Source organism: Helianthus annuus, chromosome 7 (assembly GCF_002127325.2).
Source record: "Helianthus annuus cultivar XRQ/B chromosome 7, HanXRQr2.0-SUNRISE, whole genome shotgun sequence".
Classification (NCBI taxonomy): Eukaryota; Viridiplantae; Streptophyta; class Magnoliopsida; order Asterales; family Asteraceae; genus Helianthus; species Helianthus annuus.
The window spans coordinates 141,235,416-141,296,363 of record NC_035439.2 but is presented as its reverse complement, the minus strand read 5'-3'; the positions used below and the strand labels follow the sequence as shown (position 1 = coordinate 141,296,363).

Genomic DNA, 60,948 nt, shown 5'->3' with positions numbered 1-60,948 from the left:
GTATTAAATTATTATTTTCGAACTTCATAATAGAATTTATATAGATGTATTGTTAAAAAATTTAAGTTATTTGTTAATATCATAGTTTTCGTCAACATGCTATTAATTCATCTAACATTTTTTCTCAAAAGTTGAGTAAATGAAAATATATAATACAACATGACCATTTTGTTAGCCTATTATGCCGTTGCTAATTTGTTTATTACCAACCTTTTTTATTACTATGTTGTTAATTTGTTTATTACCAACCTTTTTATATTACTATTAGATAACTTGTTATTTAGCAAAGGCCACGTCAATGTGTTTAGTTATATTTTCTTATCTGGTGTTTAACCTTTTCGTTTGAACCTACTTGGAATAGTTATGTACTTAGGGGGCGGTTCCCCTAAGAAGCCTATTTTGCCTAAGTTGCCTAAGAAGCAATCTACACCATTTGTTTAAACAACCAATGGACCAGATTAGATCCCTAATATTAAACTAGATAAATAAACAAAATACAACGCGCGGGGGTATTTTCGCCATAAACAAACAAATAGTACTGGCAGTTATCAACGATTCAAAAAAACTTCTTCTTCACTCTCTCTCAAAACTTCCCAATCGCTAACAAACTTCACCTAAAATCGACAATCAGAGAGACGAAAATCGAACAAACAACAACAAAAACAGCATCAACGATGGATTCAGAGAGTACGTTCCATTTTTTTTTTTGCATTTTGGTGTATTCGTTTCAATTTTGTACGGTTTTTCTAAGTTTCTTCGAAATCAAATCGATTACACAGGTTCTAAGAGATCTACAAGAAGCCAGAAGCATAAAGAAACAAAACATGATGACGATTTCGAAGGTTTGTTAAGGATCTGTAAACGAACAGATTTCTAGGGTTTTAATATGTCTAAACTGATTCATGTTCTGCATTTTATTAAACAGATCGATCGTTGTGTTTTTTATGAAATAATGCTGGTTTATTTTTTGTGCTGGTTTATTTTCTGTGCTGGTTTAACCTATGTGCTAGTTTAGTGATTTAGAAATATCTAGCACAAAGTTGTGGTTGGTTTTCTGGTTTTGAAATCGGTGCTGGTTTAACTTCCGTGCTAGTTTAGTGTTTTTTAAGAAACTAGCACAAAGTTCTAGTTGGTTTACCGTCTGTGCTAGTTTATTGATTTAGAAGAAACCAGCACAAAGGGTTTAGTGTTTTCTAGTAAACTAGCACAAATTCTAGTTGGTTTACCGTCTGTGCTACTTTAGTGTTTTATAAGAAACTAGCACAAGTGCTACTTTAGTGTTCCAAATCTGTGCTGGTTTACCGACTGTGCTACTTTTAAATTCAGGAGATAAGTAATATAAGTTTCAGTTGTTTTTTGTGTGTGAAAACAGAGCTGTACAATCCCAAACCACTACAAATTGTACAACCAGGAGAACCAATCCCTACTTTTGATAATGAAACTTTGCATCCCATTCCACTAAAAGTTGTAAGACCAACAAAAAAGGAATATTATATGAGTCCGAAATTTTGGAATGAAGTAGCAATCTGGTGGCCAAGCTATACCAATCATCCTACTTCTGGTGGTGAACCTTCAGATCCCATAAAAGAAGAGATTGATGAGAAACCTGAAATCTCAGTTGTACAACCCAAAAAAGAAGAAGATGATGAAAAACAAAAGATCCCAATCCTACAACCTAAACATGAAGAAGATGAGGAAAAACCTATAATCTCAGTCAAGAATTTTGGAAGGAAGTAGCAATCTAGCCAGCTCCTGCTATGATCATCATGTTTATGTTGTTTGTTTTAGTTTTCTAATGTTATCAATGCTGTTATGTATTATGATCATGTTTTTCTGAACCTTATGTAACAATGATGTTTTGAATTATAAAAATCATGGTTTATTATGTATTAAATGATCAAAATGGTACTGGTTATTGTTTTTTTAATATATAGTACACTTTATAACTTGTGCTGGTTACTATGTTTCTTCTGAAATTACTTGCAGGCTCATCAGACAGTGACTTCGAACACCCGGAAAAGAAACAAAAAACAGCACTAAAAGCTGTTGCCACAAACCCTGAACCTATACGATCAACACTTTTCAAGGAATTTGATAAGAAAAAAAGAATTAGAATCAGGAACAGCCCAAAAAACCTTGCTGAATTCATGCAAGTGTTATCTGACGAACAGAAAGCAGAAGTAGATAACATGGGATTTGAAAGCATGAAGAACTTTGATATAACAAATATACCAACTGATCTGGGATACTGGCTCACTAACAATTATGAACCTACAATCAACACACTGAATCTAGGTACACATAATGTAGTGATAACACCTAACCTTGTACAAGAAGTTCTTGGCATACCAATGGGTAAAGTGAAGGTTACGGAGTTGAGTAAACCAAAAATGAGTGATCCAGTTGTTGCAGAGTTTAGAAATCAATTTGAAATTGATGATGAACTGCCAAAAATGCATCATATTATTCATGTTGTGGAAGAACAGAAGGAGAGTGGAAGGCTATTTCAACTGAACTTTCTTGTAATGTTCAACTCAATAATGGCAGAGCTCACACACGGTGGCAACGTCAACATGAAATTCCTTACAACATTGCAACCTGATGTAGATATTAAGGATGTTGACTGGTGCAGCTACGTGATCGACTGCTTGAACAGAAAGACAACAAGCTGGTTCCAATCTAAAGCAGCACATTACATCGGGCCGATAACATTTCTAGTGGTATGTTGTAGTTATCTAAAAATGATCTATATTTATTGTTTTTTATCAAACATAATAACAAAAACTAACTTGTAAATCAATCAGTTGGTTTATGCTCATGATACATACCAAAGAACAAATCCAAAACAGAAGATGATACCAGCTGTAATGTATCATAAAAATGATACAATTAAAAAGCTTGGTCCGGTGGTGGAAAGCAATAAAAGAAAGAGAAGTGAAAATGTGGTGAAGAGTAAGAAGAAAACAAGTTTGAAACCAGCACAGAAACTCGCCTTGACAACACAAACACCTACTCAAATGGTGGTGAAGAGTAAGAAGAAAACAAGTTTGAAAGCAGCAACAACTGGTGAAACAGAAGAAAATGAAAAACGAAAGAATTTGAAGGTAAAACTGAAGATGAAGAAAAAAGCACCAGCTGAACAACCTCTATCCACATATCAAGAAATCTCGAAGGAAACTGATGAAGCTAGAAATCGTTACTTTAGTGACTTCCCAGAATCTCTAAACATTACACAAAGTTTGGACATTCCACAATCCCAGGAAAAACTCTCACAAATTCCACCTACAAATCCAACAAGTGGAGTGGTAAATTCTATTTTATTGTGTTTATCTGTAGTATTACTGAAAAAATGTGCTACTTTTATGACATTTGTTGAAAAATTATGCTGATTTATATGCTAAAGTGTGCTGGTTTAAATGGATTGTAAAACTGTGCTAGTTTGAAATGTGCTACTTTATAAAAAGAATGTGCTGGTTATCTTTTCAGGAATGGAATGTTAAATTGTGCTAGTTTAATGGAATGTTAAATTGTGCTAGTTTATATGCTAAAGTGTGCTGGTTTAAATGGATTGTAAAACTGTGCTAGTTTGAAATGTGCTACTTTATAAAAAGAATGTGCTGGTTATCTTTTCAGGAATGGAATGTTAAATTGTGCTAGTTTAATGGAATGTTAAATTGTGCTAGTTTATATGCTAAAGTGTGCTGGTTTAAATGGATTGTAAAACTGTGCTAGTTTGAAATGTGCTACTTTTACAATTTGTGCTGGTTATCTTTTCAGGAATGGATTTGTCTGATAAAAACCAAAACAAAAGAGCTGGACATGCATGTCAAAGAAACACACGAAATGATTACAAAATGTTTAACAAAGTACAGAGGTGATGAGGTTGTGGATGCTGTGGATGAGTGGAGAAAAAGATTGGTAGTATATGGTGAAAAGTACAATTTCGAGAAGCAAGAATCAGAAGCAGGGAATGAAGAAAAGAAAAAAGGAGGAAGTGGAGAGAAGACAGAAGGAGGGAATGAAAAGGAAGAAGGAAATGAAGTTAAACTTACCCAATCACAAAAAAAAATGGTGGTCTCACAATTTGATTCAACTCCTTTCAGAATCACCAGTTCAATGTGGCCAGAGGTTATAAAAGAAATAGAAAAGGCAGAACAAGTAGCAAGCAGCAAAAAAGATGGTGCTGATCATGGAGTTGGTGGTGAAGAAGAAAAGGATGCAGGTGGAGAAAAGGCTAAAGATGGTAAACCTGATGGGGAAACAACAAAGAAAGGAGGTGAAGATGCTAATGAACCACCAAAGGGAGAAAGTGACACTGCTGGTCAACCAGCAAAGAAAGAAGGAAATGAGGCTGCTGGTCAACCAGCACGGCAAGGAGAGGTTTTTAAAACACCAGAAAAGGAACCCAAAAAAGACAGTGAAAAACAAGAATTCATAGGTGAAGACCTAAATGCCGGAGTCCAGAAGAAAAGCAAACGTACAACTCACCCTGCCGAACCTTTATGTTCACCATATATGCAGCGAGTTGTACAAATAAAAACAAAAACTGAAAAAATTGAAGTAAGGATAGCCGAATGGATGTTCTCGACAGTTGACGACCCCTGGTAAGTATAAAAACCAACAAAATCTTAATTGGATAAAAATAAGTATTTAAACTAATGTGTATTACAACAATGCAGGGTGTTTATATTTGAGACAGCATTTAACACAAACCTTTCAAGGGTATGTCTGGAGTCGCTTCACCCGAACTTATACATACATGTCCAAGTCCTAACAGCTTGGTCATTGGTACTAAACAGTGAAGAGGTCTACAGAAGCAAAGGTTCGCCGGCAAGAGTTTTCTGCCCATGCAACATGCTGGTATGTTTTCTAATATGTGCTGGTTTTAATAACAGATTAGAAAAAGCGCATTTAACAAAATGTGCTGGATTATTACACATTGTGCTGGTTTTGAAAAATTAATGTTTTATTAATATATGAAATGCTATTATTGTGCTGGTTCATAACACATTGTGCTGGTGCTGGTTTATAACACATTGTGCTGGTTTCTGTGCAGGGAGAAAACAACTTCAAACCAAAACTGAAGAAAGAGACCTGCGCACAAAATTTCAGCGAAAACATTGCCGCGACATTGATGACTACCGAGTTTGGAACTATTAGGAAAGTGGACATGTTGTTCATTCCAATACTACAACACAAGCACTACTACATTGTATGTTTTGATTTCAAGGGAGAAGCCATCAAGATTATAGACAACATGAAAGGGAAAGCAAAAGCACAAAAAATGGCACGTGCTAAAAGAGTGGTAATATATTGATGCCCATTAATTCTGTGCTGTTTATTTTAATTATATTTGTGATGCTTAGGGATTTTGATTTTGAAAAATTTTCAAATTACAGAAAGAAATTGTATGTGATTACCTTGAAGTTGAATACCCAACAATGCACAAAAAGATGTCGCCCTTGGAACCAGAAATAATGAACATGTCGTGGCAAACGGAAAAGAACTTTGTAGATTGTGGTGTCTTTGCAATGAGACACATGGAGACATACACAGGGAATCATGTGAGCAAGAAGGAATGGGATAGTGGGCTGTCGAAAGAGTCACCGGAACAAGACAAAGAGTTGGTTGAACTGAGATACAAGTATTTAAGCAAAATACTTTTATCCGACATCAACTTAGCGAAAGGTGAAATGATGGAACTGTTAGAGAAGTATGAGAAGATGGAGCCTGAAAAGAAAGAGGAATGCAAGAAAAATGCGGAAACGAAAATCAATGACAGACTGAACCAGAAATATTGATTGTGTTGGTTGAACAATATAACATTAGTTTGGTAGTTGTCTGTAGTATTTTGTGCTGGTTTAACAATTAATATGGTGCTGGTTTAACAATTACATTGTACTGCTTTAACAGTTATATTAGGAAAGTTAATTTTATGCTGGTTTTACAATTAATATTTGTGCTGGTTTCACTATGACAATATGTGATGGTTTCATAGAAGAAGTTTAAAATTGTGCTGGTTTTATAATTGTGCTGGTTTTAAAGAACAGAGTTTAATTATAAAACCAGCACAATTTTATACTTCTTCTATGAAATTGTGCTGGTTTTATAATTCTTGACAAATGTATTTACAAAATCAACAAAAACTAATAATGTGCTGGTTGAATGTTGTAAACATAATAAGAATACAAGAAATCCAAACTGAAATGAAAAAAATAACAAATCCAAATATCATAGAAGAAGTTTAAAATTGTGCTGGTTTCATACAATTAATATTGTGCTGGTTTCCAACACACACAACTAACTGCTCTTCTGGGAATCAGCAACAGTAGTCTTCATCTTACAAGTCCGACTATTATGTCCATGACCTCCACATTTCAAACAACCTCTAGTTTTAGTTTTCTTTGATATTCTTGAAGATGATACCTCACGAAAAGACTTTAAGCGTTTGTTTGAACCACACCCCTTGTTTCTAATACCACTAGGTGGAAGAATGGTAGCAGAAGACGATGAACATGGCTGATCAGCATGAAGAATATTAGCTAATCTTGCATTCTTGTCAAATGATTCTGCAGGAAGGTCAGCAGAATCAACCTTCAACTTCGACTCGATCACTTGGTCTCTATACGACGATAACAGGTCAATATTTGTAACAAGACGGTTAACAATATGTTCAGTTGCAGTCATTATCTCACGCACAATGCTGGAAGCACGTTCAACTTGATTACCAGCAGCATTTTGATCAAAACTCGAAACTTTTGTCTTTTTTGGAACAACATCTCTTGTCCAACGCCCCATAACATATTTTTTAGGGAACTCCTTTATACCACAAAGACGAAGAACACAAAAGGCATGCCTACATAGCAAACCATACTGCTCATATCGGTTGCAGCTGCATTTAATTACCATATCCTTAGGAGTAAAAAGAACCTACACAAATAACAAATGCTTATATTGTGCTAGTTTATAACAAAAGTGTGCTGGTTTATATATGTAAAATTCTAATTGTAAATATAAATCACTGTGCTACTTAAAAGGTATTGTAAAAAGCAGAACATGTTTGTGCTACTAAAGGTATAAATAAATACCTCATGAAGGCCAGGAAGATTGACCTGTAGAATATAAAACTTAATTGAATCACCAACTTCTTCTTCACGCCTGCACATACAATTCTTGCAAGCAAGTCGAATTTCTTCTTGAACATCAAAAAATATCCCCCGAGTATAAATCTTTGCAGCTTCCAGTTCCAATTCATAATTGGTTTTCATGCGAGGTTGTGTGTATCTGGTATCATGATCACGTTTGCTGCGCTTAAACCTCTGAGATTCCATTGCAGTATCAAAATGGCTCAAAAACTCAACTAATGACAATTTTGTGTTGGTTAATTGACCAAAAAAAATGATTTTCACTCTCAGACCTAGATGTTGTACGCATAAGACCGGACATATGTTCATGACGATAGTATGCTGGAATCCAATCTGATCTCAAGTTGTACATATCAGACAGCCAGCTGTTACTAGTAAGGTTGTACTTAATCATTAAATCACACCATTGTGTCTCAAACTGTGCTGGTTCAAGAGCATCAGTCCATACAACATCACATATATCATCTTTAAAAACCTCATCTTGTGATAGCTCAGTACCAACCTATAACAAAAAAAAAAAAATTAGTATATTAAAACAGCAAACAAATCCTAAAATGTGCTGGTTTATATGTTAAAGTGTGCTAGTTGATGCATAAACTTAAACTATGATGCTTAAACTATGATGCTTAAACTATGGTTTAAAGAAAGTGTGCTGGTTTAATAGTGTGCTGAGTTATATGCCAAAGTGTGCTGGTTTAAAAGTGTGCTGGTTTATATGCTAAAGTGTGATGGTTTAAATGGATGTTTAAAGTGTGCTGGTTTATATGCTAAAAGTGTGCTGGTTTAAGAAAGTTACCTTTTCAGAAACTTTGATCATTATATGCCACATACACAAACGATGTCTGGTATCTGGGAAAACATCTCGGATGGCAATTTTCGTTGCAGCGTCCTGATCAGTCACAACCACCTTAGGTGCAACACCAAAAGCCTTCAAAAAACTTTGAAGAAGCCATTTATATGATTCAGCAGTTTCAGATGCTAACAAAGAACCAGCAAACGTGACATTGTGATGATGATTATCGATTCCAGTGAACGGAACAAATACCAAGTCATACCTAAAAATTGAATTGATTATATTACAACTGCTTGCTGAATTGTGCTAGTTTAATAAAAATATGAATAAATGATCTACAAAAAGTGAATAAAATACCTGTTCGTACGGAACGTAGCATCAAAAGACATAACATCCCCAAAGACCTCATAATTCAGTTTCATTTCTTCATCAGCCCAAAATAATCCAGCAAGAGCACCTTTTTCATCACAATAAAATTCACAAGAAAAATTCGGCAAAAACTGCTTCTTCTTCATAAGACGTTGGACAGCCATATCCACATCAAACTCTCCAATGAACAAATTAATATCTCTTTTAAAATTTTTACAATCAGTAGACGTCACTCCAACCTTATCAAATCCACCACGAATCTTTCTCATAAGGTTGAATGCCCTAACTGGACCAATATTCATCTCAGAAAAATCAGAAAGCAGTTGCTCTTCAGTGAATGTCAACTTTCTAGACGAAGCTAAAAGATGATAATCCTCTTCATCAACAAAAGAATGATTATGCTCCTCAAATACATGAGAAATTCTATAAGTATTTTTTGGAGTTAAAGCCAAACGGATGTGTGCCTTACATCCGGTACGTTTAGAAGGTCTCCTCCTTCGGTCATTTAACTTTTTATCAGCACCAACACTGTCATTTACCGTGTCAACAGCACAGGATGTCGCTGAACCCTCTTTCGCACAAACAAAGTACTTTCTAATCACAACACCATTTTTTGAAGATTGAGTATGCTTTCGACCCTCAAACCCAGATAACTTAGCATACTTCTTATAGAAATTAAAGGCAGAATCAATTGACTGGAAATGCATACCAACGACAGGTTTGGAAGAATCTGGAACAATAGGAGTATAATACTGATTACCAGTAGTTGGACAGATACGAACTCCTGAACAAATAAAAAAACCAGAACAAAAAAAAGATATCAGCACAAACTTTACAATAAACCAGCACAAAAAACAAGCACAACTTTACCAGATAAACTAGCACAAAATAAAGATATCAGCACAACCTTACAAACCTACACTTTAAAATATGATGTAATATAAAAAAACCAGCACAACTTCAAAAACCAGCACAACTTCAAAAAACAAGCACAACTTCAGAACTACACTTTTAAATAAAAACCAGCACAACTTAGATCAAAACTAAAAACCTAAAAAGTAGATGAAATTAAAACTAGAAGGTATTTTACCATCGACAGTAGTAGACATCATTAAAATAGAGGAGGATAAATCAGCAATTCAATGAATGAACAGAGGAGCTAGGGTTCCACCAAATCGATGAAAACGATGAACGATTCAGCAGGATTGATCTCAATCTCGCAGGTACCGGCAAATCGATGAAAACGATCAACGATTCAGCAGGATTGAGATTGAGATTTGCGATTGATTTAGATGAAAACGATCTCGATGAAGCTCAATGAATGGATGAAGGAATGAAAATCGTGTGATTAAACTAAGTACAGATCTGTTTGAAATTTGCATTTTCCAATATTACCCTTTCATCTAAATTAATGAGATTGCCACATGTAAGCTCAAGATTGCTTCTTAGGAAACTTAGGGAAGATTAAATTCTTAGTTGAACCTCTACCTATGTACTTATGTTATAATTAATAGTTGAAGTAGCTGCTTCAATTTTAAAGTTATTAAAAGTTCAAGTTTTGTAAATACAACATGTCACGTGCCATCTTTTTGTGTTCTTCAAAGAAAACCTATGGACATTAATGCAAACCCAGGGTTTTCTCTCTAGTCTACTAAGTCTCTCTAGTGTCTACAACTGCCATCAATAATGCCACCACTACAAAACACCATAACCACAAAAGACTACAATCACAAAACATCACCACAAAACCTCCATCGTCTTCATCTTCATCTTTCCGTAAATCACAGCGCATGAGGATAATAGTGGTTGGGGTTTTGAACGGAATCGGTTGTTGGTGAGCGGCGGCACCGCCGCTGGACACAATCGCGTACGGCTGGCTAGGATACCGAGGGTATAGTGACAGACGTTTTAGGTGGCGTTTACACCACCGGAAAAGAGGGGTCCCGGCTAGTTAGGTTTCTAGCGACGAAGGTCAAAGACGGAAGGATGGTACTGAAGTCATACCTTGGATCGACCATTCACCACCGCTGTAGCAGTGATTCGCCGGAGAGTGAGAAAGAACATCATCTCATACTCCGCCTTAGTGCCTGTCGCCTTCCTTTATCTGTTCTCCAATGTCTCCCCTTCCCTCTCTAAATGCTTACAAGTTACAAATGAGAAGCCAAAAAGCCAGTAAATGGAAATGTGTTTAAAAGCTAACTTTTAAATTCGTTAAGGGACCAAATGTGTAAAGGTTGAGAAAGAGTTGTAACAATCTCCAATACATTGATATTTTACTGTTCCACCGACATTTGTAAATTAACTAGTAGATGCCCCGCCCGTGTTACGGGGCGAGGGCCGAATAATTCTCAACCAATTAAAAAAAGACTACTATAATTTTCCTAGGAAAAAAAAAAACAAAAACGATGATAAGACCGTAATAAACCAATTAAAACAAAAAACCTTTATAGTTTTGGTAAAAAAAACTAAAATGATTGAAAAACGTAATTTTTAACTCAGGGCCAAATCATAAATTTAATTCGGGGATAAATTGTAAACTAAATGGACCAACGGGGGAGTGCCAGGAAGTTGCCGGCACGACTGTAATTTTACATTGGGGGCAAAATTGTAATGTCACCAAGAAAACAAACAAAAACGATTGGGAAAATGTAAAGTTAAGTTGAGGGTAAAATCGGAATTTGGCTGTGAGAAAAAAAAACTAATGGTAAAACTATAAATTTATACGGGGCAAAATCGTAATTTTGAACCGAGGACAAAATCAAAATTTTTAGCTAGGAGTAAAAGGGATTTTTTTTAAGTGGGGGTAAGAACATAATTTTGAACTGATGGCAAAATCGTAATTTTAAGGGGAAAAAACTAATGGCAAAAGTGTAAAATTAAACGGGGCAAAATCGTAATTTTTAACCGAGGGCGAAATCGAATTTTTTAGCTAAGAGTAAAAGCGCAAATTTATTTTTAAGTGGGGGCAAAAACATAATTTTACACTGATGGCAAAGTCGTAATTTTAAGGCGGGACAAAATCGTAAATTTGCTTGGCCAATAAGGGAGTGTCAGGCAGGTGCCTGGCACTGTTGAGCCTGCCGCCCATTTCACCCAATTGGGTGGCGGACCTATTACCCGATGATGTCATCAGCTTGAAATTGTATCTATTGAAAATGAAAATACTTATAGACAATTTGGGGCAAAAACGTAATTTCGAGCTTCGAGAAAAATTGTAAATTTAAACGGGGGATATCGAGCTTCGGGAAAATTTTTAAATTTAAACTGGAGATAAAATCGTAATTTGGAACCGATGGCAAAAGCGTATTTTTTAGCTGAAGGCAAAATCGTAATTTTATTTTGAATTTGGGGCAAAAACGTTAAACTAAGAGTGAAACAGTAATTTTAAAATGGATATAAAATAATAATTTTGTTGGTCCAATAGGTGAGTGCCAGGCAAGCTGCCTGGCACTATTCTCTTAACTCCTTTTTGTATATGTAGGATTTTGCCTGGCACTATTCCCTTAACTCCTTTTTGTATATGTAGGATAATCATTACGGATTATATAATATTTCCTAATTTTATATTTTATATTCTATTTTCTGAAACCATCTGATATTTATTTGGTGCACTGTAAGTTTTTTACTATTATTTTTTTCCTCAAGTGTCAAATAATATTTTATATTCTATTTTCTGAAACCATCCGATATTGATTTGATGTTATTAGAGCATTCACATCCTAACCATCAAATTATGTGAGGAGTGGTTTTTATATTATAAAGGTATAAAAAGTGGTTGTGAGTAGAGGAGAGAGAAAATGTTACTGTTCATCTGTATATTTAGGGAGACACTGTTCATCCGTTATAATTTTTTAATATATTTTGAAAGTGGTTGTGAGTGGAAGTTAGAGAAAAATGTAATGATAATATTATTTAATTGAAAGGAGAGAGAAAAAGTATTTGTTTTTAGTGGAAATATATTGATATAGGAGTTGTTTTTTAGTGGAATGTATGTATAATTTAATGGATTGGATGTGAATGCTCTTAGGGGTTTCATAAATTTAATTTTATATAATAAGTAATATAGTTATATCTTTAACATATACCTTATGTATTGCACGAGTTAAATAAATATAATGTAATCGATTAACACATACAATCGTCAAGATATGTATTTAAATGTAAGACCCTTACAGAACATTGAATATTTCATACAATATATTGTGCATTTATATATCAAAATGTCGTTTTATCAAAAACATCGGTTTAACGATGTTTACGTAGCGTTCAAAACATTCAACTATATTTACAAAAGTTTAAAAACATTCAAAAGATGTTTATAAAAGTTCTACGCAAGTTTTGTAAACAAAAGAGACTAATATAGTAGCGGAAGCTTCATTAGTTTGTGTGTTCGGTTCTTGAGCAAGCTTGATCGCCATCCAAAAGATTTTCGTAGTTACCTATAATCAAACGTCGGTGCGCCCATTACAAACCAGTGCACTGTCCTCCAACTTCTCGGTGGTTTGACAAGCGCATATGACGGTTGCGCCATGATCATTCAACAAACTAAACCACTGCCCGGGTTTTATGAGCTTCGTTCTCGCTTATGCATGGAAGAGTCTCAAAAAGCTAATCAAGCCAAACATGAAGTTGCCGGTTCCAGCACGACTCTCACGGTTCAACAACAACGCACACCAGGTGGTAACCAAAACTATGCACCTAGAGGCCATGGTGGTCGTTACCGTGGGCGTGGAGGGAGCAATGGCAACCGGGGACGAGGAAGTGGCCTGGGAAAAACCCCCTTTGTGGGAATCGAACCCATGACCTAATGATCATAAGCCTTATCCCACCACCAAGATACCACTAGGCTATAACGCCATAGGTAGCGGGTTATTCTCTATGTAATGTTTTTGATCGTGTAAAGAATTAACAAACCCCTAATAAATTTATTGCATGAAAAATCTGTTTTCTTAGATATTTTCTCTTTGCACCTCTTGATATGAAGCCCAAAACGCTTCTCCTATATAAAGAAGTGAAGGTAGACCACAGATCCCTAAACCCATGTAGAAAAGATTGTGTTTCAGATCCAGTAATAATGGAACAAACTTGATAGGTCACCTTACATTATTAAAGGCTATCGGTATCCACACATCCCCCATTTTTATTTGCACATCCCTAACCTTACAAGAAGCGTATCGGGCTATATGGTTCCTCTGAGCCCAAGCGTATTGATCTATACGCTTCCTATTGGACAACTTTTCAGCCAATGATTAGGGACTAGAGGAAGTGTATTGCCCTATACGACCCTAAAAGAATTTTTCTTTTTTCTTCTGACACATGCAAATGCCAGAATCTACTCCAACTACAAGAATCTACTTTCAATCAGGGGAAGTGTATAGAGCTATACACTTCCTGGTAACTATAATGGAATCGTATTGGCCAATACGTCTCCTGTTGCACTCATTTCAGGCCTGTACTCTCTGCACTTCCTGCATGACAGAGAGCATCAGGTTTCAGCAAACGAATGGGACGCGTATTGGCCTATACGGTTCCTATTGATTTAGCATTTATTGCTTTTAAACCCTATAGGAAGCGTATTGTGCTATACACTTCGTATTGAGGGATGCACACTAATTTTTAGGGGGTGTCTAGATACCATGACCCTACTAAAATGGTATCATGGCACACTCTACAACAACCTTTGGTAATAACACAGTTATATGGTTTTTGGGGGGACACTATAAAAAGATATAATGCTAAATTAGTATTACTTGATCAAGCTGGTATTGTTTTTCTTTCTTTTGAACGACAAATTTCTTTTATTCTCTATCGTTTGTGAGACTTGAACACAAGACCTGCCCCTCCCAATATGTTTAAAAGCTTATCCCAGTTAATTATCATATACTATAAAACCCTTTAGTGCACCTATAAATCTATAATGGGCACGCTTTGAGCCAAAGGCCCAAAGCGTGCGGATGAGAATTCTTTTAAGGATGGCGGATGGGCCCTCAAGGACAAGTAAGTCACGGGCGTCCGCTTTGAATGGGTCCATGCTTAGGGATGATCACTTGGATTTACTTATGTTTACATGTACAAGTTTAGTTATGGGCAAGGGTGAATAATGTACAATTATTTGTGTAATAGAATAGAAACAAGCGTTATTATTTAAAAAAAATATAACAAAATAAATTAATATGGTTGCTTGCAAATTTTTTTCTTTGGCATACTATGGTTAATTAAATTTGAGCTTAAATACCTGAGGTCCTTGGTATGCAACCAGTCCAGTCACTTTAATTCTCTGAGATAACCTGCGTCTTCTTACTGGTGTGTATGTCCTCCAAAAAGGAATCTTATAACATCAAAGCCTATTCCAAATTGGCATATTATTCAAAAACCACACTTAATTATAAAGCATATTATGTATGGTTAACTTGGCCATAATTGTCAAATTTGACATAATTTTTTGTTATATGAAACCAACTTTAGAAACTTTTTCTTAGTTTATCAAATTTTTAAACTTTAACTTTCAATGTATCCAGATTTTTCTTTAGAATTTATTTAAAATTAACTATATGATTTAATATTAAAAAATGTTTATATCCCCTCTCCTCCCAAATGTGGATTCTAGTCCCATGATGAACGTTAGTATAAATTTAGGAGTAGATTTAGTAGGTATGTGAATTTGTCATTCTAAAAAAATTACACAGAGCAGAGCAGAAGTCATATACAAATATAATAGAAAGAAAACCAACAAACACCACTAACGAAGAAAGTTTAAATTCATATACGAATTAACAAAAAACAACCTTGGTACCGGTTGCGGTATTTTCGGAACCGGCATAACGTCGGTACCAGTTTCGGTATTATTGGAACTAGTATCGGCATTCATTTTTTGGTTTACGGTCGATGTAAAACACGACTTTATTCTTTTGGTTACATGGTTTTTTATCGGTTAGATCGGATGAGTTGCGCAGGCAACCTTGAAAGAGTAAACAAACTTTATTTTTTGTGTCGTATGGGTTGTGTTCAGAATATTGTATTTCTTTGTGTTGTAAATATACTAATTGCCGGTACCATACAGGTAACGAAACGAACCAAAACAATACTGACTGAACAACGTCTATACCGGTATGGGACTATGGGTATTCGTTTCATTATCTTCAACCTTCGCCTACTGTATACCTACAATACCCGTGCGCCACAATGCGTGGGTAGGAAAACTTGTGATTATTTTAAAGGTTGCGTCTAAAATAACCACCACTGACACATTATAAAGACATGACCGCTGATATGTCGTATGTATATCATAAGACACAGGAATAGTCATACTAGGTTGTTTAAACGTGTTAGACTCGTACATCATATGGGTCATAATGTTTAATACAGGTTGTATGAGTTGGTATTGTCAAGTTATATGACCTGTATGATGCGTGCACTGACACAAAAGTGACTGATGTAACTACTGACAAAGTTTTACCGTCACTATGACCATTTGCCCTTTCATACGACCCGCATAATATCATCAAGTGTTTTGTACAGCATCGCTGATGTATTTATAATCCATGCCTTTTACAATGTAGTAATTAAACAAAGTTGATAATAATAGTCTTCAGAATTTTAAGTACGTTATTATCATTTTGTATAATTTCTTTTGCTCTACGCCTAATTAATTACATCGTTTACAAATGGGAAAAATATGGAGAAATACAAACATACGTGAAAAAATGTGTAAGCATATATAGTGTTTACAAGTCTTTTATATACCTACACTTTAAATGGACTGTTACAACTTCCAATCATGAACATATCTATTATCTATTATCTATTATCTATTATCTATTATATATAATAAATGTGATAAATTTTGCTGACGTGTCAAGCTATTAGCCCCTCTAGATTGTGCATTTTGGCGGGAAAACCATGGGTCAAAAATTTTTGTATATGGGTTGGGCGGGATCCGTATCATCTTATTTTGACCCGACTATATTTATACGCTCATATTATGTTTCTTTTGCAAACCCTAGATCTGATTCTTCGTTCTCCTTCTCTTAAACTCCGCCGCTCCATAACCCTAACTCTCAATTCGCCATGGAGGATGCCTATCTGACCAGTGTATGTTGACCCGCTATATTTTGACTCATCTACGTTATTTTCCAAAACCCTAGACAGCCTTCCTTTTCCATTCTGCTTCATCTCCATTCTGGTTCACGCATATGCATTCGAACGATTCAAGCATCAGGTATGTTTAAACATAATCTCGTGTCATCTCTGCCTCTTGATTATATATTTCGACGAAAACCCTAACCAGAGCCACTATCACGCGACTGACAAAGAACTTGAACACTACGAATTTCATGGGTGGTGATTTCCACGGGTATTTCATCTTTCTTTAAAGGTTTTTTGATGTGGATTATTGTCACAATTTGGCAGATTATGTGGATTAACCGTCTCATTTTGTTTGATTAAATTGAAAATTTGTGTGCGATTTCACTGCTTACGATTTTAGTTTTGTTTGTGCTTTAGGGCTATGTGTTAATCTGAATGTTTTTGAATGAATTTGGTGCACTATGTTGATTACTGTCACATTTCGTGTGCGATTTGATTGCGCTAGGATTTTAGTTTTAAATTCTGATCTAGGGTTATGTACAATCTGAATGTTTTTGAATCAGTGTGGTGGATTATGTAGATTAACTGTCTCATTTCGTTTGAGGAAATCGGGAATTCGTGTGTATTTGACTGTACTGTTAGACTCCCTGCTCCTAAGAATTTTTTGTTTGTTGGTTTTCGCAAATCCTCTGCTTTGATTTTATCTTAACATTGGATAGATCAGAGGCTTCTTAGCTGTCAAAATTAGAATTATGCTTTTCATAAATACCTTAAGTGTCTTTTAAGTTTTAACTTTAATTTAGATTTCATAGGTTTTGGTTACATTTGGTAATGAATGAAGAAAAAGAGGAATCATTGTCCTTCCGGCTACTCAATTGGATGAAGTTGTTCACGCTTCTCTAAGGTTTTTGTTTTCTATTTAATTGACTTCTTTATGCTGCATTTGGTTCTAAGTACATGACTTTTCTGTGCAAATCAATGATATGTGGTAAGGGTGTTTGGATGTGTGTTTTCAAAGACTAAAACCTTTGAAGCACTCTGTTATAATTAATTATTATTCGGTTTTTATTTCAGGTCACATCTAAGAAAGAGGATGCAACGAGGTTGGCTCAGATGTAGAATAAAATAATTACAATTTTATGGGATAAAGGTTTGATTAATAATAGGTGCTAAGAATATGATTTTATACATATATATCTTCTAAAACATTTTTCATTAGTTTGTACTGATTTCTACACGCGCTTTGTTATTTTTACCAGGGAAATATACCTATGACTCATTCCATGCTCATCGGATCCATAGTGGCGCTACATGTACTGACGCCGAAGACAACAACGGTAACTACAGTGGCGCAACATGTCCGCCTGTTTCGTATTTGTTCAGCAACCCAGCATCCCACAGAAAGCATCTAAACGCCGTCACACACAGTTGCCTTTAAAGAAGGTAACAAACTGACATCTTAAACTGATGTTAAACTTCTTTGTTTGGAGAAATTATGCGAAGTGATTAGGATTGTAAATAGGGGATACCGTGTTGGTGGCAGTAGATTGATATGTTGTTGTGGTGATGATAAAGATGAAAAGTGTTGAGTGTTTACTAAATCTCCTGAGACTTTGCTCAATGGTAATTCTAATTAATTCACATTTTCATGTACATGTATTTTTTTGCTGAATTTTTGTACTTGTGTAGATTGTAGACTAACGCCATCATCTTAAAAATAAATGTTCAAAACTGTTTTCTTCATTGAAGCAGTTTATGGTTTGCAAAGAATAGAAACCTTAGAAGTCTATGTGTGGAGATAGGTATGCCTATGCTTAAGCCAGTTATTGTTTTTGAAGTCAGGTAAAAACCTTTTGAAGACTCTTAACCATCTGTTGAGAATTATTTTTTACCTTCAGTTAAATGGACTTTTTGTTTCTTTGTATTATTAAGGACCCTAAGAGATTCCATAGGGTGCAGTTGGAGCTGAGTTTGTAATAGTTTCTGGTGATTAATGGTAGATTTGGCATTGTTGGGCTACCGAGGTATTGTGGGAGGTCGAAAGAGCTTGGGAAGTCTTAAAAATCAAGGGTTTTTGCGAGTGTTTTGAAAAGAAAAAAGAGATAATTGGTACGGACCCCTTCTATCGGACCTTCATGTGGATGATTTTGTCCAGGTATAAACTATGTATGATTCTAACAAAACAATTGAAAAAGTATGTAAATTAATTATAAACTAAAACTATCTAAGAAAGTTATTTGGGTAAAAAAAAATAACAAAGACTTTTTAACTTATAAGTGTTCAAATTTGTGAAAATATCCATACATAAAGTTAAGTTACAACAATTATCTCTACCATGTTGCTCAAATAGTGGGTTTACTCTATCGCATTTTGCAAGTGATGGGTTTTCTTTTATTTTATTTAACTCAAAATGTATGTGTCTTCGTGAAATGTATTTTTGTTTTTCAAATGTATATAATATTAAGTGCCCCTTAATAATTTTGCCTTTATTAAGTGCACCTGTACTAATAGCGTTTAGCCTTGCACCCATCCTTTTACTTACGTAGATACTTCGCCTTATGCGAGTGTTTGATTCTGGGGAAAAGAACATCAGATTTATATTTGAATAACTAAAATAAATTCATGTTTATTATATAATAAAGAAGTAAAAAAAGATGTGTGATCTCATCTAATTTTGCTTTTCTTTTATGCGATGTATATACGAGAGTCTTTGATTAATTAATCCAACGTTATCACGCTTTTACATCTAATGAACCCATGGAGTGATGATTTGGATTTCAATATTCATTTTAATATACATTTTCGTGGTTTGCAGGAGCGGCTTCAACTTAAAAATGTGAAATTATACAACCTGGCAGAAATAAATCCTTTGGTAGGTATTTGATACTTCATATTATAGGTGTAAATACTCTATGGCAGGTAATTAAATGTTGTTTTATGGTATGCAAAAGACTAACGCGAATAACCCCGCCGCAACATAATTCTAATTTGTAGCAACATAAAAAACTCACTACTTCTTACTATGATTTTTATAGATGTTGAAGGCCTCACCATGATAACAACTCAAATGTCCGCTACCGGACTCCACAAATGCGTTTCTTTTTCTCAACGCAATGGATTCCCTGAATGCATAGCTTTTTTTGTAATGCAAAGCTAGCAGGCTATTGTAAGAAATAATATTTTAACAGTGTGAAACACCACGCTTCTAAAACGCTATGTAGGTTAATCTCCGATGCTCTATTATCTATTTCTATTATGTATAACAAATGAAAATAAGGCTAGACATGTGGCGTATTTTTAAGGCATCTCCATTGTGATTTTGGCACACTTTTTTTATGTTTGTTTTAAACAGAGGGTTATGATTAGTGTTTTTAAAAGAACATTATCTGATGTATCACAAAGGCTGTTATCACTTTATGAGAACATAAGAAGAAGATTATGTGAGCCTCTGATACAAAAATAATCATGAAAAAACTACAGAAACAAAGGAGACTTTTCTAACCTCCTGGGGAATAACTTAAGACGCGAATAAGGAGATTTTTGAATCTGATGAGATTAAGGTTGTTTCTGAATTTGCATCAAGGAATCCTTTGGAGTTTTTAACTATTGATATAAGATTGTTTTATGCCGCATATGGTGGTTCACTTGAAGCTAATTTCGAGGATGAGAGGATGGTTAGATATTGTAAACTTAAGAAAAGTTTGTTTGGCTTTCTATTTCAGACTGTTTGTTTATTGTTTTGTGGATATACTCACCTTTTTGATGATTCTTTTAATGTAGCTATGAAGCAACTTGGGGAAGAGTCACTTCCTCCCATTTATTTGATATTTGATTGTGTAAGATTTCGATTTACCATTCCTTTGGTCATCGATTAAGGTCTCTAATGGCGGTTTTTTGTGGGTTAGTTGATTTCGTAGTGAAAATCATTTGGAATGCCTATTTGAAGTATATGAATATGTCACAGCTCAAGTAAACATAGCAATTGAGGTATTATCATACTTATTCTGTAATGTGATTTACTATTCTAGGAGGTACAGTTTCATTTTTGTGAATAAGATTATCTAAAAATTTGATGTATACAACTTTTAGGTAAACATATGAAGTCAATCATTTCTATTATCAGTAGTAAATGAATAAAAACCAACTAATGCTTTTGAACGGCTAAGTTGTTTGGCTTGCTCACAGCACATGCAAAATTATAAGGAGTTAGCTAGGGATGAGCATTTGGTACCGGGTACCGGTGCCGTACCATACCGGTTATTTTTGATACCGGTACCCATTTTTCTATTTTTTGATACCGGTATTTTGGTTGATTTACCGGTAAATTCCGGTACCGTACCAGTTATATTCGGTACTGGTACCCATTTTACAATACTTATACTTGGAGTTGGCTCACAAGAAAGAACAATTGTGCACCCACACCCATTCCTGTTGTAATTGAAAACAATAACAAGAAAATTATAATCAGTCTTTAAAAAGAAGTCAAATGGATCAAAACTCTTAAAGGAGATTTTGATGACTATTGTGCTAATCATATATTCATGTATGCTGATCATGAATTTTTGGTTATGTCTTCATAGGACGTTGACTACTCCGGTTCAACTGATCAAGTGTTTAAAGTCTATAAAGAATCATGTTTTTATAGCTTCTGAGTACCCTGTTGTGATTACTCTTAAAGACCACCTTACTATTGATCTTCAGTCTAAAGCGGCTTCGGTAACTTTGCCTTTGTTTTTGTTTATAATTTATTTAGGACTTGAAATGACACCCTAAAAATAATAGGAGAGAGGGTGGATCAGTTAATTCAGAACAAAAATTATATTTTTCATTGTTTTTGTTATATATTGTTCTAAATAATTTAGGAAGTTCTATGTTTAAAGACCCATTTAGCACTTATTTGATTGTTATCAAATATGTCTTCACCCACTTGAGCTACATAAAAAAAAGTTAACTAATGACCTTTTTTTTAGTTTTGTATTAATGTAGAAAATTATCTACTCGGTTCGATTCGTAATATTAATCATAAAGTTTGATTATTTATCAAATTAATTCGTTATTGATCATAAGCACATAGCAACTTACCTTACAATCATATGTAGATGTAGCCGTATTCTTCATTAAATGTGACTAATCAAATTTTTACTGTGGTTTGCGTGCCGTTTGCATTAGGCCCGATTGTACTTCCTGCTATTTACTTTGTGGGACCAAAGTTGTCAAAGGAAAATGTCGAAAGCTTTGAGTATCATTATCTATATGAGCTAAGGAGCATTCAGGATCGGCTTCGGAATGAGATCCATAGCTTCAAGGTATATGCTTTTAAATTTCTTTTTTTTATTAAAAAATGGTAGTATAGTAATAATGGGTTTTGTTCAATGTTAACGTAGAGAGAATTTAAAGAAGGAAAACTAACTATTGTAGAATTGCATTTGAGTATATAGAGACCGAGAATGTGGAAGAAGAGGTTGTAAAGGAGATGATGACGAAGATAAAGAACAACAGGAGCCGGAGAGTGGGTGTGTTGAATGACCAGTCACAAAATAGGTTCGGGTCGAAATATGTTACATATTTTTGCAACTAAAACAATTCAAGTTGTGTTTATATGAGTTTATCAAGGGTGATCCACATCCAAGGTATCTTTATTTTGCTAGAAAAATATCGTGTATTAAGAACCTTAGAATAATTTTTATATGTACACGAATCAGTTGAGAAATTCATGATTGGGAGCTACATTTTTCAGTTTAATGTAATTTAATATCTACATAAGTAACGGAACGTTTCCTTTATTTCAAGGTTCATGTTTAAATGTATTTTTTTTTTCAAAAAAAAACATATCATTTCTCAACACACATATTCATAAAAAGATTTAAGAGTGTTTTGATGACTATTGAACCCGTATATTATTGTTGCTTTTGATTGTAATTTAAATTTTCCTATCCGGATACCTACCCGGGGAATAACCTAGTTCTCTTATACACACTTAAGATTACTATGCTGGAATTAGCTTGATCTTAAACAAAAATTATGTACTTCTTAGTGTGGCGTTTTTCTGATCCTCATTAATTATATTTATTCCTTAATTTGTAAGGATGAATTTTTATGAATTATATCTAGTTATATACAAAGACTTTTTATTCTCTTCATATATAAAACTATGATATTTTTTACTTATTTACGTATAGATATCTCATAATATTTCACGTTTTTTACGTGTTAATATGCTTGGATTATTTTTATTTTTTTTATTTTTCTTTTGAATGAAAATATATGTCCCCAACAGGATTCGAACTTGTGACCTCTGAGTTGTAAACCAGAATCTGAACGGTCAACGGCACATTCGTTTGTCTTACTCCCAAGAACAACATGCACATTGAAATTGAAATGCCGATCGAATGCAATAATTAGGAATATTAATTAGGATCCATCAACGGAGGGTTTGTTTGTTAGTCGATCGTCCAACTCGAATGTGTTTTTTTCTGTAATTAAGTATGTTGACTAATTAAAAAAGTTAAAGGGACAAAAAGATTATTAGTCATATATGCTAATTAACTATTCTATATTGACTCCTTGATCACATGAGACAATTAAAGACATAAACTAATATTTATAGGTAAATAGGGCCATAAGCATAACCATTTTAATTTCTTACATAATAAAACCAAATGACAAGAAAACAGAAACTTAATACGATGAACACAAGTGCTTCATTAATCAACTTGTTTTCAATCTCAAAACATCAAATGTTAACATGAGAAAACTTCTATTACACTAATTCTCAAGTAATTAGAAAACTTTCACTATTATTGTAACCCTACTTCACTCCCTTAGCATACTTGTTGAATGCTTCACCATGCATGAAAGCTAGCTAGCCTCAACTCGAGATCTAACCCGCCCATGACCGGCGGTGTAACGCTACTCCTCTTCCGCCTCTTACCACCGCCACCACCCGTATTTGAACACGCATCCAGGTCAAACCCTAAAACTAAACACAACTTTTGGTGTCACAACTACTATCAATACTTTCTTGACCTAATGCCGGTATTGAACAAACCCTAGAAGGATCAGTAAATGTAGTACTATTTACATTTTATATTAAAACCAAGATCAAAAATTACTTGTAACAACGGATTATTCCCTATGTAATGTCTTTGCACCTCTTGATATGAAGCCCAAAACACTTCTCCTATCTATGAAGATATATAAAGAAGTGAAAGTAGACCACAATCCCTAAACCCATGTAGAAAAGATTGTGTTTCAGATCCAGTATTAATGGAACAAACTTGATAGGTCACCTTACATTATTAAATTCCCTCCATATATAGATATTCTGAACTTCCCAGCAATACACATTAAGAACATCATTTTATTTTTCTATTTTGAACTCACCTAACATGCTAAAATGGTATCATGGCACACTCTACAACAACCTTTGGTAAGAACAAAGTTATATGTTTTTTTTTTTTTTTTTTTTTTTTTTTTGGGGGGGGGGGGGGCTATAAAAAGATATAATGCAAAATTAGTATTACTTGATCAAGTTGCAGGGCCGGTTTTGGGCCCGGCAAACCTGTGTCGACGTCCGAGGCCCAAAATTTCAAAGGGCCGAAAAATCTTTATAAGCTTGTATATGTTTATTAAATTATATATTTAGTATATTCATCAGTTTAATATGCAAAAAAATATTGGTGGTGTAGTGGCAAAAACCATCTTAAAATAATGCAAAGGTCTCAAGTTTGAATCTTTGCTTCATCATTAAGTTTTTCTTTTTTTTTTTTTTTTTTTTTTGTAATTCATTTACCCTTAACCATAATTTTGGGCCCAATTCTTTTCGTCGCCCGAGGCCTAATTTTTTTCAAAAGTTTTCGAGGACGGCTCTGTCAAGTTGGTATTGTTTTTTTTAACCCAAGATATCCCCTCCCAATATGTTTAAAAGCTTATCCCAATTAATTATCATATACTAAAACCCTTTAGTACCCATGGCATTATAGCCTAGTGGTATTGGGGGTGGGATAAGGCTTATGACCATTAGGTCATGGGTTCGATTCCCACAAAGGGGGTTTTCCCAGATTTATTGGGTTTCCTCCTGAATTGGTGTATAGGCATTATTGCCTAGTGGAGATGGATATGATCGGGTGGTTCTGCTGGTGGCACGATGATACTTCAATGATCCGTCAGTGATCCAAATTTGCCGTTTAAAAAAAAAAAAAAAAAAAAAAACCCTTTAGTGCACCTATAAATCTATAATGGGAATGGGCACGCTTTGAGCCAAAGGCTCGCAGATGGGAATTCTTTTAAGGATTGCAGACGGGCCCTCAAGGACAAGTAAGTCACGGGCGTCCGCTTTGAATGGGCCCATGCTTAGGGTTGATCACTTGGATATACTTATGTTTACATGTACAAGTTTAGTTATGGGCAAGGGTGAATAATGTACAATTATTAGTGTAACAGAATAGAAACAAGCGTTATTATTTAAAAAATATAACAAAATAAATTAATATGGTTGCTTTGCATTTTTTTTCTTTGGCATACTATGATTAATTAGTGTTTTTCAATGACGTGCGTTGCGCAAAAGGCATTGGTGTTTTCTACCGACATCATTCTTCAAACGATTCGAGATAAACGATGCGTAACCAGCCATATCCGGCATCGTGGAGTGTATTAAAAAGGGAGCAATTGGACGATTGGATGCTGGGCTAGGTGTTTCTTGGAATGCCCACAGATTGTTCGGGTCAAAACCACGATTATGAGGATTCATTTTTCGTATTGTGGTTGGATGAGAATTTTTTTTTTAAAATAAGATAGAGATGATTATAGAAGAGGTGGAGTAGCTGTGGTAAAAAAATGAATAGAAGTGTGAGTATTTATAGTGAATAATTTTTTTAAACACATAGCTGTTGGCCAACGACTACTTGTCTTGGCCAATGAGATCCCGCCATGTCATCTTGATAGCCCCGACCAACGCCCGGGCTGAAACCCCCGCCCAAGGGGCCACGCCGAAACCGAAGCCCACCCGGGGTGGTGACTTGGGCGTTTGTACCCAACCCACGCCACAACCCCCGCCCCCGGGCTGAAACCCCCGCCGAAGGGGCCACGCCGAAACCCAAGCCCACCCGGGGTGGTGACTTGTGCGTTTGTACCCAACCCACGCCACAACCCCCGCCCCATACCCCATATTCTAATATACCCTAAATTCACTGTTCATTAAGCCCACCCGGGGTGGTGACTTGGGCGTTTGTACCCAACCCACGCCACAACCCCCGCCCCCGGGCTGAAACCCCCGCCCAAAGGGCCACGCCGAAACCCAAGCCCACCCGGAGTGGTGACTTAGGCGTTTTTACCAACCCACGTCACAACCCCGACCCATACCCCATAATTCACTATTCATTCACTTTGAATTATATCATATATGAAATTCACTATTCATTCACTTTGAATTTTATCATATATGAATTAAATGTGAGCTTGAATACCTGAGGTACTTGGTATGCAACCAGTCCAGTCACTCTTCTTAGGCTACACGGTATGGCAAGTTCCCCCCTTCCGTCCCCCGCCTGCGACGCCGTCCACACCATACCCCCCCCCCACCCCCCCCCCCCCCCCGTCCCCGTCCTTTCCGTCAATATTTAGACGTTGGCGACGGTCAAATGTGGGGCCCAATTTCTGAAAAGTAGCCGTTGTTAAAAAAATTAATTTCTAATTTAATTTATTAAATTTCAAACGGTATTAATTCAAAAAAAAAACCTCATTCACTCTCACTTTTATAAATACTCATCTCTTTTACACATTTTTTCACAACTTTTCACCCACTACAACCTCATATCTCTCTCACATTTTATAACCCCTCTACCCTTTTTATAAAAACTCATCTATTTTTATACCATTTTTACCCGCTACCACCCCATCTACCTCTAAAGAATTATCATGTCTTCACCTTCTTCAATTTCTTCCATTTCTTCATCATCTTCGTCTACGTGGTATTCTTCGGAAGAGGATGCTATTATGCATAACATGGTTATGAACGCGGCTCAGGTCATCATGGCGGGTGATGAAGCGTCGTCCCAAAGGCTAACTAGACGACCAAAATTAAAACGAGACCAAGAAGGTATTTTAGTATTTTTTTTCGTTATGTTTTATATAGATTTGAAAATGTATTTTATAATTAATTTCATTTATGTTTCGTTTTAAATTTATAGCCGCCCACAATAAACTAGTAGCCGATTATTTTGCCGACGAACCCGTGTACCCAGCCGACATTTTTCGACGTCGGTTCCGCATGAGTCGTCCACTGTTTTTACGTATTGCAGGCGACATGGCCCAGTCTGATCCGTTTTTTACACTGCGAAACGACGCTAGTGGGCAAAGGGGTTTCAGTAATTTACAAAAATGTACGTCGGCCATTCGACAACTGGCATATGGTTTCGCACCTGATGCGTTAGACGAGTATATAAGGATGTCTGAAAGAACCGCACGTCTATGTTTGCACAAATTTTGTCAATGGGTTATCAAATTGTATAGCAAGCGATACATGCTGAAGCCGAACGCAAACGACGTTCAAAAGTTATATCAAGCACACGAACAGAGACATGGTTTCCCAGGAATGCTCGGGAGCATTGACTGCATGCACTGGCCGTGGCAGAACTGCCCAGTTTCCTGGCAAGGTCAGTATACTAGGGGAGATCATGGACATCTAACTATTATTCTAGAGGCTGTTGCGTCACAAGATCTCTGGATTTGGCATGCTTTTTTTGGTCTACCTGGTTCGCTCAACGACCTTAACATCATATACCAGTCACAGATATTTGAGGATGTAGTGGCGGGTACAGGTCCAGACACAAGCTTTACGGTTTCGGGTGTGGAATACAGGCGAGGTTACTACCTAGCCGATGGGATATACCCAGCGTACTCGACAATTGTTAAAACTATTCCGTACCCGACGGACGAAAAAAGAAAAAAGTTTGCGAAGTTTCAAGAGGGTGCGAGAAAAGATATTGAACGGGCTTTTGGTGTTCTACAAAAAAATGGCAAATCATTGAACATCCAGCACGTTCGGCTACACCAAAGCGGTTACGAAACATTATGTACGCTTGTATCATCCTTCATAACATGGTCATTGAAGACGAAGGTAGAGCGATATACGAGTACGATGAAAACGCGTCTACTGAAAATTCTGTTCCAGTTAGTGGGGAACAACAAGATTTGAACATGTTCGCTCTACGTAACGAGTACACACATCATAACCTACAAGCGGACTTGGTGGAGTACATTTGGAACAACGCTCAAAACGAACCCGACAACGACATGGAAGACGAAGACTAGTAGCTTATTTTAATATATTAGGATTTAAGTTTATCTTTTTTTTTAAGCTTATGTTTTTTTTAATTTTTTATTTAAGTTTTTTTTAAGTTTATGTAATGGTTTTTAATATTAATGATAATATTTTGTTAGTTTATTTGTTAAACGTTAAAAAAAACTAGAAGATTAATAAAAAAAACATTAAATTGGTGGGTGGACTATGACTAGGATCATCCTTCCGTACCCTCTAGTTTTGGGGGATGGACATCCTTGGAAGGACTATGACGTGACGCCTACGTGACGAATTGTCCTCCAAAGATGAGATGTCACCATACCCTCTAGGCTTACTGGTGTGTATGTCCTCCAAAAAGGAATCTTTGTAACATCAAAGCCTATTCCAAATTGGCATATTACTCTAAAACCACATTTAATTATAAAGCATATTATATATGGTTAACTTGGCCATAATTATCAATTTTGACATAATTTTTTGTTATATGAAACCAACTTTAGAAATATCCATTAACTTCAACTATATGTCACATGGCACCAATACTGGTCCAATGTAAATTAAGAAACATAAAAATCCTTAAGAGTTAAATGCCATTTTAGTCCCTGTGGTTTAGGCCATTTTGCCAGTTTAGTCCAAATGTTTCATTTTTAACATCTGGATCCAAAAAGATTTCATCGTTGCCATTTTGGTCCAACTGACTTAACTCCATCCATATCTGTTAAAGCTGCCAAGGGCATTTTTGTCAGATATGGATGGAGTTAAGTCAGTTGGACAAAAATGAAATGACAAAAATGCCCTTGGCAGCTTTAGCAGATATGGATGGAGTTAAGTCAGTTGGACCAAAATGGCAACAATGAAACCTTTTTGGATCCAGATGTTAAAAATGAAACCTTTGGACTAAACTGCCAAAATGGCCCAAACCACAGGGACTAAAATGGCAATTTACTCTAGAATTTTTAAAGTTTAACTTTCAGTGTATCCTGAATTTTCTTTAGAATTTATTTAAAATTAACTATATGATTTAATATTTAAAAAATGTTTATATCCCCCCCCCCCTCCTCCCAAATGGTGTGGGTTCTAGTCCCATGATGAACATTAGTATAAAATTTAGGAGTAGATTTAGTAGGTATGTGAATTTGTCATTCTAAAAAAAATACACAGAGAAGAAGTCATATACAAATATAATAGAAAGAAAACCAACAAATACCACTAACGAAGAAAGTTTAAATTCATATACGAATTAACAAAAAACAACTTTGGTACCGGTTGCGGTATTTTCGGAACCGGCATAACGTCGGTACCAGTTTCGGTATTATTGGAACTAGTATCGGCATTCATTTTTTGGTTTCCGGTCAATGTAAAACACGACTTTATTCTTTTGGTTACATGGTTTTTTATTGGTTAGATCGGATGAGTTGCGCAGGCAGCCTTGAAAGAGTGAACAAACTTTATTTTTTGTATTGCATGCGTTGTGTTCAGAATATTGTTTTTCTTTGTGTTGTAAATATACTGATTGTCGGTACCATACCGGTAACGAAACGAACCAAACCAGTACTGACCGAACAACGTCTATACCGGTATGGGACTATGGGTATTCGTTTCATTATCTTCAACCTTCGCCTACTGTATACCTACAATACCCGTGCGCCACAATGCGTGGGTAGGAAAACTTGTGATTATTTTAAAGGTTGCGTCTAAAATAAGCACCACTGACATATTATATAAAGACATGACCGCTGTGTATGTATATCATACGACATGGGAATATTGTCATACTAGGTCGTTTAAACGTGTTAGACTCGTACATCATATGGGTCATAATGTTTAATACAGGTTGTATGAGTTGGTATTGTCAAACCTGTATGATGTGGTGCACTGACACAAAAATGACTGATGTAGTTACTAACAAAATTTTACCGCCGGTATGACCATTTGCCCTTCCATACGACCCACATGATAATGTCATCAAATGTATGCATAGCATCACAGATGTATTTATAATCCATGCCTTTTACAATGTAGTAATTAAATAAAGCTGACAAATAATCTCTGGAATTTTAAGTATATTATTATCATTTTGCATAATTTCTTTTGCTCTACGCCTAATTACATCGTTTACAAATGGGGAAATATGAAGAAATACAAACATAAGTGAAAAAATGTGTAAGCATATATAGTGTTTACAAGTTTTTTATATACCTACATTTTAAATGGACTGTTACAACTTCCAATCATGAACATATTCTCTTATACACACTTAAGATTATTATGCAGGAATTAGCTTGATCTTAAACAAAAATTATGTACTTCTTAGTGTGGCGTTTTTCTGATCCTCATTAATTATATTTATTCCTTAATTTGTAAGGATGAATTTTTATGAATTATATCTAGTTATATACAAAGACTTTTTATTCTCTTCATATATAAAACTATGATATTTTTTACTTATTTACGTATAGATATCTCATAATATTTCTCGTTTGTTATGTGTTAATATGCTTGGATTATTTTTATTTTTTTTATTTTTCTTTTGAATGAAAATATATGTCCCCAACAGGATTCGAACTTGTGACCTCTGAGTTGTAAACCAGAATCTGAACGGTCAACGGCACATTCGTTTGTCTTACTCCCAAGAACAACATGCGCATTGAAATTGAAATGCCGATCGAATGCAATAATTAGGAATATTAATTAGGATCCATCAACGGAGGGTTTGTTTGTTTGTTAGTCAATCGTCCAACTCGAATGTGTTTTTTTTCTGTAATTAAGTATGTTGACTAATTAAAAAAGTTAAAGGGACAAAATGCTAATTAACTATTCTACATTGGCTCCTTGATCACATTATTAGTCAGCCATCCGATTATGGCATTGATCTCCACCATCTTTTGTATTTAGAAGATATTGTATTACCATGTGTATAGGAGGATAGTTTCCATAGTGTATCCTATATATGTACATTGTATCAATATTGAAAGGCAAGGAACATAATTGATATCATAACCACTGTTATGGTATCAGAGCCATAAAACCTTCTTTCTTTTTCTTCGCCACCGTCTTCCTCCGGTTTCGACCATGAACGACAAAGACGGCACCATTATTGCTCCGGTTTCGACCGACACCAAACCCTTGCATCCCGTTTATTCTGTTACAAATATACAAAACAAAGTCAGAACTCTCGATGGCGAAAAGGTCACGTACTCGGCCTGGGTTAAATGCTTCAAACTCCATGCGAAAGGATACGACGTGCTGGATCATATAGACGGCTCCGGACCTCCGGCCAAAACTGATGAAGGATACGAAGCCTGGATGAAAGTCGACTCCGTGGTTCTCCAATGGATATACGGAACGCTTTCAGACGGCTACTGGGCTCGTGTTCTTGATGACACCATCACGGCTCAGCAAGCTTGGGACAAACTCCAATCAATTTTTCACAACAACAAGAACGCTCGTGCTTCGTCCCTCCTGCATGCCTTCACAACCACTACTCTGTCCTCTTGCTCGTCACTGAATGAGTACTTCCAACGACTCAAAGACATCTCGGAGCAACTGAAAGATGTCGACCAACCCATACCCGAGTCCCGGTTAGTTCTACAGATGATTCAAGGTTTGCCACAGGAATATGACACCACTGCTGCATTTATTACTCAATCCAATACCTCTTGGGATGATGCTCGAGACATGATAGAACGCGAGCAACGCCGACAAGCTGCTAGACAACACACGGCTCTCACGGCTCCACGCGGGTCGGCTCCCACCAATAACAACCCACCCCCACCCTCCAATAACACCCCGCCTCCACCACCCTCATATAACCCCTCCCAACAGTTCGATCCTTACTCACACCGTCAACCATCCCGTGGCCGAGGCGGTTACCGCGGTCGTGGCAACAATTACGGGGGACGTGGCCGATCCTCAAACTACAATACCTACCCAAATACCCACTCCCCAAACCCGACCCACAACACCTACTCCTGGTGGCCCACTCCACCGCCGTGCCCACATCCGGCCCAATCTCCTTGGGTGTCCAACTGGAACCGGCCCACCTCTCCACACGTCCCAAACCAACCCCAAACTCAACCCATCCCAACACCTCAGCCACCTCAGCCCCTTCCGCCCTCTCCCTATCCCGGTTATGGCCTAGCGGCCCATTTTCAGCCCCAGCCCAACACTTACCCCTACGGCCCACCACCTGATTTTCCCTACCAGCCCAACTACCAACCTCCAGCAGCAGTGGACCCTTTACAACCTACCGAACTCGGTGCAGCCCTCTCTACTCTCACCTTGAATCAGCCGGATCACACCTGGAACATGGACACGGGCGCCTCATCTCATATTACTTCGGACCAAGGTCAGATCACCTCTCATGTTTCTTCTTCTGTTAATACTAAAATACTTGTAGGTAATGGTCAAACTTTGAAAATTTTGGGTTCTGGCCACGGCTCACATACTACCAACGACAAATCCTACACCCTAAATAACATCCTTTATGCCCCTAATGTTGTTAAAAACCTTATATCTGTTAGAAAATTTACACGCGATAATTGTTTGTCTATTGAATTTGATCCTTACGGTTTTACTTTGAAGGATCTCAAGACTGGACAACGTCTTTCACGCCGTGATAGCACCGGTGATCTTTACCCTTTCACTCCACCAACTCAAGTCCTTTTGACAGCGTCTTCCAATAAGTGGCATGATCGTTTAGGCCACCCCGGTTCTCAAGTTTTACATTTTCTTTCTAGTCATTTTAACATTTCGTGTACTAAGGATTCCTTTGGTTTTTGTGATTCGTGTCATGTGTCAAACAGTAAAAGGCTTCCGTTTGGTGATTCTATTTCATTTACGTATGCACCATTTGATATTATTCACTGTGATCTATGGACTTCTCCTGTCCTTAGCAATGCCTCGTATAAATATTATATGGTCCTCGTGGATAACTATTCTAATTATGTGTGGGTGTACCCCTTAAAGTTTAAGTCTGAAACATTCTCCACTTTTATAAAGTTTCACAAACTCATTCAAACTCAATTTCACAAAAATATAAAAGCTTTTCAATGTGACTTAGGGGGAGAATTTGACAACAATGCATTTCATACTTTTGCGTCCCAACAAGGTCTTACCTTTCGTTTTTCCTGTCCACAAACCTCACCCCAAAACGGTCGGTCTGAACGTATGCTCAGACGTCTCAACGACATCATCAGAACCCTTCTTGCACACGCACAGATACCACCCACTTTTTGGGTAGAAGCACTCCATACTGCTGCTTACCTACATAACATTCTTCCTACCAAACGTTTGAATTTTAACACACCCACATATGCTTTGTATCTTTGTCATCCCATTTATGACCACCTAAAAGTGTTTGGATGTGCCTGTTTCCCAAATGAGTCTGCCACTCAACCCAACAAACTCTTACAACGCTCTCACCGGTGCATCTTTCTCGGCTACCCGCCCAACTTCCGCGGGTATCGTTGTCTTGATCCTTCAACCGGCAAGGTTCATATCTCTAGACACGTACAATTTGATGAGTCATCCTTTCCCTTTGCTGAAACCCCACACCAACCTACATACCACTTTCTGGATGACGACCCTATACCCGATATACCATACAACTTCCCTACACCTACTGTCCCCACCGCCATTCCCTTACAGCCCAATTGCAACACAGGCCCAATCACTCCACCAGCCCATACCTTTACTTCACCAGCTCCCTTACAGCCCAACTCCTACACCGCCCCACTTAACACACCGGCCCACACACTACTACCCAACCTTACTTCGGCCCACTCCCCACCTCGCACCCCATGTCCTCCACGCGACCCACCTATCCCCACCGTACCCCCAACTAACCCTTCCGGCCAACCTCCTACCCCCATCACCACACCACCACCCCCACCGCCACCAAGCAACACCCACCATATGACCACCCGGGCAAAGGGAGGTATCACCAAACCTAACCCCAAGTATAACCTAACCACCACCTCCCTTCCTACTGTTTCTCCCATTCCCACATCTCACTTACGAGCCTTGGCCGACCCAAATTGGCAAAGTGCCATGAACTGCGAGTATAAAGCATTAATAGATAATGGAACATGGGAGTTGGTCCCTCGACCTCAGTCTCATCCTGTCATCAGGTGTATGTGGTTGTTTCGGCATAAGTTCAAAGCCGACGGTTCTCTAGACAGGTACAAGGCACGTCTGGTTGTGAACGGGAAATCCCAGACAGTTGGCATAGATTGTGCGGACACTTTTAGCCCAGTTGTAAAACCGGCTACCATTCGCACCGTTTTATCTTTGGCTATTTCTAAGGGTTGGGCCATAAATCAGCTTGACGTCAAAAATGCTTTCCTACACGGGGACTTACAGGAAACAGTTTTCATGCACCAACCTCCAGGCTTTGTGGACACTTCACGTCCTAATTATGTGTGTCGCCTGCGGAAGTCTCTTTATGGTCTTAAGCAGGCGCCTCGGGCTTGGTTCAGTAGATTTTCGACTTTTGTCTTATCTAAGGGATTCAGGAGCAGTGTCTGTGACCCCTCCTTATTCATATATCATCATGGTGGTCATATGGCCTATTTATTGCTTTACGTTGATGACATCATTTTGACAGCTTCATCTACAGCATTACTTAATAACATTATTGGGCTTCTCTCTCGAGAGTTTGCTATGTCAGATATGGGAGCCTTGCATCATTTCTTAGGTATCACTGTTCAACGGGATTCTCATGGGTTATTCATGTCTCAGTCTCAATATGCAAAAGATATCCTACATCGGGCCAACATGACTGACTGCAAGCCCTGCTCTACCCCCGTTGATACTAATTCAAAGCTTAGTGCTCTGACTGGCGAGCCACTACAGGATGGTACCTTATACCGCAGTTTAGCTGGAGCTCTACAATACTTAACATTCACCAGACCCGACATCACTTATGCGGTACAACAGATATGCTTATTTATGCATGCTCCCAGGGAACCTCATTTTGCATTCCTAAAACGCATACTCCGCTATGTTAAGGGGACTTTGGAATATGGGCTACGTTTATCTGCCAGTCCCAGCTCGTCCCTAACCGCCTATTCCGACGCTGACTGGGCTGGGTGCCCAGACTCTCGAAGGTCGACTTCTGGCTACTGTGTCTACATGGGCTCCAACCTTCTCTCTTGGTCCTCCAAACGGCAACCCACCATTTCACGTTCCAGTGCAGAAGCTGAATATCGAGGGGTCGCCAATGCCGTTGCAGAGACCACATGGCTTCGCAACCTCCTACTCGAGTTACACACACCGATTCGTCAAGCAACAATAGTATATTGTGATAACATTTCAGCCGTTTACTTATCAGAAAATCCGGTTCAACATCAACGGACCAAACATGTGGAACTTGATATCCATTTCGTACGAGAGAAGGTTCAGTTAGGTCATGTTCGTGTACTCCATGTGCCGTCTTCTTTTCAGTACGCTGACATCTTCACCAAGGGTCTTTCGAGACAGCTATTTGAAAGTTTTCGTGCCAGTTTGACCGTCTGCCGGAGTCCCCGTTCAAACTGAGGGGGAGTATTAGTCAGCCATCCGATTATGGCATTGATCTCCACCATCTTTTGTATTTAGAAGATATTGTATTACCATGTGTATAGGAGGATAGTTTCCATAGTGTATCCTATATATGTACATTGTATCAATATTGAAAGGCAAGGAACATAATTGATATCATAACCACTGTTACACATGAGACAATTAAAGACATAAATGGGGCCATAAGCATAACCATTTTAATTTCTTACAATATAAAACCAAATGACAAGAAAACAGAAACTTAATACGATGAACACAAGTGCTTCATTAATCAACTTGTTTTCAATCTCAAAACATCAAATGTTAATATGAGAAAACTTCTATTACACTAATTCTCAAGTAATTAGAAAACTTTCACTATTATTGTAACCCTACTTCACTCCCTTAGCATACTTGTTGAATGCTTCACCATGCATGAAAGCTAGCTAGCCTCAACTCGAGATCTAACCCGCCCATGACCGGCGGTGTAACGCTACTCCTCTTCCGCCTCTTACCACCGCCACCACCTGTATTTGAACACGCATCCAAGTCAAACCCTAAAACTAAACTTGTCTCAACCACCCCAATCCCATCATAAACACAACTTTTTGTGTCACAACTACTATCAATACTTTCTTGACCTAATGCTGGTATTGAACAAACCCTAAAAGGATCAGTAAATGTAGTACTTGTAGTACTATTTACATTTTGCTTGAACCTAGCCTTTTCTCTCCGATGAACATTCATGTGACCACCAAGTGCTTGAGCTGACCTAAACTCTCTTCTACAAAAGCTACAAGAGTACGACCTCGGCGGCCAAACAAAAGCGCCGAGGGGCCCTCTAGCATCTTCAGCGAACGCGTGTTCCTCCCATGAATACTGGCTGGAACACGGGTTCACGAGGATGCTGTTGTTGCTCTTCACAGACATCAAGTATTGTGAATATTGCTCCATTTTCATTCAAACTTGTGCATATTGAGTTAAAGATATAGTAGTACATATAGTTGTAGGTGGATGAAACTAAATGCATGAAAGGTACAAGAGAATCTAAAAGGAAGAGCATAAGGGTTATATGAAAAGGCCATATACATTGGTTTTTAAAATGAAGAGAGAGATTAAGGTTGTTGCCCTAGTTTGGCTGTTTCAATGGATGGTACTTGAGTTTTTTAAGGTAAGGGGTTGTTGGTAAGCAGTCACTATCCTTAACTGAAAACTTTTACCCCTACATGTTATAGGGTTATACATATGTACGTTTGTGTATAAGCATTTATGGTCAACTCATAGAACTATCATATATTCCAAGCTATTGGAAGATAATGTTATGCTTCATAGTTCATACATAAGTAACCCCCTACTGTAACAAAGAACTGTACACAAAGAAGTCAACTTAATTCGGTTCATACAGTTAAAGTTGGACTGAAATGATTTATATCCCGTTTACTATTTATTCCCTATCCTATATTTTATTGTGGTTGTGAGTGAAAAATGTAGTTTTTAATTGATTATTAATATATATACACGAGGAATCGGATGTGAGAGATTTTTACAAAATGGACACATTTTATGATTAAATGTGTATTTTAGATAACTTGTATGGATAAAAATGAAATTGCATTGTGAATGCTCACCTTTAGTTACCTTGTTTACTAATATATAAAGAAGGGAAGATGTTACTATTAGTGAGTAATGTATGTATGGGGGTTGGTTCTAGTACAAACCATATTTATCATACAAACCGTAAAAACAGATCTTAGCACTTAAAAAAAAGTTAAATTAGCATATACAAAAACAATACATACATAAAAGTATCACTTTTTAATTATATTAGCACATGAAAATTAATTAAGATAATTGATTTTAGCACATATTTGAATGATATCAGCACTTTTCTTAATCAGCACATTGAAAATAAAAGGAAGTTCCAAAATAAAGAATTAATTGCTTGTTAACATATTTATAGGGAATTCAATATAATTGATATTATTTATGATATTATTTTATCATTTCTCTATAATTGGTTCGATGCCACCAAGGGCGTAGCTTTTAAGGGGCCGGGAGAGGCGCCCGACCCCCCGAACTTTTCGCTTAGTAGTGTTATGTATGTACGTTTCGTGTAGAATTTTTTAGGTATCTACGTTTTCGACCCCCCGGTTTTATTAAAAAAACCGATTACTTATATAGAATTTTTAGGTTCGGTGACTTCCGACCCCCCGGTGGAAATTTTCAAGCTTCGCCACTGGATGCCACGTGACACTTTTTAAATGGTTCTTACAGTTTGTATGTAAAATGTGGTTTGTATTTGATCCTACTCCATGTGTGTATAGTCGAGTGATGTATGTACATGTATCGATAGAGAGTGATGAGTTGGTTGTTACCTATATATATAAAGGATGTATAATTGTATATTATAGGTGTCAATTTCTGACATGATCTGAAAATACGAAACGAACCTAACACGAAATTTAAAGCATAAACGCCAGTCAAGTAAATCTGAATGCTAACTTCCAAAATGACCCTCTCGTATTGTGATTCCTTCTTTTGTTTATGTTTAGGTAAAACCCACGACAAAATTTGATACACATATATAATGCAAGTATTGGGCTTTGAAGTTCAGTTTGGTCCTTTATTGGACTATATCCTTTTTAGCTTTTTTTACCAACCAACAATTTGAAACTTAAATGTGCAAGTCCATATGAATAAAGATGGTAAAAAGTGAAACAAAAGTGACTTTTTCTACCAACAAACAAAATTTACACAAACACATTGAAATCCATGGAAAAAGGCTTAGAATGTATATAAATACACCAAGTGTTCCAAACAATGATCACTTCAACCTTGTTGCACACTAGTATGCACTTCCTATTCTTTTTTGTCGGCTGCGTAAAACAAGTTATATTTACAAGTTAGAACTCATGTCTTATGATTCATAAACAAAATTGTATTGGTTAAGATTTTATGGACTTACTAAAGAATTTGCCGGTTTCCATGGCATCCTTGTTAGCGTCTCCAAGAGCCGCAGAGTCCAAGTAGGTTTCGGCCAATTGGACTCTCTTCACGTTGTCTTGTTCCTGGACAAGCATGAATCCGTACTCGAGGAGCTTCTCTATTGTCATTTTGGGTTGCTCGAATGTCGGGGGTCCCTCCCTTGAGTTCACAAGCTTCTTTCCAATGGTTTCAACACCAACTTCTCCGATCCACTTCCTTACTTCATCATCGTACACTCTTGCCCTCAACGCGCCAAAGAAATCTATATTTTTCAAAACCCCAAAATATAATTACTACAAACTTACAAAGTACAATCGTACCATGTCCTGGCCCAAACCCCTAAACTGTGTTGAAATAATAACTTCTTATTCAAATAAGTTATCAAATAAGTTATATTCTCTGTCGACAACAGCTAAAGGGTCAAACTTATGTTTTAAAAAAAGCTTAAGATATTATATCAAATATCAATGGACCCTATGGTTCCGCCCCTATCATTAGATTCATCGTGTGCTTTTAGGAACTTACCGATGGATTGTCCTGGGAAAGTGTCGACAAGTTTGACAATGTCATCGTCAGCCACATTGTCAGTACGGAAAATACCAATACACACACCAATCCGGTCTTCTCTAGTGGGAGCCCAGTAGAACTTCTCCATACGACCGTCACGGATGAGGGGCGCGTACAATGTTGAGAAATCGTTTCCTGTGACGATGATGGGGACACGGGGGTTCTCCTCCTTGTTGTACATTCCGGGGAGTTGGACATTGGTTGGGTTATCCGCAATGTTCATGAGTGTAGCGTTGACCATCTGGTTGTTGACTGTGTATTGTGTTGTTCCACCCATTCGACCCGCTCCTGCATCAAGATCGTTGATGAAGAGAGCGCACATTTTCCCCTTCTTGATGATGTCAGCCGCCTCACGGTACCGCTGTCTGATGAGCTTCGCGGGCTCTCCGGCGTTTCCACTTTCCAATTCTCCAGCACTCATCATGATAGGTCTGGTATAACACACACATGAGTCAAAAGTCAAAACCATGCTGTTTGACTTCTTAATTTCATATGATTTCTCAACTTATTTTTAAAAATTGACCAGTATAAAACTATGATATACATAACATGGGTATCAGATTGTTCAAACTAATGGTTGATATCAAAATATAAGTATCAAAATTTGAGTCAAACAACAGAATGTTTGACCTAATAAAAGTCAAAACTTACGTGATTCCCATCTTGGCAAACACAAGTTCACATTGGAAAGATTTCCCTTGACCTTTGCCTCCCCAGACACCCAAAATTAGTGGTACCTGAAGAAAAATATTTGACAAAAATTGTAAGAAAAGTTATAAAATTTTCAAGATGTTCTTGAATTATTTTAACAAGATTGCATTATAGTTAGATATTAACCTTGATGTTGGGCAAAGTCATGAAGTTCTTGGTGATGTGCACAACAAGCTTGTCCATGAAAGCGGGCGCGATGTAGAATCCATCCATGTTGTTGTCTAAATATCTAAACATACAAACAAACGTACCCAGTAAAAATCCCACCAATTGATAGGGTCCAGGACGGTGAGACGAGAGCAAACATTTCCTCCATCCGGCTCGAAAAATTTTTAATAATATAATATAACAATGTAAATGTTATAATAATGTGCAACGGCAGAACCTAGGGGTCAAGAAGGTCTACTGACCCTAGTCATTGAAATTAGTTAAGAAATTTTATATATAAAATCAGGGTTTTTTAATATAAAAAACACCGGTTTGACCCCTAGTTGTAACCAGTAAAGAAGAAAACCTTATGAAGCGTATATTACTAAAAGTTCTGGTTCCACCTAGTTAAGGAATTGGTAGTACAAAAGTGATCAATTACTTACGTGCGAAGACCGGTACTAATGTACTCGTACGAACTCATGACCGCGAAGTGGGTCCCGACATCTTGTGGAGCCTGGAAGAGAGAATCAACCATACCCTTACCTCTAGTGATGTCTTGTTGATCATCGGACATATCGTACGCGAGTCCCCTCCATCTGTCCTTGTCAGTCTGTTGGGATTCGTCGATCTCTTTCTCAGCTGCCAAGACCTTGAACGTCGAAAACTTGTTGTTGTTGACGAGTCTCGAGTTAACTACCTTCTTTAAGCTACCACCCAAGAAACTTGAACTTGGGACTGCAGCCACACCACTGCTCAACTGTAGTCATAACAATAACATATTATAGTTATTAGTTTAAATAAAAAAAATAACAATAATAAATAAATAAATAAATAAACTAATTAGTAAGTGGCCTTTAGCGGCCTGACACACAGTATCATGGTGTGTAAAATAGTGTCCCTAATAGGTTAAAGTCCCACAGTGACCAGCGTTGTAAAATAAGCAGTAGATTAGATTGTTGTTAAAAAAAAGCAGACGAAGAAAAAAGGAGTACCGGGGCACGGTTAACGGTGGCACCGAAGGTCGAAACCGCGGCGGTGGCCATGGATCTCTTGTTGAATTGAAAAGATGAGTGAGTAGTGAAAGTGTGGATGGATTGAAGGATGGTTTTGGGACTTATAGTGGTAATGTGTGTACCAGAATTTTGGGGAGTGAAAGGATTGGCTTTTGAAAGATTAACGGCCACATGATCAAGATTAGAAGGAATGCCACGTGGCAGCATAATATTGCTTGTTGATTTTCAGTCCATAAAGTTGGATGGAAGACGGTTTTTTTGAGGTTAGGTTTCAATCTTTCTGTCACCACACATTCTTGATTTGGCTTTAAATTGTTTCCATCGTTTAAACCTATGTTAATTTTATTTTAGACTTAATTGTTATATAATGGTTGATCTTCATTTCATGTTTTATGGATTTTGATATTTCTTTTTCAAGTTTACAAATTTATGTTATGTAGTTTGAAATTGTAACATGTTTAGTTTTTATAATTAAAAAGTTACAATGAAAAACATATATTAACTCCATTTTTAACATAAAATATACCAAAAACACATATATTATTCGGTGTAAAAAGTGTACCATCGCCCTTCGTCTTTGATACTGGTGGAGAGCCGAGCTTGAGCTTAACTCAATGAACTTAAAAGAGCTTGGGCTCAATCACGGATCCAAGATTTATTTTCTGAGGGACAATCGAAGAGCTTAACCAAACTTTTAAAGTGGGAAATCATGATATTTTCCTAAAAATACACTTAAATTTTATATTTATGGGGGGCAGCCGCCGCCCAAGCTGGGCTCTAGGTCCGCCCCTGCTCAGTCGTCATATTGGCTCGTTTAGAGTTCTGTGTCTAAATCCAAAGCTCGGCTTTAAGTTGTTTTTAAGCTTAATATTATTAATTATTTAATTATTATATGTACACATACGCGCACTTACAATTCGATGATAGTATTGTATATATTATTACTACCTTACAAACCTATGTATTACATGGATTAAATATAAAAAAAACTTAGATTGTATAATATTTTAGTTTATAGATGTTACAAACTTATATATTGCATGCGTTAAATATCGAAAATAATGTGAATCATAGAGTACTATATAATTCTTATCACACAGTTAATCAAGTGTGATAATATTATAATCTAATTATTGTGTTTTTTCCGATTAGTAGGGCTTTAATTGAACCAAACGAACATGAACAAGGCCATGTTTGTGTTCGTTTGTTAAGGAAATTAACATGTTCACAAACGCATACCGAACATACGTTTATGTTCGTGTTCGTTCGTTAAGGAAATTCATTTGTTCGCGAACAGTTTGTGAACACTGGCCTCAAACACAAACGAATAAAAACGAACGTAAATGAACATTTAACTTGAAAATAAAAAATAAAAACATTGTTAACCTTAAACATTGAACATAAGTAGTTAAATATAACCATCAAATGATAAATCAAACACAAAAAGTCTACTCCAACCACCAAATGATGAATCAAGTTTAACTAAGTTAGACATAATTATCCCGAAGTACTTGGACATAATTATTCAAAGTTTAACTATAGATATAATTATCCTAAAAAATGTCTTGAATGACCAAATTTTAGCTAATATAGAAAAAAAGTTTCAAGTATTCAATGTGTTTAGATTAAAGGTTTATTATGCATTATCTTTTAATATAATCAAACGAACACGAAGAGTGTAAAGAAACGAACATGAACAGACGTAACCGAACATTCACGAACGCAGTCGAATGAACGAGACCTTTGTTCGTGTTCAGTCGCTAAGCTAACCGAACAAAGTTCTTTGTTCGTGTTCTTTCTTTAAGCTAATCGAACGAACATAAACGAATTTCCATTGAACGGTTCACGAACTGTTCATTGAACGTTCGTTCGTTTACAGCGTTACCAATTAGTATTAATATAGGGATGGTTTAGTAAAAAAAATTTATCATCGTTGTCTTTTTTTTTGTGTTTTACGATAATATTTAATAAAATACATTGTATTTATCTAAAAATATAAAAAAATTGAACATGTTAAATTACACAAAAATCACCAACAAACACAAAATCATAAAATTAAAAATATATAATTTTTCAGGTCATTTCAATTTTATAATTGCTTATAATCTCAAAACAATCACCAACAAACACGAAATCATAATAATTCAAAGCCAAATGACTATCCAATCCCACAAAATCATAAAATTAAAAATATATAATTTTTCAAGTCATTTCAATTTTATAATTGCTTATAATCTCAAAACAATCACCAACAAACACGAAATCATAATAATTCAAAGCCAAATGACTATCCAATCCCAATTTATCATCTCACGCTTATCACTTCACAACAAATTGATCTACAAATTTTATTAGTTAACCATAAGAGCAATATACCCATCAATTACATCTTGTAAGTAGTAGTAATCAACAAACTTCAAGTTCAAGAATCTAATTGGGGCTTCAAAGTTCAGAAAACCCAAAACAACAAAACCTAAAATCCATACAAAACAACTGAAGTTCAACAACCCAAAAACAAATCAAAAAACAAACATCGATAAACATCAACAATTTTTCGGAAATAAATTGTAAATTCAACATGAAATCAAACCAAACCTAGATGAACATTCAAACAGGAATTGAAGATTCATTCGCCTTGTGAGAAGAAACAAGTCTCCTGACACGACTAAAATCGTTGCGCCTACATTCACAATTAATTTCACAACTCCCACAAATGTATATGCATATCAATGATTAGTTCTGCATATCTATACATACATACATACATACATGGACAAAATGAAAAAACGAACAAAAAAATATTGTAGAATCAAAGAATTGTAAGAGTAAACATGCATGGAGCAGATTCGACTGGTTTTGAATTAGGGTTTCTGAGAATTGCCTGGATGAGAATCGGACAAAGACGTCGAATATACAGGTGCAAGGGAAGGATTTCATAATTATGGAAAGATCAATTATCAAAGAACTGGTGAGACTATTTCATGATTGTGGAAAGATTGAAACTGATTGAGAGAAATTTGTGATTTCCTAAAATATGAAGTCGCGGTTTCAAGGAGAAGTAGTAACATGTTAAATATAAAAAAAATATAAAAAAAAATTGTATTTATCTAAAAATATAAAAAAATTGAACATGTTAAATTACACAAAAATCACCAACAAACACAAAATCATAAAATTAAAAATATATAATTTTTCAGGTCATTTCAATTTTATAATTGCTTATAATCTCAAAACAATCACCAACAAACACGAAATCATAATAATTCAAAGCCAAATGACTATCCAATCCCACAAAATCATAAAATTAAAAATATATAATTTTTCAAGTCATTTCAATTTTATAATTGCTTATAATCTCAAAACAATCACCAACAAACACGAAATCATAATAATTCAAAGCCAAATGACTATCCAATCCCAATTTCTCATCTCACGCTTATCACTTCACAACAAATTGATCTACAAATTTTATTAGTTAACCATAAGAGCAATATACCCATCAATTACATCTTGTAAGTAGTAGTAATCAACAAACTTCAAGTTCAAGAATCTAATTGGGGCTTCAAAGTTCAGAAAACCCAAAACAACAAAACCTAAAATCCATACAAAACAACAGAAGTTCAACAACCCAAAAACAAATCAAAAAACAAACATCGATAAACATCAACAATTTTTCGGAAATAAATTGTAAATTCAACATGAAATCAAACCTAGATGAACATTCAAACAGGAATTGAAGATTCATTCGCCTTGTGAGAAGAAACAAGTCTCCTGACACGATTAAAATCGTTGCGCCTACATTCACAATTAATTTCACAACTCCCACAAATGTATATGCATATCAATGATTAGTTCTGCATATCTATACATACATACATACATACATACATACATACATGGACAAAATGAAAAATCGAACAAAAAAATATTGTAGAATCAAAGAATTGTAAGAGTAAACATGCATGGAGCAGATTCGACTGGTTTTGAATTAGGGTTTCTGAGAATTGCCTGGATGAGAATCGGACAAAGACGTCGAATATACAGGTGCAAGGGAAGGATTTCATAATTATGGAAAGATCAATTATCAAAGAACTGGTGAGACTATTTCATGATTGTGGAAAGATTGAAACTGATTGAGAGAAATTTGTGATTTCCTAAAATATGAAGCCGCGGTTTCAAGGAGAAGTAGTAACAGAGAATTGAAATCCCGCCTATTTTGTGAATTATCTTGATTAAAAGCCATGCCACATCATCAAGTGATGTGACAAAGTTATTGTGCTTTAGTATAGTAGATAGATGAGTTAAATAGGAAACAAATATTTTGATGTGGGATCATCATTGTTAATTTTATATTTAGAAGATTTCGTATTTTCCTATTTGATACATACTTTCTTTAGGATTGAGACTCTATTTATATCTGGTGATTGTTTCTTTTAGAAGATTAGTTTTTATTGAATTTGACTTGATAAGAACTATGTTCTTAGAGCCTGGAATTGTATGTGATAATATCACTGGCCATGTTCATGAGATTCGTCTTCGTGGACTTGATGGTCGTTGTGATAGACCATATTTGAGCTCATACAAAGTGTTCATGGAAGGCTTAAAGCAGATGTTAAGGGGGAATTTAAGTCCATCCTTATTGGAGTTAAAGCAACTCAAGTATCTGGACTTGAGCTGCAAAACGAACTTCCAGCCGAACGGTTCACGAACTGTTCGCTGCACATTCGGTTCGTTTATAGCCTATGTCCACCATATATTGGTCTTCATATTTTAATTCCACACGCGTACCAAGATTTTTCAGAGTTTAAATCCATTTTCTTTACGGAAAAATGAAAGCTACTGATCATGACAAGTAAAATGTTTGGGTTTATATTAAACCCCCACAACCTCTTGTAAACTAAAAATCAAGCGACGGGTTATTCCCTTCTTAATCAACCAATATGAGCGCTCGATTTTTAGTTTCTTATTTCTCCTCTTGTAACTTGCGTTTACTTATTTTTTTGGTCTAGTTATGTTTGTGTTTATCTGATCAAAAGTCTGATGATGTATTATGCATGGACGGTGAGAGACAAGCACTACTCGAGTTCAAGCGCAACCTCATAGACGAAGCAGATCAGCTTGCTTCTTGGCACGCTGAGAATAATGACTGCTGCAGATGGGCTGGAATTAGGGGTGTTCAAAAAAATCCGGATCCGAAACCGAATCCGAAATATCCGAAAATCCGTATCCGAAATATCCGAAATTTCGGATATCTGAAAATTCGGATATCCGAAAACCGGATAATCCGGATTTTCGGATTCGGATTAGGATACGAATTTCAAAAATTTCGGGTAATCCGATTATCCGATATCCGAAAACTAATTATTTTTTATAAATATATATAGTATATGAGCATTATATTTAGTTTGAAGTATTGTAAAAACTAGTAAAATAGTAGTAAATAATTGTATTGGTGTGAATTTATGATTGTTTTTAGTTTTAAATGTTGGAAATTTGGAAAATCAAATATAAGTTTAGTTTTAATCTATACACGAAACAGATTTTATGATTTTTTTTATAAATTCGGATATCCGTTTGGATATCCGAATCCGTATCCGGAATTTCGGATATCCGAAATTTCGGATACGGATTCGGATATCAATATTCACTATCCGAAATTTTCGGATATCCGAAAACCGGATAATCCGATCTTGAACACCCCTTCTTAGAGCTTTCGGTTCGAATATGAGACTTTGATTAACGATTATATTTTAAAGATTTCGTATTTTCCTATTTGAATGATCTTTTTATCTAGTTTTTTTTTCTGGGATTGAGATTCTATTTATATTTGGTGATTGTTTTTTTGGAAGATTATTTATTGTTGATTACTGAATGTAAAGAATTGTATTCTGGGAACCTTTGGTTCGATTTATTGTCTTTGATTAATCAATCGTTCTTTGGCCATTTGATTGCTTCCGTGTGTAAGTGAAATGAGTGGAAATCAAGTGAAGACGTATGTTGATTATGCGAGTGAGATTGTATTTAACAACGAAAATGAAAATTAAAAGTTTCGTTCATTCATTTATTTGTAAGTATGGATTATTTTTTATCGATAAGTAACACTTGGTGGTTTTATATAATAACATTTATTGGTTTGATTTTAGTTTGTAGGGATGCAATATTGTTGTTTATTTTCTTTAAATAACTTACATAACCCTAAATTTTTTAATTAAGTTATTATAGGATTCCTAAACTTTTTTTTCTATAAACGATTTACGTTTATATCCCTGAACTTTAAAAGATTTATCATACAGAAGTTTAGTAATAATTTTCTTCCTATGAACGGTTTACATTTTGATCCCCAAACTTTAATAGAGTTATCATACGGCACTTAAAGTTTAATAAAGTACATTTTTATCAAATATTTGTTCTTTTATCTTTTTTATAAGTTTAATGCTTTTTTCTATTTTACTTATTATTTATTTAATTTGTTATAATTAAAGATAACTTTTAACTCTAGACATGTTATTTAGTTGTCTTGCTTGCTTATTTTTACCATCGTTTAGATTAAAGCCGACATGGTCTAAATTAACTCTTCAATATACTAGGCAACAAATTTAGTTATTGTTTTACTTACCTTATTACAGTTACGTGGAGATATTTGCTTAACTATGTTGATTGATGATTTTTACGGCCCTATAAATTAAAGCATGCATGGTAGATAATAACCCATCGTTATATTATGTAACAAACGAGTTAAAATCATCCCGCGCGTTGCGGCGGGATGTTGACTGTGAATGTTTATAATATGTTTTTATTTTTGTTTTATCCATTGCCTACAAAACAATGAGAACAATGAAACCATATGCTATTGTTAGGTTTATACAATACCGTGAAACAAATCATATTCAAACAATTTTTAAACAAAATAATTAAATAAATATGTCTCAATTACAACAAATAAAATTACCAATTTATTAGTATCCTTGTTCTCCTTTAAACCACCTCAATCCCCTTTCAAAACTTTAAATCGGTATTGCTAGCTCAGATATAAACATCAATAAAATAACTTCAAAGCATAGGTTCAAGCAAAGCGGGTGGAGTTAGGAGACTTGGGTGCCATTTAATCTTCCAGTAATATGAATGTATTATAGCAATTTTTGTAATTTTGGTGATGTTTCTGGGTTATGTATCGTGGTCTGTGATAGCGACTTGCTATTCACAGCCGATGTATATTTTTGGTGGAATAAAAGTGCGGTTTGTTTGCCCATAAAGAAATAAAAAAAATAACTTTAATACACATTAAAAGATTTAGTAAATTCAAACAAACAGTAAGATAGCACATCATTATTTAACAGTAAGATAGCACATCAATATTTAACAGTAACTCAATTAACCTATCATTTATGCGGTTCTTCGGCCTCATAAAAAGCCTGAACAACCAACTCATCATTGAATATATTATGTTTCAGATGTGCATCCAAATAGCATATCTTTACCGTACACCTCAGAGACTTTCGCTCAAATTATTATCATCCGTGCCGAATGTAAGTTCCTCATCTAAATTAGTATGCGATCAAAAATCCTACGAATAATGGCACATGATTGTATAGTCTGTGTAACAATGTCTTTAAACAACCGTATCTCCCTCAAGAATATCATCCAGGGCGTAAAACTCAAATATAAAAACCTTTCAAAATCAACAATTAACATCAGAGTAAAAAAGTAAATATAGACCGAGCCCAACACATCGAAATATCTAACGGATGGCAATAGGGTAAACCAACAACTGAGCGGTACTTGTATAAACTATAGAAATAAACATAAAACATGAATATAGTTGTAATCAACAAATACCAACATAAAGGATAAACATACGCATAACATGATATAATATAAAAAGCGACTAATGAAATGGCGTTTTAATTTTATCTGTGGATCAAGCCGTTAATCTGGAATCCCATCCAAAATTACTTATGCGGAATCAAAAAGAAAATTATAGAAGGATACATGATGCGGGCCCAAGTGTGGAGGAACGGGCTATTTTGTATTTGGAGGCCCAAGACCGCGTAACAAAAGGGGCTTCACTAAAATGGCTCTAACTTGGGCTACGGATGTCCGTTTTGGGCGTGCGACCAGGCGAAACGAACGTGAGAACTGTCACACCCCCAAAATCCACCCGCGGAGTACTACCGCTTAGAGGCGTGACTGACCAGGATCCAGCCACCAATCATACTGAACAAGCATATAAACAGTTATAAAAGTTTAACCAATACGATTGGTGTTACAAAACAAACAATTTAAGTTGCAAGCGGAAGCTTAAGTTTAAAGTTATAACATAAGTTCAATGTTTTTAAATAAAACGTGACACGCAGCAATCCGTGTCCCACAACGACTCTCCTCCATGCAAGCTCCAGCTGAGTACCTATGGTCCTGCAAAGCATGTAGTAACGAGTCAACAACTAGTTGAGTGAGTTCACAGTTGGGTGTTCGTTTTAGTTATTTCGAAAACAGTTTCCTTTATCTGGCATCCTGCCGTGGGGGTTACCCCATCGTTTAAAAACGTGACATGTTCATTCCCAGTTACTCCGGCACTCCAGCCGTGGGGGCTACCCCATGTTAGTTATCAGGCGTTTCGGCCGTGGGGGCTACCCCATGCGTACACTAGACTCGTTACCATATCGACTGCTGACTGTAGTCATGTTTATGTGCCCTGAAAACATCAATGTCTATCATCATTGACGTGCCCCAGATCCATTAGTTCACGCCCGTCCTCTGCGGCACGGTGTGAGGTTTGTCAGACCTAAATAGCGCTATCTAACTAATGACCCGCTCGCCATTGGCCCGGCGATTAGTCGATACAAAAAGGAGGGACTTCGTGATAGAGTTTTAGTCTAGTACGAGTTATCCGTCCATCCGGACGAGGAATCACATTCCTGAACCATAGCCGTCCTACCCAAGGAGGACGAGGAACCCACGTTCCTTAACCCCGTTCCCAACCCAGGGAATCCCATGCTTTGTAAGGGTGTGAACTCACCTTGGTTTGCTCGGCAGTTAATCACAGAAAGTCAATTAAGTTGCAGGTAATCAATTAGGTCCTATCACAGGTATTATTCGTATCAGATTCAAGCCAAGCAGTGCACGTATGTTCAACACGTATTGTACACAGGTAATAATCATGGCAACACGTTTAACATAAACAGTTCACAGGTAACAGTCAAATACAAACCCAGAGTCCAAGTGTGAGGCCCAAACAGTTGGGCTCGTAGTAACAGGCCCAAAACAACACGTCAACAGTAATACAGAAGTCCTTAAGTCCGGCCCACTATCCTAGGCCCATAACTAAGCAAGCCCATTAGTGCGGTTTCGAGTCGCAACCGGACTCGCAAACATGGTTGCGGGTCATGCTGTTTATGTTGCCCGTTGGTGGTTGCGAGTCGCAACCTGTGTCGCAACCACGGTTTCGGCTTGTGCTGTTTTGGTCTCGAGTCGTAACCGGGCTCGAAACCATGATCTCGGCTTGTCATGTTATGGTTGCGAGTCGTAACCAGGTGTTCTCGACTCGCAACTGGTGTCGCAATGTGGAGATTTCGAATCGCAACCAGGGTTTCGACTCCCCAACATCTGCTGATTTCTGCACAGTTTGTACTATCCAATAGCATTTGAATATCATGCAACACAAACATTGTACTATCCACCAAAACATGTTTTATTGTCTAACCGTTCATGAAATCAGATCAAACAAGCAGAATTCAAACATTTAACCCACATTCAAAGCATATTCAACAAGTTCTTCAAGTTCTTCAAACATTCAAGCATATTCATAACACATTCAACCTTTGTTCAAGCATATTATGCATTCTTCCTAATTATACATGAACAACTATCAAACACTTGATCCAAAGACCACAATTTGGTCCTTTATTTACCCGATTTCATGACAAATGCAAACCGATTTCATGCTCCCTAAAACTAGTGGTTCAACTTCCTTTAAACACCAAAACATCATCAATCCGAAATCAAGCATGTTAACCGGTTCATTATTATCATACATGTAATATCATCTTTTTGTCAACAAATACAATTTTCTATCAAACCAACACTTATCATAACAATTAGCAAGCAAACAAAATGTCAAGATCATCAATTCAAGCACAAAACATAAGAAAGATCACTAACCGGTTAAGAGGTGTGAAAGGTGAACTTCGATTTCCAAGCTTTGACCGAGAATCCTAGTGTTGGCCGAGAATAGAGTGTGTGCTTGTGTTTCTTAGGGTTTTAGTGTGAGGGAATATAGGAGAGTGTGTGTGTTGTTCAAGAAAATGGCAAAGTTGCATAACCCCCAAGATTATATACTAGTTCTAAGGTGGTGTACCCTAATGGGCTCACAAGCCGGTTAAGGGGGTCACGGCCCAAAGGCCCAAGTCGGTTACTATACACTCGAGACCTCATGGTCTCGAGTCGGGTCCTTTGTTCTCGGGTTGGGTTCTCGGTTCACTTATAACACGTATATATGCACACAAACAAGACACATTTCACATAAAAGGTTCACGTTTATCATTAAGTTAATCGGTTGACCAGTCACATAACGTACAAGCATGTTACATCGAGACACAAGAAAGGTTCTAAATTTCGAGTTGTCACATCATCCCCAAGTTGAAAGAAATTTCGTCCCGAAATTTGATGGCACTCACTGAGGAAGCTAGTTAAGTTGTAAGGTTTTCCCGGTTATCCTGGGGTGTCACATCCACCCCCCGTTGATCTGGAATTTCGTCCCGAAATTCCGTAGCTTCAGCCTCAGTAGCGGTTGTACTGTTCTCAAACAGTTGGGGATACTTTTGTTTCATCCGATCTTCGCGCTCCCAGGTAAACTCTGGGCCGCGACGTGAGTTCCAACAAACTCGAACGAGAGGTATTCTAGTACTCTTGAGGACCTTAACATCCCGGTCCGTGATTTCGACTGGTTCTTCGACAAATTTCAACTGTTCGTCGATCGTAAGTTCCTTCAGAGGAACTACGTGGGTCTCATCTGACAGACATTTCTTCAGATTCGACACATGGAAAACGTTGTGAACTGCACCGAGTTCTGCTGGTAAGTTCAGTCTGTAGGCCACCTTGCCTATTTTCTCAATGATTTCGAAAGGTCCAACGTATCGTGGGTTAAGTTTGCCTCGTTTACCAAAACGAACCACACCCTTCCAGGGTGAAACTTTGAGTAATACCCGCTCCCCAACCTGGAGCTCAAGTGGTTTCCTGCCCTTATCGGCGTAGGCCTTCTGACGGTCTCTAGCAGCCGCCATGCGCTGTCGTATTTGAGCAATCCGCTCAGTAGTGTCTACCACATGTTCTGGACCAGTGATTTGACTATCCCCCACCTCTGCCCAACAAAGAGGTGACCGGCATTTACGTCCGTATAATGCCTCAAACGGAGCAGCTTTAATGCTGGTGTGGTAGCTATTATTATACGAGAATTCCACAAGTGGCAGATGCCTTTCCCAGCTGTTGCCAAAGTCGATTACACAAGCACGAAGCATGTCTTCTAATGTCTGGATAGTGCGCTCGGACTGCCCGTCCGTCTGTGGGTGATATGCTGTGCTCATATCTAATCGTGAGCCAAAGGACTTGTGCATTGCCTGCCACAGCTCTGAAGTAAATCGTGCATCTCGATCAGAGATGATAGAGGTGGGCACCCCGTGCCTCGAAACAACTTCCTTGAGGTATATTTCCGCTAAAGTGGAGAACTTATCCGTCTCCTTAATTGCCAGAAAGTGTGCGGATTTTGTGAGTCGATCCACGATCACCCAGATAGTATCGTTTCCGCGCTGTGATCTAGGTAGGCCAGTAACGAAATCCATGGAAATTTGCTCCCATTTCCATTGTGGTATCTCTGGTTGTTGGAGTAGGCCTGAGGGTTTCTGATATTCCGTCTTGACTCGTGCACAAGTCAAACACTTGCTGACGTAGGTTGCTATGTGGGCCTTCATGCTAGGCCACTAATACGTAGTTTTAATATCGTGATACATCTTATCCGAACCAGGGTGTACCGAGTAGCGAGATTTGTGCGCTTCGTCCATCACAAGTTCTCGTAAGTCGCCATAGAGTGGGACCCAAATGCGTCCTGTTACGTAGTAAGCACCGTCTTCCTTCTGTTCTAGGCGTTGCCTTGACCCGCGTAGGGCTTCAGCTCTAACGTTTTCTGGTTTCAGTGCTTCTATCTGAGCAGCTCGTATTTGCGAAGGTAGACTAGAATGGATCGTGAGTTGTAGAGCTCTTACGCGCTTAGGCGCAGTGTCCTTTCGACTGAGGGCGTCAGCCACGACATTGGCCTTTCCCGGGTGATACCTGATAGAACACTCGTAGTCATTCAGCAGCTCGACCCATCGTCGTTGCCGCATATTCAGTTCCTTCTGCTTGAATATGTGCTCTAGGCTCCTGTGGTCGGTGTAGATGGCGCACTTGGTTCCGTATAGGTAATGCCGCCATAACTTAAGTGCGAAAACAACAGCTCCCAGCTCTAAATCATGTGTAGTGTAGTTCTTCTCGTGAACTTTGAGTTGTCGTGAGGCGTAAGCTATGACTTTATCTCGTTGCATCAATACACAACCAAGACCTTGAATTGATGCATCACAGTAAACCACAAAATCGTCTGTGCCCTCTGGCAGTGAAAGGATAGGTGCACTACAAAGTCTATCCTTTAGATGCTGAAAAGCTAACTCTTGTGCATTTCCCCAATGATAGACAACGCCTTTCTGTGTTAACAAGGTGAGAGGCTGCGCGATCTTAGAAAAATCCTTAATGAATCTCCTGTAGTAACCTGCCAATCCCAAGAATTGGCGAATTTCCTTTGGTGTGCGAGGCGCAGGCCAGTTCTTAATAGAATCCACTTTGGATGGATCAACATGAATCCCATCCTTGTTCACCACGTGTCCTAGGAAATGGACTTCACGAAGCCAGAAGTCGCATTTCGAGAACTTTGCATAAAACTGTTCTGTTCGAAGGAGTTCCAAAATAAGCCGTAGATGTTGTTCGTGCTCCTCCTGACTCTTAGAATAGATCAGGATGTCGTCGATGAAGACTATAACAAACTTGTCCAGATAAGGCTTGCATACTCGGTTCATTAAATCCATGAAGACTGCGGGTGCGTTCGTTAGCCCAAACGGCATGACCAAGAACTCATAGTGCCCATATCGAGTCCTAAAGGCTGTCTTAGAGACATCCTCTTCTCGAACTCTCAGCTGGTGATATCCCGATCTCAGGTCGATCTTTGAATAGTAACTCGACCCCTGCAACTGGTCGAACAAGTCGTCAATGCGCGGTAGAGGATAACGGTTCTTCACAGTCACCTTGTTGAGTTCACGATAGTCGATACACATTCTGAAGGTACCATCCTTCTTCTTCACAAATAGTACTGGAGCTCCCCAGGGCGACGAGCTAGGACGAATGAAACCCTTATCCAAGAGTTCTTGTAGTTGCGTGGAGAGTTCTTCCAACTCTGATGGAGCTAAACGATAAGGTGCACGTGCTACAGGCGCAGCTCCAGGGGTCAGTTCAATCTGAAACTCGACTTGGCGATGGGGCGGAAGACCAGGTAATTCCTCAGGGAATACCTCAGGATAGTCTCGTACAACTGGAAAATCCTCTAGCTTCTTCTCTTTCTCTGTGGTATCAGTAACTAGAGCCAAAATCGCAGGGTGGCCCTTTCGTAAGCACTTCTGGGCCTTAAGAAGAGAGATGATGTTCTCAACAGCACTTCTCTTGTCGCCACGAATCATGAGAGGTTCACTACCTGAACCAGGAATACGAATGATCTTCTCGTTGCAAAGAATCTCTGCTCGGTGTTGGGATAACCAATCCATCCCAATGACAACGTCGAAGCTACCCAAGACGATAGGAATAAGGTCAATAGAAAAGGTCTGGTTAGCGAGAACAAGTTGGCAACCTTTGACTACGTGTGAGGCCTCCAAACTCTTACCATTGGCTAGCTCTACAGTGTGCTTGTCGTTCAGGGGTGTTGGGGTACGCTTAAGCATTTTACTAACTTCTAGTGACACATAGCTAGTATCGGCACCCGAATCAAATAAGACTGTAACATAAAAGTCGTCGAGAAGGAACTTACCCGTCACCACGTTGGGATCATTCCTTGCTTCACCTTGGCCAATCACGAACACTCGTCCCCTAGCACCATTGTTGTTGTTCCCATTGTTACCATTCCCCTGATTGTTGTTGTTGTTGTTGTTCTGGTTCAGTTGGGGACAATCTTTCTTGAAGTGACCTTCAGCTCCACACTGAAAGCATCCTTTGTTGTTACTCTGTTGCTGCCGCTGGTTCTGTTGAGGTTGCTGACGATTCTGATTGGCGGGATATGCGCTCCTGCAATCCTTTGCAACATGACCAGGCTTGTTGCACCGATGACAGTTGCCCCTGGTGCATGGCCCACTGTGGTGTAGGTTGCAACGATTGCATTTGGGGTGATTCCCCTTGTACCCACCATGACTTTGACCACCCGACGATTGCTGACCGGGGCTCTTGTGGTCGTCAGTCTTTCTCTGCTGAGACTGAGATTGCACAGAAGTTGAACCCTTGCTTGAAGTTCCATCCCATTTCCGTTTGTCCCCACTAGAGGTACCAGAAGTAGTTGCAGCACCTATACGCTTTGGTAACTTGTTCTGCTCCACCGCCTGATCAGTGAGACGGTGAGCCAACTGAACAACCTGCTGGATAGTAGTCAAGTTTGCTGAAGTCACATGGCTTTGGATCTCTGGCACCAAGCCCTTGAGATAGAGTTCAATTCGCTTATACGGAGGGTCCACCATAGTAGGACACAATAAGGCAAGCTCATGCGATCTTTTAGTGTATGCCTCGATCTCTGACCCCGTCATCTTGAGATTGTAGAACTCATCTTCCAGCTTATGGATATCATCGCGACTGCAGTATTCCTCCTTGACCATTTCCTTGAAAGTTTCCCATGGGGTGGCGTTGGCAGCAACCAACCCTAGCATTTGCACTTGAGCATTCCACCACGTGAGGGCCAAACCCTCGAGAGTACCAGTAGCATACTTCACCCTGCGCGCTTCAGGGCATTCACACATTTCGAACACAGATTCTAGTTTCTCAAACCAGTGTAGGAGACCTACTGCTCCTTCAGTTCCGCTAAAAGTAGTGGGTCGACAGTCCATAAATGTCTTAAAAGTGCACACCGGTGCCTGAGCATATTGACCTAAGGTAGGTGAAAGAAAGACAGAGTTTAACACAAAGGTTGGTTCACGAGAGTAGGATCCAAATGATCCTAGAACAAATTCGGACTGCAGGATATACCTCCTGCGTTTGCAGCTGCAAGCGCTGCGGCAACTCGTTCGTTGATCAAAGCCGTCAACTGGGCTTGTGTCATGTTAACGCGTCCAGACATGATTCTTCATAATAAGAGTAATACGTGTGAGAGAGGTTCGCGAAAGTACGATAGTAGGATAGAGTAAGCACGCACGTGTTCAAACAACAGTAGTTATACTAATCAAGCATGCCATGAGCAATGTACTATGTATCTTAACAAGTAGGCAATATACACATATCATATCACCTAGAATGTCGAGCCTTGCATGAGGAGCGAAGTGTCGTTGTGGACCGTTGAGCACTAAACCGGTTATAGTCTGCGATCAAAATTAGTATGCGATCAAAAATCCTACGAATAATGGCACATGATTGTATAGTCTGTGTAACAATGTCTTTAAACAACCGTATCTCCCTCAAGAATATCATCCAGGGCGTAAAACTCAAATATAAAAACCTTTCAAAATCAACAATTAACATCAGAGTAAAAAAGTAAATATAGACCGAGCCCAACACATCGAAATATCTAACGGATGGCAATAGGGTAAACCAACAACTGAGCGGTACTTGTATAAACTATAGAAATAAACATAAAACATGAATATAGTTGTAATCAACAAATACCAACATAAAGGATAAACATACGCATAACATGATATAATATAAAAAGCGACTAATGAAATGGCGTTTTAATTTTATCTGTGGATCAAGCCGTTAATCTGGAATCCCATCCAAAATTACTTATGCGGAATCAAAAAGAAAATTATAGAAGGATACATGATGCGGGCCCAAGTGTGGAGGAACGGGCTATTTTGTATTTGGAGGCCCAAGACCGCGTAACAAAAGGGGCTTCACTAAAATGGCTCTAACTTGGGCTACGGATGTCCGTTTTGGGCGTGCGACCAGGCGAAACGAACGCGAGAACGAGCTCCATCTTGCTGCAAACCGCCTACGGCGGTTTGGGTCGTCGTCCGGGTCAAAAAACACTTATTTCCATTACTTATTTGCATTTTTATGTTTTTTGGACTATTTTTGGCATTTTGTTTTAGGCCGTGTGTTTGGCCCGTTATCTTTTTTAGGCCCATTTCGAATTTCTGTTCTTATTTATATGTCCCTTTAGTAATTGAAAGAATCAGAATTGAATTTTGTAACTATCGAATTTTCACTTCAAATTCCGTCGCCTTTGGGTTGCAATTTGGGGGTTGGGGAAGAACTACACGGGTATTCGTAGAATCAACGTGTTGATCTTCATTTTCCGTATCACGCGCTACATCAATACACCTTTCGGACAAACATATAACTTGAAGTATGTGTGATTCATATTCTAATCCGTCCGTAACGACCGGAACTCCGGAAGGGTGGATTTCAACGGATGTTGCATCGGAATCGTCGGCGTTGTGATCTGACAACAATTCCGGTGAGAAAGTAATTGTCGTCGCTGGCGCGGGTGACCGGATTAAGGGGTTACGGTTTGCAAAAGTCGCCTATCAAATAAGAAGTATGGGAGATTGAGGGCCAAGTGGAATGGATCTGGAGACGTGAGGAAAAGAGGCATAGGATTATACGGTAGAGAGAATTACACATTATTGTGACCACATATGAAACAAACATGTCTTTTGGTTTGTTTAGTATAAATAACCGTCATATTTGCAATTCAACAGACACATCCTTTAGTTTGTCTTATAACTGTCGTCATCGTTGAAACGTTATGATCATTCAAAGAGAGTGTGTCTTCGTTCAAATAACTATTTGAGTATCCGATTTTACACAAAAAAAACATATTTAAAATCTTACTTCACGCATGCTGTCGATCTTCTAACTTGCATGATGGGGCCGAATGCGAAATGAGATTTTGCAGACGAGGAGGCAGCGGTTACGAATCGCCTGGATATGAAGAGGTGCTAGTTACGACTCGCTAGAGACAAAGAGGCGGTGGTTACGACTCGCTGAGACGAAGAGACGACGGTACGACTCGCCGTAGATGAAGAGGCGACGGTTACAAATCGCCTGAGGGGGTTTTGGTATACACTTCATAATTAACGTTTAATCAACACATGTTGATATATCGATTAAACTAATGTTCTTACAATCAAATATAGAAAACGTATGTTGTTCTTACAATTAAACATGGAGGGTTATACTAATTTGTACTTACACATACAAATAACAATCAAAGAAAAAACGATTTTAAGGAGTTAAAAAATCATATGACTGAATTACCTTGGATGGCGATGGTTGTTTGTGGGTTGCTTTGAATTTATGAATGGAAAAATGAGGTGGTAAAACCGGTGTGAATTTTTTGATGTGGCACTGTGTAAAAGGAAAAAGTGATTTAATAAATAAAGGAAGGAATAAAAATTAGGGAGGAAGCGGTGGGAATGAGGCTAGAACCGGCGTGGCACTTGCGACAGGGCCGGATTTGGGTCTGTGCGGGAGGTGCCACCGCACAAGGTCCAAAATATCTAGGGGCCCAAAATTGTTTAAAACATATATATACAATTAGTGTAGACAGTTATACACATGTTCACCCTTTGGTTCAATGGAGGCGGCAATTCTTTAGTTTACCAGCCATGCTGGGTTCGAACCCCACACTGACCTCCTTTTTATTCTTATATTTTTGTGTTTTTCTATGGGCCTCGACGGATGATTATAAAACAAGGGTTTTGGTGTTTTTTTTTGGCCTCAAAGGCTGATTATAAAACAAGGGGAAGGGTCCTATATTGTCACAACAATTAGTAATTGCAACTTTACAAGCTCTTGTTTTTTAGTTTTAATTTTTCACATTTAAATTTAGCCTTAAAAAATTTGTAGGTTCTTTCAATTTTTTTCTTTTCATTAACCACTTACATAATAAACATTACATGTTTTCTTGTATAAATTTGTAGGTTTTTTATTTCTCATTTAAACATTTACAATATAAACTTAGAAAAACTTAATAAAAGCTCGGTTTATTTTATTTGTATGAAAGGGCCCAAATATTTTTTGTCGCACGGGGCCCAAAAGTTTTTTTATCATTTTCGGAGACGGTCCTGACTTGCGAAGAAAATGTGTACAACCACCACAACGATAGTATTTTGTGGTTTATATTCTTTTCAATTATTATTAAAATGCTAACCGACTTGATGTTTAAACAAAAGGGTATAACCGAAGTTGCTTTTTGTATAAGGGTGTAATGCATCATCATCAGCATCCTTCTACAGCCCCGCCGCGAAACGCAGACTCCGAAACTAGTTGTGGAACAAAAATGATACATGTTTAAATGTTCACAAATCAAAAGGGTATTTTATTCGTACTTTCTACATATAATCTTTAATTAAACAGAATAACATAAATATTCGATTGATGTTGAACATAACATTTTATACTTTTCTTGTGACAAGAATCAAATTTCATACGAACTAAATAATTAAATGATTTATATAAATGTACAAAGATATGTAACAAGCAGATTAACTCAAAAACCTTTAAGTCTATAACCATAATTAGAGACTTACAGTGTGAAAAACCAGCCAGTGTAAGGATCGCAACTCGAACCGGTTAGTAAAAACTAGTATTGAAACCGGCTAGTAACTATTTTGAATCCGGTCAAATCCGACCTGAGTAACTAATTTAAACTGTAGGATTGAAATCAGGTTGCAACTTGATACTTTGATACCGGTTTGAATCTAGTCAAATTCGACCCGATCTGGTCAAAACCCAGTTTCAAACCTAATCCTTTGACTTCAACCCGGTTTCAACCCGAAGCGGTACCAACAGAATAGCAAAAACCGGTTTTGGCTTTTGTTGACCCCAACAGAAACTGGTTCCAACCCGAATTAGTTTAGGAGAGAAAAAATACGTTTTTTTGCACCTCTAACCATAATCATTATTAATAAACATACAAGTGAAGTCTGACATAATCATTATTTATAAACATACAAGTGAAGTGTGAGGTTTATATTTCTTGGTTTTGTATTTATTAGTTTTGGACAACAACAGGTGAGTGGGCTTATTTTGGGCTGGGCTTCAAATTGTTTGAAAGTTTTCATTGGGCTTCAAAACATGGTGTTAACGTAGGATTGAAATGGAATGATGGATGTCCTTATGTGTCGCATCATGCCATCACCTACAACTATCGTACAGGGGTATTAAGTTTTTTTTTTTTTTTTTGGGAACTGCAAATTTCATTAAAGATGCCCCTAGAAAACCGTTAGGAATGAGCCAAAACAACGAACACAACCTTACAAATCAAAGGCGGAACATTTCACCCAATCTAAGCTACGAATACCAGAACGTTTTCCATCCCACAAGTAGCTTAACGATTTAATCAGTTGTTATTTAACGGTGCCATAAGATACCACTCTTCATTCGTACTGAGCCGCTTGTAGAATAAAAAAGAATTCCTTTTCACTTTCCACCAGTGTATTGCTCTGTTGACATCATTTCTAGGTTCCCGAATGTTCTCCCCGCTGACAACATCCCAAGATCTTGACCCACAAGATACGAATGTAAACACGTCAACCACGTGTCATAGTCTATGTTATTCAGTTTCTTGACACCTCTAATAAGCTGGAACTCCAACATCTTTTTCAATGGGTTTGACTCTGATACAACTTGTGAAATTACAAATGTGATAACTGGATCAAAAGCACCACCTTAATTGCAATCAGTGTTGTAAGAATCGCTAGGCGCTAGTCGGTCAGTGGGGCACCGACTAGTGATTAATCGGGATTAACAGGGATTAATCGAAATTAATCGGATCGAGATTTTAATATGTCATTTTTAGCTATATATACACACACACACATATTTTCATCTGTAGTTTTTTAAGGTCGACATATTTTAACCCCTCATTGACCTATTTTTAATTGATGGAAATTTGTAAGGTCTGGTCGAAATTTGGCCAGAATAGGATCGTCATAAACCGCCTATAATTAGTCGGACATTAATCGGTGAACTTCCGATTAGTGATTAATTGGTGACTAATCAAAGACTAGTCGGAATTTT

General features: G+C 37.4%; 5 protein-coding genes and 1 long non-coding RNA gene across 35 annotated transcripts; 2 read left to right on the top strand and 4 right to left on the bottom strand.

The window, feature by feature from the left end:
• Positions 1–384: 384 nt before the first annotated feature.
• On the top strand, positions 385–1,885 carry LOC110868861. Its single transcript, XM_035975362.1, has 3 exons — positions 385–687; positions 780–842; positions 1,373–1,885. The coding sequence occupies exons 1-3, from the start codon at positions 675–677 to the stop codon at positions 1,735–1,737; spliced, it is 441 nt and encodes a 146-aa protein (XP_035831255.1). The 5' UTR covers positions 385–674; the 3' UTR covers positions 1,738–1,885.
• A 4,259-nt stretch (positions 1,886–6,144) lies between these two features.
• On the bottom strand, positions 6,145–9,609 carry LOC110867048 (protein FAR1-RELATED SEQUENCE 5-like). The gene is made up of 5 exons (XM_035975361.1): positions 9,398–9,609; positions 8,296–9,091; positions 7,942–8,200; positions 7,089–7,647; positions 6,145–6,930 (listed from the first exon to the last, which is right to left on the bottom strand). The coding sequence occupies exons 1-4, from the start codon at positions 9,417–9,419 to the stop codon at positions 7,357–7,359; spliced, it is 1,368 nt and encodes a 455-aa protein (XP_035831254.1). The 5' UTR covers positions 9,420–9,609; the 3' UTR covers positions 6,145–6,930; positions 7,089–7,356.
• LOC110867049 (protein FAR-RED IMPAIRED RESPONSE 1-like) lies at positions 6,301–7,331 on the bottom strand. Its single transcript, XM_022116195.1, has 2 exons — positions 7,089–7,331; positions 6,301–6,930 (listed from the first exon to the last, which is right to left on the bottom strand). The coding sequence occupies exons 1-2, from the start codon at positions 7,329–7,331 to the stop codon at positions 6,301–6,303; spliced, it is 873 nt and encodes a 290-aa protein (XP_021971887.1).
• A 6,698-nt stretch (positions 9,610–16,307) lies between the features above and the next one.
• Positions 16,308–22,155, top strand: LOC110868859. 28 transcript variants are annotated; one of them, XR_004862905.1, is made up of 11 exons: positions 16,308–16,660; positions 17,205–17,296; positions 17,467–17,542; positions 17,652–18,234; positions 18,325–18,547; positions 19,208–19,264; positions 20,173–20,228; positions 20,298–20,379; positions 20,973–21,108; positions 21,562–21,698; positions 21,777–22,155. It is a non-coding gene; the product is annotated as an uncharacterized LOC110868859 (long non-coding RNA). The 28 variants fall into 28 exon arrangements; XR_004862897.1 differs by having other exon boundaries at positions 17,652–17,835; positions 17,939–18,015; positions 18,145–18,234; positions 19,208–21,108; XR_004862888.1 differs by having other exon boundaries at positions 17,652–17,835; positions 17,915–18,015; positions 18,145–18,234; positions 19,208–21,108.
• A 992-nt stretch (positions 22,156–23,147) lies between these two features.
• LOC110867402 (probable transcriptional regulator RABBIT EARS) lies at positions 23,148–36,541 on the bottom strand. Of its 2 annotated transcripts, XM_035975360.1 has the most exons (2): positions 35,758–36,541; positions 23,148–23,332 (listed from the first exon to the last, which is right to left on the bottom strand). In XM_035975360.1, exons 1-2 carry the CDS (start codon positions 36,191–36,193, stop codon positions 23,235–23,237), a joined length of 534 nt encoding a protein of 177 aa, XP_035831253.1. In that variant the 5' UTR covers positions 36,194–36,541; the 3' UTR covers positions 23,148–23,234. The 2 variants fall into 2 exon arrangements, with proteins under 2 accessions (XP_035831253.1, XP_021972138.2); XM_022116446.2 differs by lacking the exon at positions 23,148–23,332 and having other exon boundaries at positions 35,422–36,540.
• A 1,371-nt stretch (positions 36,542–37,912) lies between these two features.
• Positions 37,913–40,992, bottom strand: LOC110868858 (ribulose bisphosphate carboxylase/oxygenase activase, chloroplastic). 2 transcript variants are annotated; one of them, XM_022118129.2, is made up of 7 exons: positions 40,639–40,992; positions 40,090–40,403; positions 39,623–39,725; positions 39,437–39,522; positions 38,744–39,216; positions 38,199–38,480; positions 37,913–38,109 (listed from the first exon to the last, which is right to left on the bottom strand). In XM_022118129.2, exons 1-7 carry the CDS (start codon positions 40,864–40,866, stop codon positions 38,093–38,095), a joined length of 1,503 nt encoding a protein of 500 aa, XP_021973821.2. In that variant the 5' UTR covers positions 40,867–40,992; the 3' UTR covers positions 37,913–38,092. The 2 variants fall into 2 exon arrangements, with proteins under 2 accessions (XP_021973821.2, XP_035831252.1); XM_035975359.1 differs by lacking the exon at positions 37,913–38,109 and having other exon boundaries at positions 38,115–38,480.
• Between the last annotated feature and the right edge of the window lie 19,956 nt (positions 40,993–60,948).

Bases quoted from the DNA above. Each gene is read 5' to 3' on its own strand.
- LOC110868861 (XM_035975362.1), top strand. The intron at 843-1,372 runs GTTTGTTAAGGA...GTGTGAAAACAG, and splicing joins ACATGATGACGATTTCGAAG to AGCTGTACAATCCCAAACCA.
- LOC110867049 (XM_022116195.1), bottom strand. From the start codon at position 7,331: ATGGAATCTCAGAGGTTTAAGCGCAGCAAACGTGATCATGATACCAGA. The intron at 6,931-7,088 runs GTATTTATTTAT...TTATTTGTGTAG, and splicing joins ATCTTCCTGGCCTTCATGAG to GTTCTTTTTACTCCTAAGGA.
- LOC110867048 (XM_035975361.1), bottom strand. From the start codon at position 9,419: ATGATGTCTACTACTGTCGATG. The intron at 9,092-9,397 runs GTAAAATACCTT...TTATTTGTTCAG, and splicing joins GATGTCTACTACTGTCGATG to GAGTTCGTATCTGTCCAACT. The intron at 8,201-8,295 runs GTATTTTATTCA...TTCAATTTTTAG, and splicing joins GCTACGTTCCGTACGAACAG to GTATGACTTGGTATTTGTTC.
- LOC110867402 (XM_035975360.1), bottom strand. From the start codon at position 36,193: ATGAAAATGGAGCAATATTCACAATACTTGATGTCTGTGAAGAGCAAC. The intron at 23,333-35,757 runs GTGGCGGTGGTA...CAAATACGGGTG, and splicing joins TGCGTGTTCAAATACAGGTG to GTGGCGGTGGTAAGAGGCGG.
- LOC110868858 (XM_035975359.1), bottom strand. From the start codon at position 40,866: ATGCTGCCACGTGGCATTCCTTCTAATCTTGATCATGTGGCCGTTAAT. The intron at 39,523-39,622 runs GTTAATATCTAA...ATTTTTCTTCAG, and splicing joins TGACTTTGCCCAACATCAAG to GTACCACTAATTTTGGGTGT. The intron at 38,481-38,743 runs GTAAGTTCCTAA...TGAAAAATATAG, and splicing joins TTTCCCAGGACAATCCATCG to ATTTCTTTGGCGCGTTGAGG.